This window comes from Microtus oregoni, unplaced genomic scaffold, assembly GCF_018167655.1.
Source record: "Microtus oregoni isolate MIOR12 unplaced genomic scaffold, Mior012 000054F_ref0000373, whole genome shotgun sequence".
Lineage (NCBI taxonomy): Eukaryota > Metazoa > Chordata > Mammalia > Rodentia > Cricetidae > Microtus > Microtus oregoni.
Genome location: NW_024543830.1, coordinates 14,987,160 through 15,058,340, shown reverse-complemented (window position 1 = coordinate 15,058,340; position 71,181 = coordinate 14,987,160). Strand labels below are relative to the sequence as shown.

Below are 71,181 nucleotides of genomic sequence, written 5' to 3'. Positions count from 1 at the left end.
GAGGGAGACAGATTGTCTCCAAAGAGGCAAGATTAAGTTATCCTCTGGACAGACACAGTATTTTTTTTTAGTTTATTTATTTATTAAGGATTTCTGCCTCCTCCCCGCAACCGCTTCCCATTTCCCTCCCCCTCCCCCGATCAAGTGCCCCTCCCTCATCTGCTGGAAAAGCAATCAGGGTTCCCTGACCTGTGGGAAGCCCAAGGACCGCCCACCTCTAAAAGAGGTCTTCTTGTTAGCAGTCAATAGCCATAAATGGCCAAGTCATGGCCTTTGTGTATAGACATATCTTCTATTAAACAGCAAAAGTCATTGGAGATCTGTACCCATGAAGACGCCACAGAATTCTGGAACTTGGAATAACGATACCCGGTAAAGAGTGCAACCAGCCAAGCAAATAATGTCACCCCCTCCCTTTCCGTCAGAGAATTAGCATCCTGTTCTCACCCCACCCCAGAGGAGCAAAAGTCCCAGTTGTGGAGACAACCCTGCCTTTCCTTGACACTGTTTCCTGCTAATCCCCTGGGGCTGACTGTCCCTGGCGGGTGCTGATACAGCTCTCAGGTCATCTGTTCTAGAGTTGGTTACTGGCCATCACCAAATCAAACTCACGCTCGCATGAAAGATTTAGGGTTTAGTTCTTCAAAATTTCCCAAGCCTGCCAAGCTGAAGTGTGTGGTGCTCGGCCATTGAGGTTGTTATTTCCTAAACTTTCCCAGATAATCACTAAAACTGCACATGCCAGGGCACCTCCCTGGAAGAGTCCGTGGATCTGAAGTGTGAGCGGAAATCTGTATTTTTGTCACACTCCCCAAGAGATTTCTATTACCAAGCAAGTTCTGGAAATTCTTCCCTGAGACAATTTAAAGATACCCAACCAACAGACAGTAGTTTACCAAGCAAGTTCTGGAAATTCTTCCCTGAGACAATTTAAAGATACCCAAACCAACAGACAGTAGTTTGGTTTTTGAGGTAGTGCAGCCATGGGCCCGAGGATCTTCACTGTCAACTCATAAGAGGTCTTCTAGATATGGTCAAAGGAAATTTTCTCTCTAAGAGGCACCTGGAGGGCCATTCCGGCTCACATTGGAATGCTCACAGACTATGGCCTTGACCTCACCATCCCTATCCAGCTGGGTTTGTCTAAAGGTTGGACCAGGAGCCACTGGAAGTAGTTTCCTTCCCACAAACTGTAAAGGCCGGCATGTGTGACAGCTGCCCTATTTCTCACCAGCATTGTATTCCAGGTGTGCTAGAGCCAGCTGTTAGTTGTTAGAAAGAAGCTACACAAAGACTTGACCCAGAGGCTCAGGCATAGTCAGGAATCCTGGACTTGAACTTGTTACCAAATTCCCCTCTATGCTCGAGCTTCAAGCACCACTTCCATACCCACCGCAACTCACTCTTTTCTTCCATTGCCTAATTTCATTCACTCAGTCAGCACTCTTCCCCAACACAGACATAACCAGGAGGTGTTTGGATGACACTGAGGCTCAAAGAGATGAAGAAAACGGCCAAGAGACAGACACAACGCTGCACACCTGTAATCTCAGTATGCAAGAAGCTAAGACCGGCAGGACAATATCAAGTTCAAGGTCAGTCAGAGGGAGAGGTACTTAGTGAATTAAAGATCAGCCTGGCCTAAACAGTGAGACTCTGCCAAACACACACACACACACACACACACACACACACACACACACACAAACTGCATCTATTTAGTCAGACATCAAATAGCCAAAATTTGCGCACTGGGGTGTTGGAGCTGCAACCATCACTCCAGGCTGCTTCGCTGATGAAAGAGAAAAGAATCACACTGCCACATTTCTCTTCAAAAGAAACAAACATCTCCGTGGAAAAGAAACAGGAAGACGTGAAGCTTGCCAACAAAAGCAGCAAGAGAGCTCCCTCCAGATGCAAGGAAAGTTGTAGAGCAACTTGAAAATGGTTACAAAACAACCCAGGGCAAAGCAAAGGAACTGGGCCAATAGGAGAACAGCAAGAGAAACATAAAGAAGCCCTGGAAGTGAGAGCTGCAGGGTCTGGACAGAGGGGAAAGCTAAGAACAGGACACTGTTGAACAAACAATTAGAGCTTTGGAAAATGCAACTGAGGGATTTTCCCAGAACTTAACACAAGAGGTTAAAAATAATTATGAAAGTCCAATTACATGAGCCACATACAGACTCCATTCTCCGAAATCCTGTCCCCAGAGCCTTTATATTAATCTGGCAAAAAAAAAAAAAAAGCCACCCTTGACTGACCCACAGTGAACAATCTCCACAGCCCACTCTCAGGCAACAGCTGATTGACTGAGGTCAATCACAGCCCTTCCCTGAGATTTCTGACCTGGAGTTCATAAATAGGTCTTGGTAGCTGTGCTGGCTAGTTTTATATCAATTTGACACAAGCTAGAGCCATTTTAGAAGGAGAATCTCAATTAGGAAAATGCCCCCACCAGACTGGCCTGTGGGAAAGCCTGTGGTACATTTTCTTAATCAATGATTAGTGTGAGAGGGCCTAGCTCTTGGTGGGTGATGACACTCCTGGGCTAGTGGTCCTGATGCTGTAAGAAAGCAAGTTGAGCAAGCCCTGGGGAGCAAGCCAGTAAGCAGCGCTCTTCTGTGGCTTGTGCTCCAGTTCCTGCCTCTGGGTTCCTTCCTGACTTCCTTCAATGATGGATTGTGATGTGGAACCAGAAGCTGAAATAAACCCTTTTCTCCCCAAGTTTCTCTGGGTCAAGATGTCTTATCACAGCAGTAGAAACCCTGACTAAGACACTAGCCCTCTGGTGAGTGAGTCATGAGCTATCCAACCCCCATTTCCTACCATATGACAATGTCACTGAATGGCATGACTTCTAGAGAAAAGGAGATGAGAGTGTAGCCAGCCCGTGAGGCTCTCTTTCTCCACCTCTCTTCTTCCAGGCTGTATGTGACTCACTCCCAACTTCCCCCTTTAAAATTATAACAATTCTGAATTCTATTATTTTTCTTCCAATAGAATGAATGAAATGCCAAAACTGACATTTTCTTTAACTATTTGCGGGTTTTCTTTGGAGAAATGTTTTTTGGATATTTATCCATTGGGTTTATGTGCTTTGAATGTGCGATATTTCCAGACCCAGTTTCTAGCCTCCTAATCCTAATTCTCTTCCCCCACTTTAACAACTAAAAGCTTCCCCATCTTAACATACAGTTAAGCAAAGGACCTCAATATCACTAGCTATGCCTTCTCAAGACAGTCTCCTACTCTATAGTGGCCACCTAACTCCATCACTGCCTGCTAGCTAGATCTCAAAAACATTCACTGGGTTTAACAGAGAAGAAATTCTCCACAGCCCTGAGAGGGTGGCAGGCCACACACTCTTTTTAGCTGTAGAGTATACATTGGAACAAATTCTCTGGAGGAGAATTTTGAAATACATTTCAATAATATCAAAAAATATTCTGCTTTGGGGGCAACAATTATACTACACGGATAAAGGAGAGGAAAAATCAAGGATAAGTACAACTGCTTCTTTAAACACCGATGTGAAATGGGGCTTGGTGATGCACTCTTGGAATCTCAGCACATGGGAGGCTGGAGAAAGAGGATGAGAGCTTTAGGCCAGCTTAGCTATACAGTGAAACCCTGACTCAAATAAGCAGATAGGTAGAGATAGATAGATGGATAGATAGATAGATAGATAGATAGATAGACAGACAGACAGACAGATGGGCCTAGAGATGGAGCACCAAGAGGTCAAGCACTTTCAGATCACAGCAAAGGTCTGATTCTTTCTGTACACTGAAGATCTGCACCCGTGAAGACAGTATAAAACCCAGAACCTGGACCAGTGATATCTGGGAAGGACGCAGTCAGCCAAGCATCCCATAATGTTGTTCCTTCCTTTTCTGTCAAGGAATTCTCTCCCTCCCCACCAGAATTCCCACCACCACCACCCAACCAACCAAAAACACAGAAATGTCTGCAATAATGACATACTTTAAAATAATATTTAGAACTGAAGAAACTCAAAGGATAAAGAAAGTCCTTGCCATATAGATATGAGGACCTCACTTTAAATCCTCAAACCCATGTAAAAGCGAGGCATGGTGGTAAATGCCCTATAACCCTAGAACAAGTGGGGAGAGACAGGAGAAACTTGGGGTTCCCTGGCCAGTCAGACTAGCCAAAATAATGAGCCTCAGTTTCCTTGAGAGACTCTGTCTCAAAATAACAACAACAACAACAATAATAATATGGAAAAGCAATTATGGAAGATACCCTCTGCCTCCTAACCGATCTGTCTGCATAGATGAGCCCACATGCATGGCCCACACGCAAACACAAAGAAAAAAGGAAATGATTAATAAGATGGAGAATTAAGGTAATACTAAAGAAGAAAAGACATAAGACATATACACAATATCTAAGTTCATCAAAAGCATGTGTAAAGTATGCTGAGTGTGTAAAGGTAGATATACTCATCCCCTGCCTTCATCCTCAAAGCAGTCAGGGCTCTCCCCTTCTGAGAACCAGGAGGGTGAGGTTGGGAAGCGGCAGCTTGTCAGTCATTAGGGAACTTCTCTCCACTTAGTACGGAGTTCTAAGGGTGTGCATCAGACTCTCTATAACTACATCGACCCCTCCAACATCAACAACTTAAGAGGAGAGACTTTCGTAGCTCATGGTTTCATAGTCTTCAGTCCAGGGTCTTTGGTCCTGTTGGTTCTGAGCTTGTGGTGAGACCCACCGGTGTAGTGGAGCAGTAGGCTACAACCACGGCAAACAGAGCAGAGCCGCAAGAACAGAGTAGGGACCAGGTTAGCATGTCTCCTTATTTTTTTCCAGAAGCCACTTTTCCCAATTAGATCCCTCCTCCTAAAGTGCGTGGGACCTCCCAAATACAACAGACCCAGCCATCACCAGATGAGCCTCTGGAAGCCTCTCGCTTTCACCCACAACCCTCTAGTGATATCTCAGGTTCTTTGTATTATTCTTTTTCTGATACTACAGCCTCATACCTATATTCTAATGGCTGTTTTCTCTTCCACAATGATATCACCTCCACACTTATTACAGTTTAATATTTATCATCATATAGATCACATAGTGGAGGACCTCACTATATTTCAAATCTACACAAAAAATAAGTAGACACTAAATATGAATAGCCTTTAGTATGAATTTGTTAATTGGAACATTGCCCACCTTTTTGTAGTTTTGAAAATGGAATTGCCAGCAGTTACTTAGCATCACGAGGATGCACTTCAACTTATTTAATATGTAACTGAATCTTGTTCTTCACCATTTAGATAATTTGCCAATGTTTTGGGCAATGCTGCAGTGAACATGTTGGTATTCAGGTCTCTTGCCAACTGGACCTTGCACGATTCTATAGACATGGACCAAAAAGGGTCCTGCTTCCCCTTCTGATAGAAGGGAGACATTTCCAGAAACAGTTACAGTATGAGTCATAATGTAAGTGTCCAGAGGTGCTGAGAGATGCATCTCAACCCAGGAAGGGAGCAGGCTTCCTGGAGAAGGAGGCATGTCAGTATCTGCCAGTATCAAGCAGAGCTTGAGAGAGGGAGTTTATCTGCTTGGCAACCACAGAAAGCTACACAGGAGTGAGCTACTCCCATGGCTCCTGAGAGCTATGAAAACAGGGCTTTGCATAGAGTCAGAGAGTCTGGGTTCCCAGTCTTTGACTGACTGGCTTGGAACAAGGCAGCTCCCCCATCGGGAGGGCAAGAACTTCAAATCCCTGCCCTCTCCCTCATCCTCCCCCCCCCACCCGCCAGGAGAAGGGCAGAGGGGCTATTTCCCCAACTGTCCTGGCCAGGACAGCAAGGCACACACCCACAGGCTCCCAGCCCTTCAGGCTTTCAATGGCTGCTGCCAAACTCTGCTGCTGCTCCTGGAGTCAAAGGAATGTTGAGCAATCTTTGGAATTTTTTCTGCAGAGAAACAAGTACTTTTGAATTCCAAATTCCATTCAGGCCTCCTGAGCCGGCACATTGTCTGCAGGAGTCTGCAAAGTCCCAGTCTTCCTTAGCGAGAGCGTGGAGAGTACTGGGGGACTTTTCCCTGTTTATATTCTTCTCCCGCTGGCAGGGCTGTAAGACACCATTGCGATGAGGTCATGGGGCCCTGCCCCTCTGCATCTACGGGTGGCTGAGCTGCCAGAACCTTGCTGTCCTGTCCCAATGGCTCAGTGTATTCAAGGATATGCTGGGGGATGGACAGGGTCAGGAGGGCTGAAGAGCGGTCCTCAAATTGCTGCAGCCCCAACCTAGGCTGCACTCTCAGGACATCCCTTCCTCATACCTGACCCTTACTTGTGGCCCTGAGTGGCCTAAGGGCTCCAGGTCACACTGTCCAGTTTCCTGGGTACGAATGTGGGGACCCGACTTGGCATCTGGGAAGTTTTAGAATTAATCAATGCCTTGCAAGTAGTTTTCAGTTCAAATGCACCTCCTCAGAGAAGCCCTTTCTGATGTCCCTCCACTAAGACAAGTTCTCCTGGTGCGTGCCCTTGTCCTCCTAAGCATTTCTTTGTTACTAACAACTGTCTGTGAATTTGCCTAATGTGTTTTCCTCTTCGAGTCTTACTTCCAGACAGTGTTAGCTTCCGTAGTTCCTATCCACTTACAGCCAGGTAAGTAGACGATCAGTCTCCGGAGAGGTGGCTCAGTAGTTATGAGCCTTTGCTGCTCTTCCAAAGGATCCCAAATCATTCTAAGTATCTACATCAGGTGGTTCACAAATGCCTGTAACCCCAGTTCCAGAGGATCTGACACTTTCCTCTAGAGTGCTCATGCACATGCGTGTATACACACACAGCAAACACACAGATATATACGCATAAGTAAACGCGAATCTTAAAAACTATCATAGTGCTGTCTGGTATATAAAGTGTAGGCTTCCCATCCACTCTGGTCATATTGCAAGCCCTAGCCAAAGTGAGCTAACTCAAGGAAAGTGAGCTTTGCACTCACTGGTCCTGTTAACTGCCACTGTTATGCTGGTTCTGGATGAGTCCTGATCCCAACTGTACAGCCTTCCATTTGTCCTAGGTTTGAGCAACTCCTGAACGTTTCAAAGCCCACTACACCCATTCTTCTGTCCATACCTCAAGGCTAAAAGAAGTGTTTCCACAGAAGAAACTCCTGTCCCAAAGGCATGGGCCTTGGGTGCATGGTTTTGAGTACCAGGGCAGGAGGAGAAGATGGGAGATGGATACCAGGTGGAAGGTGAAGTCTTGGGGAAAGGGGGACAGTAGGGCAGCATAGAGAGCCTGGCCAGGCCTCTGATACAAGGACACAACCTCTTTAGAAGGCACTGGAAACAAGGCAGAGTGTGTATGCTCTGAGGACTGGATCAGAAACTTGCACTTCATAAACCAGATGTCTTTATGTTTGTATTGTCTAGGCTACTTTTCCTTTTTTTTTCCTTCAGGGAAGTGGCGGAGGGGGAGGGGAGTTGGAATAGTGCAATTGGCCTCAACCGTGCAAAGGGGACCTAGGAAATGGGTTTGTAACTAAGTGTGTATCTGGCCTCCAGGTGGGAAGACCTTAAAGAGGAAGACACTGAGGGACAGAAGAGCCATTGTTCATTGCCTCCGAACCCTGCCAAGTACCTGTTGAGATCACAACTTTCAGTAGAAAACCTGGGGCTTTTGCCATTGGGAGAAGTAGGTTGCCTAGCCATTGGGAGAAGTAGGTTGCCTAAGCCACTTCCCAGACTACTTGTGAGACTGCTACATTCACACAGGGATCTAGGAGATGCATCAGACAATACAGAGATTAAATCAGGAAGTCCCAAATGTGCTAAGTACTGTGAGAAAATCAGGGAATGAGGGTTTCTCCGTTGAGGCAGACAGTAGTAGTGACTGCAGTGGCAAAGGCCCAATTTCAGGGAACAGGAAACTGAATCAAATTGGCACTGGGGAACATGTACCCCATACCAAGGAGACCTGTCATAAGTGTTGAGGAAGAGAAAATAGCAGCAAAGTGTTTGGTTGAAAGGGTCACCCAGCCCCTGGCATCCATATACCTAAAGAGTCTGAAGGTTCTGGTAGAAGTTCCATCCTAAGTCACCTCCCCTGGAAGGAGCCTCAGTCCAGACCCCACACCGAGAAAGCCCACCAAATGATGACCCCTCCCCAGAGATGCTCCAGACCAGTCCCATAGGGTATTTAAATTATACCCCAGAGAACAAACATATGGTTTTTGTGTCTTCCATCCCTATCTCCTCTTTGGGGGGTTGGAAGGCCACTCATGAACGTTGGTATCCATTAAACCTGGGCTTTTTCTAATTCGGTTTGATTTGGTCTGATTTGGATTTTTGCGTCGGCAGAGAGGCTTATTGGGGTGCAGAAACTTTTCACAAATGTGGGATGGCAGGGTTGGGAGATGTCCTGGAGATGAGCAGTGGGCATGTGGGCAGTCTTCCCAAATGCTGAAAAGACTTTCCAGAAGGAAGTCGGGAGCCCCAGAGGGTTGCATCCCCCTGGGTTCTATATTCAGAAAGGACAGACAGGCAATGGGGAATGCGGAAAGCTTCTATGACAGCTTCAGTGAGGGATCACAGGTTAGGTCTGCCTGGGAGGAGGAACAGCAAGCACTGAGGTGGGGGGGGGGGGTCCTAGATAGAAGAAAATAAGCAGGATTTGTTGTTTTTTAAGACACAGTTTTTCTATGTAACCCTGGCTGTCCTGGAATGAGCTCTGTAGAGGAGGATGGCTTTGAACTAGGAGATCTACCTGCCTCTGCCAGTGTTGGAATTAAAGGCATGTGCCACCACACTTGGAAGGCAAGATTTGCTGATGGCTTTGATGTGGGATGTGAGACAAAGAGGACTCCATGGCTTTGGGTTTTACTGCTAGAAGGATGGAGATGACTTAGATCATGAGTGTCGTTAGTTACTGACCACCAACCTTAGGACGATTCCCCGGCCAACACCTCTGCCCGCTTATCTCATTCACTCCTCATAACCCCAAGAGACTGGAGCTGGACCCCTCGATCCACGAAAGACACTGATCTGAACTATGGCCGCTAACATATGAGTGTGGTGCTCAGATGCTCTGGGTGGGTTTGACCCACGAAGCAGAGGTACACATCTGACTTCAAGGGTCCAGACGCTGGTTCCTTTGTCTCCCATGACTGTGCCTGGCTCGTGCCCCAACACTGCACACTGGGCCCTCCCCAACAATCAATCTCTCTCAAGTTACAAAGTTTCCCCAAGGCCCCTCGTCTCCCTGTGTGTGTACTGGGACTTCTCTCAGCTTATTCTCGGGCTATTTGAAAAGGAATAGCGGAGTAATCAGGACCAAAATATTTGGAGATTGCCTCAAAGGCCTTGGGCAGATGGATGAGCCATGACTCAAGGATGACAGGTGGGAGGTAATGCAGGGAGGCGCAGCAGCTGTCCGGTTTTTACTGGCCTTTGTATAAGCACAGCCGGCTCTGAGACAGGTTTCTTCAAAGGCAGCAAGCTGAAGCTGCTGCTGCCCAGTCCTCAGGACTGCTTTCCCTTTGACGTCACCAAGTCCTACCTGCAGGCAAAGCACACAACTTGGAAACTGATCTAATTAGATAGGGGTACAATGCTTGTTTTGTGTGTGTGTGTGTGTGTGTGTGTGTGTGTGTGTGTGTGTGTGTAAAAGGCATACAGGAAAATGGAAAACGTAGACATCCATTCTGTGACTTCAGAAACTGAGTACTGTCACTCCAACCCAAAGATGTCCTGCACATCCTTTGAAGAGTGAAAAAGAAGACTGACCTGTGGAAGCAGATCTCTGCCCAGCCAGAGCCTGTCCCTGGGCTCCATGTTTAGCAGCAGGCTGCTAAGAATTGGTGTAGCAATGAGCCCAGATTAGTGACCTGTGCCTAGCCGAATGTGCAACAGAGTTGGGGATATAGTCCTGTTCCCTACCTAAGTCCAGGGCTTTGAGCATTTATGAGCACCACCCTGTGCTAGGTGCTCTCAACCACTACTTGCTTCGATTTACATAACTGTCAGGTCCAGGCAAAGCTGAGGTTCAGAGAGGTGGGGCCTGTCTGGACTTTCCAGTGCTAACAGGCCTCAGATTTGCGATGCAGGCGGAGCTGTGGAGCCTGCCAGAGCAGGTGTCTGGGGGTTTGACAGGCACATACTCTCCCTGCCTGACATACTGCTAAGTATCCCCAAGACTGCAGTGCACCCCCTCTATATTCCCTCTTAAGTCATGTTGCCTTCTCTACCTGTCTGCGTGCTGCGTTTGCTCAGATGGCAAGGATGGGGAGCCAGTGTGGAGATCAGGGGACGTGGGCATGTATCGAGTCCCGTGGAGGCCAGAGATGGAGCTGTGACAGGGAGGGTCTGTGGTACAGACAGCCTCTGTTGCTCTGGAAGACACAGGAACAGTGTCCTACGAAAACACTGCTGTTTGCAAATCAACACCACAAGCTGGGGAAACAGCACATCTTTGTCTGTCCTGGCCACTGCTCATGTGGCTTCTTTGCCTCCATCCCATCCCCCTATCCTAGCTAGGGTCCTTTTCTTCTTTGTCATTGTAGCCTTGGAACGGAATAAAAGGGTGGCTGGGAGAGCTGAAGCCCCAGCTTATGGCACTGGTATAGGTCATGGGAAGAAGATATGCTTCAGACGGCAGGGACCCTCCTCAGCCTACTGGCCTAGGCCTCTGCTGCTAGGCCAGCAAATGCTCAGAGCTCTCCAGCAACAAAGTCACACCTCCGTGTCATGTCTGCCCAGAATCCTGGTTCTCAGAAAACCTCTCTAATAGAGAACCTAAATCCAGAAAGATTAGATGACTTGACCAAAGTCACACAGCTGGTGACTAGCTAAACTAGTTTCCCGTGTTCTTGGAAAAGACGTTTTTCTAGTCAGTCTCTCAGTTTCTGTCTCTGTTTCTCTGTCTCTGTCTGTCTGTCTTTCTCTCCGTGTGTGTGTGTGTGTGTGTGTGTGTGTGTGTGAAGGAGAGAGAGATGGAGGCTGAGGCTGAAGCTAGAACTTGTGCATACTAGGTAAGCACTTTACCACCAAAGCCGCATGTGCAGCCCTTTCTTCTGTATGTGGGTCCCTCCCAGACCCCAGCCCACCCAGGCAAAGCCAGACAGGGCTGGGCTGAGCTTTCTCCACACATGTGGTCCTTATCACGCAAGCATTGCCTTGGAGGGTTTCGCAATAAGCCTTGTGTTTTGGTCACCGCAGTGGGCTTAGAGCTAAAAGAGAGCAGGGGACCTTTTCATGCTTTTCTCAAATTGCTGCCCAGGTCACCTCGCCCATGCTCAAAGTTGAGGTTCACCAAGTGCCCTGCTCAGTGCAGGAGGAAATGCATGAAGGACTTGAGGATGGCCCAGATGTTTTGTCTCTGAAGATGGAAAGGCAAGGAGATGTTTGTAGGACCCAGCTCCAGGAAAAGGACTTATAAAACAGGGAGGTGGCCAAATCATTCACATTGGTCTTGGAACAGGCCCTGAAACACACAGAACTGAAGGCTAACCATGCTCCCCAGAGGCTCCGGAGCATGGTCCAGCCTAGAGCTGGCAGTGGAAGGGCCAGGCCAAAGAGGTAATGGGTGCCCCTGATTGGCTGCTGGCTTTGAGAAAGGCGACTGGGGATTTCCTGGGATGCCCTTCTAGAATTAACTTACCCCTCCTCCTCTCCATTCAGCCACTTAGTCAGCCCAGTCTCCCCATTATATCCAGCCTCCCATACGCCCAGTGAGGTTTGAGGAGCCTGGTGTGGAGCAAGGGAGGCAGACCCTGAAAACAAAAGTCAGGGTCTGTCTTCAAAATGCCCATAAAAAGGAGAGGGAATAGAAGCACATACAGATCAGACTGTAGCTGAGGGGAGGGGAACAGTCATTCACTGGGTTAAGCATCAGATTTTGAGTTTTTATTTCCTGTCTTTCCTGCACCATCCCCCACCCCACATGAAGTCCAGTGGAGACAGGGATCACAGCCAGCAGCAGCGACCAGGGAATAACCGCCTAGTAAATCAGGAGTCTGAAGCTTCTGCAGCATCGCAAGGACAGTCCTGGATTTATAGCTCTTACAGGACACATCACTTTCAGGGAATTCACTCTGCTCTGGGGGCACTCACACTGCTGACATCGGCTCCAGGACACCAACGACATTAGGCTGTAAGAGACTTGACAGGCTAATAATTCTCAGTGGCTACTAGCACTCACGGTTTCAGGCAAGATGGCACACGAGCAGGAAAAGACAGTGTGAGCTGGCTACGTGAGACAGTGTCGTGCTGGAGCTGCAGAAAGGACTGGGGCTGCTGTCCACTGACATTTTCCAAAGCAGATTCCTTGGTTCTCACTTCTGAACCTTCACATTTTCCTAACAGCTGGAACTTCCCCACCTCCTCTCACCAGAAGCTCCACCCTTATTTTGAAACCAGATTCTAAAGAACCAGTTGCAGGTTTGACTAAGTCTAGTGGGCCCTGCCTGAAGATGTGCAGTGTGGGCGGTCCAACGGTCGGTCTGCACTAACAGCATAACTGTCTGGTCAATTCTTATGTTCAAAAATGCTCTTACACCCAGCAAACCCTTCTGAGTACCTGTATTGGACTCATTTCTGGGATACATCATCAGGAGATGGGGTGCCAGAGTGGTTAGTTCTATCGCCACCTTGCTCTCCCCACCACAGTGGACTGCCTCCCTACAGAGCCAAAATAAAACCTTCCTCCCTGAAGTTGCTCCCTTCAGGAATTTTATCACTGCCACAAGAAGAGTAACTACTCTCAGCCTGGAATCCCCCGGGAAGAATCTCAGTGAGAGCTTGCTGCCCCGTGGGCAGTTTGTGGGAGATTGTCCTGACTGCTTTAGTTGATGTGGAAGACACAGTGTATTAGGGTTTCTATTGCTGTGAGAAAAACACTATGCCCAAAAGTGAATGGGGGGAAGAAAGGGTTTATTTCCTCTTATAACTCTCAGATCACACTCCATCAGGCAGGAACCTGGAGACAGGAACTGAAGCAGAAGCCATAAGTGTGTGCTGATTACTGGCTTGCTCCCCATGACTTGTTCAGGCTGATTTCTAAAAAAAAACCCGGCCCACTTACCCAGGGGTGGCAACACTCATGGTGATCTGGGCCCTTCTATATTGACCCATAAGTCAGGAAAATGCCCCCTAGACTTGCCTATAGACAATCTGATTGAGGCGTTTTCTCAGCTGGAAAATATCAAACTAGAGGTTCTTCTAGTTTATGTCAAATAACAAACAAACAAAACCAAAAACAAACAACCAGGGCACACAGGGTCCCTGAAAGTAGGGACCTCATTGCCTGATTTGGGGTCCTAGACTATGTGAGAGCAGAGAAAGCCAGTTGAGCACAAAGCATGCGTGCACCCACCTCTCTTTGCTCTTAGACGTGGATGTAGTGTGACGAGCTGCTTGGAGCTCATGCCTTGACTTGCCCTGGACAATATACTGCAATCTGGAATCGTGCACTCTAAACTCCTCCCTTACACTGATTTTTGTCAGGGTATTTTATCACAGCCACAGAATGGAAGTCTCAGCCTCTGGCCTTACAGCTCCACACCCGCCGGGGTGAACTGAACCTCACCAGACAGCCTCCAGTGGGTGTTCCAGGAGCACAGGAGGAGTCTTTGCTTTCCACACTGAGCTGGGGTTAATTTTGTTGTTGCTGCTGTTGTTGATAGAAGCTGTAGTCATAATTTCTGAAAATGGAAACAAGGAATGTAGCTAATACATGGACCATCTCATATAGTTACTGCCCCACCCTCTGCCCTGTAACAAGAATTGTTTTAGTAATGCTCCTTAACAAATTCCTGACTACAGTATAAAGTTAAGAATGGGGAGCTTTTATGTATGGGGAAAAGTACTCCAATTTCTCCAAGAATCCAGACTTCCTAAGGATTGGGACAAGCGAAGAAAATAAAATAAAAGAGGGAATTTCAGAAAGGGGAAATGGCTTCAGTCAGATGTGGAAGGCTGAGAAAGTGAAAGTCAATGTAAGGACACATGGCAGGATTCTTGTCACATGCTGTCCTTATGTCTTCCCCACAGCGGACCTCGCACCTTTCCCACTCACTCAGAGGCAGGCTCCTCAGTGCAGCCATTCCAAATCAATTAAAGCTATGTGGGAGGGGGTGGTCTGCCCCTCTGTCTAGGCTTGAGAAGGATAAGAATGGGTCAGGCTGGAGCAAATTTGTGCTTTGGAGAATGGGTCACAGGACCTATTTCCATCATTTTCACTTAGAGAGTATTAAGTCTAATGGAAAAAAGTCCTTGCCCAAGGTCCATGAGGCTAATGACAGTGGTGTTGGACTCAGGCCTCCTGTCCCTGGGGCAATAGGTTTACAGTTTACAAATGTATGATGTGTGATGTGGGGCTGGCCACACAGGGCTACATCTTCACAGGACATCTTTTGAGTGCTCTGAGTTCACTCTATACCCTAAGACTCTCTCATTCTTGCCTATATTCCCTTGCTTCATGGATTGGAAGCCTGTGGGGGTGGTGAGTGGGGATACTAGAGAGGGAGGCACACCTAAGTTCATAGGGACTTTGGAGCAGATATAACTGACTTCTTTCTACTTTCTTCAGGATCTAAACCAATGGAATAAATCCAATGACAGATCCTTTCTCCTCTAGCATCCAGGTACAGGAAGCCATCATAAGTTTTTGAGGATGACCGTGTTATAATATAAAAAGTGATATTTATAAAACATAATTATGAAAGATTGGTATATCCCAAGTCCTGTCGTTAGAAAATATCTCCTAGTAGAACATCTTTGAAAAAGTACAGAGCTGTGTGGAATGGGCACCCTCTTAGCCTGATAGTCAAGGGATAGACTGCCTACAAATGACAAGCAGGGCACTTGGAGGGGATCTTCCCCACGGCTGAATTGAGATGAAGAAAAGAAGGAGGTTTTACCAAAGATCCAAAAGGTCAAAGGCCGGGAGGGCCCTGGGGAGAGGGGCAGGAACACAGACAGGGAACTAGATGCAGCGGCAAGCACCCCTTGTCAGGCTTCTCAGGTCCCTGCTGGGGAGGACTTATTGCTTCTTTTGGTCTCTGTTTTCCTAAAAGAGAGGTTAATAAAGCAAGGTAGAGAAGGAGGGAAGCTGGGACCTTTTGAAGACAAGCTCTGGGGCTCACAGGAGGGAGAAGTGGGGGGCAAACTCTGTACAGATGAGCAGATGGCAGTAAGAGGGTTCAGAGGGACAGTGAGATGGCTCAGTGGGTAAAGACACATGCTGCCAACCAAGCCCGACGAACGAGAGTTTAATCTCCAGAATCCATATGGTGGAAGGATACAGTGAACGCCTACGAGCGGGCCTCTGACCCTCTGCACACTGAATTAATATAATATTTTGAAAAGAGAGTACAAAGAATAATTCAGTTTCCAAGAGCCATTTCAGGGTATGGGATCATCCCTTAGCTGACAAGGGACAGAATTGAGTGTAGACATGCTGGACACTCCCACTGAATCTCTACACCACCAAAATGGGAGCCTCACCCATCCCTTCCTCAGCTCACAGTTCTACGTTCTGCAGACTAGACAGAGAAGCTGTGGCCTAGCCCACATGGAATGGAATTTCCCCAGAGGGGCTATGGACCATCCCCCCCCAAGTCAGAAACCAGTCTTGTAGAACATGGTGGGGGTGGGGCAGAAAAAGAGGACCTGATCACAGAGGGTCCACAGAGTGAGAAAAGAGAGGGTGAACCCAAGAAATGAGCTACTGTTCCTCTTTGGGCTACTGCTGACATCCTTTTTTCCAACCCCAGTAGTCACTTCTCAGAGCTCCCCCTTTCTGCGGCAGCTGATGGTTGCTCAACCTTTGCCCCCTGGTTTCCGGCCTAGATACCTACATGGTTCTCCTTCTACCTCCAAGACACCAGTTCCTCTTCAGGTCTTGTTTATTCACTTCTCTTTGTACAGCAGACCGTGTGCCATGCCTAACATGTGTTCTCTCTCTCTCTCTCTCTCTCTCTCTCTCTCCTTTTTTCTCCCAGTTTTTTGAGACAGAGTTTCTTTGTGTAGCCTTGGCTGTCCTGGAACCAGCTCTGTAGACCAGGCTTTCCATAAACTCACAGAGACCTGCCTGGCTGTCTAACATGCTCTCATGGGCTCCTTCTCTGTGAGCATCCCCATGCTCTCCAAAAGCACTCTCACTCCTCACAGACGTGGATCACTTGCTTATGATAGTTTCCAACCTTAACTCCTTTGGCCTTAATCAATCCTTAATTCTAGGACACCCCCACCCCTTAAAATAGCCTGCCAAGTGGGTCTCCTAGACACCTTACTTAATCCCCAAATCTAACAAACTCTTCATGGAGGGAAAGAGAACCATGTTGGGAGGCCATACTACAGTAGCTGGCCCTGCAGACCAAGCTGTTCTAGGTGCTGGTTTCTTGCTGGTTTCTCACGTCCACTCTTCAGCATCAGGCTGCCAGAGGCTATCAGGCCCTCTGTCTGACTGCTCTACCTCTCTCCTGTGGTTATGCATGATTCAGAGAGCATCAGAAAGGGACTGAGTTATTGACATTGGACCTGGAAGACTGAGATACATAGGTATGAAATCAATCGGTCATTTTCTTTCTTTTTTTTTCTATTTTCTTTTCTAGGCAAGAATGTAAATGAACTGGACATGGCTACTGGCAGAATCAAAAAACTGGGGGAATGTACACAAAACTATCGCTCTATGTCAAGGAAAATTTTCTCGTGTTGACAACAGTATGCATTCCCAGGCAGAATTTCCAGTGGCTGACAGAGTACAGTCACTATATGAGTACCCACTGGGGATTTGGTGGAACATGTTTATATCAGTACAGGGCCTCTTCCCTGAGAATCCTCAGAAAGAAAGATGATATAGGAAAAGCAAAGGGATAAGGCTGGGGACTCTGTTCAGGAAGCACTCCCTGAGTCCCTGCCCAAGGTTCAAACTTCAGTGAAACAACAGTCCAGTACTTAGGCTGCTTTCTATCATGGTATTTGTCAATATTCAGCTGCGTGGCAGCTTCCACAGCAAGGATCTTGGGGATACGGTCCTTGTGGACACTTCATCTCGGCCTGGTGACTTACAGGGCCTCCCTGTTAGGGATTCCACTGACAAGTGGAGGCACTAGTACAAGTACTGGTCTGTGTCCACGCAGTCTTTCATGTACTCTGTGTCCAGCTAATATGGCCCCCACCACTCTTGTCTGTGCCTCTTCATCTTTGCAAAGTACTGACAAAGCCCGCTGGTAATTCCATATCGCTCAGGTCCCATTTTCCCTCATTTAGCTTGAACTCCATCTATTCCTCTTCAGACTATTTGATCTTCACTTATGAATGCCTAGGTCCTACTGCTGTCATGAAAAGGCTGCCCAGATCTTTTGAGATATGAAGACTGTGGTGAGAATTCTTTCAAGACATATAATGACCCAAGAATTCCCATTCTTGTAATCAGAGCACTGGGGAAGAACTTCCTGAAAGAAGTACCATGGGAAAACAAAATGGACTCTCATGGCCTTTCTGTAGATGTTCTGGCAGTTTCACATCCAAGCTTTTGCAGTATCATAATGTTGCCTGGAACATGCAATCACTGAATGAAAATACCAAAACGTGCTAGCTCTCCATCTTGACATTCCTGCTACAATCTCTGACAGAGAAAGTCCAAGTGGGCAAGCAGTGGTCTGTTTTTTAAACCATCCATTTCTTGGGGTTACTTTGTGCTGGAACTCACAAGAAGACAAGAAGAGCCTCTGAGGATGGATGGGGAGAAGGATCAGGCTCTCATTCATTCCTGCAATATGAATTTCAGTACTTGTCTCTGTCAGGAACTATTTTAGGGGTTCAGGATGCAAAGGAGAAGGCAGACAAGGTCCTGTTTCAAGAGCACTAGGCACTGACCAGGTCATTAGAAGTAGACAAGTTCTCTAAGAAGGAAATACAATATTGAAGAGTAACAAAGGACTAAGGCCTAAAGGCCTAATCTGAGCTAAGAACAGAAGAGAGGAAAAGGTTGCTCCAGGCAAAGAAATTGTGTATGGAGAGACCCAAGGCCAGAACAAACTGGCAACTCTCATTGACCTGCAAGAAACTTGGAATGGCTGTAGAGAGAGGAATGGCAGTTCATAAACAGGAGAGAAGGGGAGAAAAGGTTGGGCTATGCAGGGCAATCAAGGACCCCATAAGAGTTTGGGATTTGGGAATCCAAACCAATGAGAGTCATGAGAAAATACAAATTAAAAAAACAAACATTTAGCCATTATGTGATAATCAGACAAGAAGCATCAGAAGGAACACTGGCAGGTAGAAGCTCTGGGTGACCTTGGTGGGATGGTTCCAAGGCTGGATCTTCTGAGGCCTTCTGTGGACATCAAATGACCTGGAGGATTTGCACTACAGCTCTTTGCATTGCATGTTAGTCCTACGTAGGAGGGTGCAGGAGCAAAGGAGACCAGCGGAGTCAAGAACTATTCACTTGTATAACCCAGTGGGTGGTGGAAAATGGTTTGTAGGAAGTTCACCTATGGCTCTAATTGTGTGGAGATACCTGTAAGGCCTCAGACAAAGATTTCAAATCCCAGAAGGTTGCCAGGTCAAACAAGGATGCTCAAATAAATATGAATTTTAGACAAACAACAAGCGGTGTTTAGTATAAATCATTCTTTAAAAGTACATGGGGGTATGCCTGTGTTCTTAAAACCACTCACTGCTAATTGGAAACTCAGATTTAGCCAGACATCCTAAGTGTTTGTCTTCCAAGACTGACAGCCCAACAGGTAACTGACTATGCAGCTCTGAAGCTCAGGAAAGAGGAGCACAGGAGACAAGGTCAGCACGGAGGGCATGTGACATTTCAGACATATGGGGGCAGCTGTCAGTTAATGTTAGGAAGATACACAATATCTGCCACAGTAAGCATCACATTGACTCCAGTGTTCAGTGTTTGAGAGAGGAGGAAAACATCACAAAAGCTAAGGTAGAAGAAAGGAATGACTCACCATTGAAAAAAAATCATACATCCAAGAACCAGAATATTCCCCAGATGGAGAAGGTCATTAGTGGTACTGGGGACTACAGTTCACTTGTATTGTGCTGGAGAGGAAAACATCACAGCTAGTTGTAGGGCCAGTGGTGGGTGTTCGTGATGTCTTCCTAAGAAAGAGCAGGTGGTAACAAGGGGAAGAGGTTGGATAGAAGAATGGCTTGATTTGATATTAGAGCTGTAAACTAGTAAATGTCACTGGGAGAGAGGAAGTTGTTAGAAAGTAAGGGAAATGGGGGGGGGGGGAAGAAGAGTTAGATATAGAAGGAAAATGATAAGGTCAGACAGGGCACGCAGCTTCCTTTAAGCCAGGAGGTCAAATGCAGAGGAAGGGTCCAGCAGGTTGGTTTATGGGACAATTGGAGGAGTTTCTATTTATTCTTCTATTTATTATTTGTTTTGTGATAGTGGGGATTGAATACAGGGCTTTACACATTCTAAGCTAGTGCTCTGCCACTAAGCTGCACCCACCTTTTATTTTTTTTAGGAACTGGTCTCTATGCAAAGGCCAAGCTGTCCTGCTAGTGGCATGAACCACCACGGCTGGCCCACTTTATTGTTGGAAGGAGAGACTTTATCATCTGCTGAGAATCCAGATGCTGAAGGCTTAAGAACAAGAAATGGGATTTGCAAAGGCAATTGCTCAAGGAGTGGAACAGATGTCCCGAGGAAGGCAGAGCGGCTCTCCTGAGGCCCGGATCAAAGAGACCATGATGGCAACAACTGTCTCCAGGAGAAAGCCACGTGGTCATGTGGCCACCATTCCAAGGAAGAAGACCTTGCATATCCATGATTGGAATTGAGCCAGAGGGTGTAACAAAGAACTTGTGCTGTAGAGGAGGCTCTGAGCTACGAGAGAGGAAAGTGAACAAGGGTGGGATTCAGACGGCGAGGAAGAAGGCAATGACATTGAGCCAGGAAGTTGAGGGTGAGAAGGATGTCAGGGTGAGTGACTTCAGAGCTGAGCTAGTTCTGGGTAGTGAGGAGGTCTAGAAAGTGTCATGGGAAAGAGTAGACAAGATGCAGTGGGCAGAGATGGAGGCACCAAGTACCTAAAAGGCTAGACTGTGGGCTGGGCCACTGAGGTCATGCATGATGACAGCAGAGCCTCCCTGTGTCCTCTGTGCAATCCCACCTCTCCTGACATCACCTCTCTGTTGTTCGCTGTTAGAGTTGCCATGGTGGTGGGTGGGGGAAAAAAGAGGAGGTGGTGGCTAAAGCTGGGTGTGGTCTGTGAAACATTTTCACGGGAAAAAGATGTCATTTGTGTAAGTTTCTAATTCTTTTGAACACTCAGAGGCAAGGAGGTATCCATAACTTATTATCAAGAAGCACTAAAACTAAGAATTGCTTCTAAAACTCATTTCTCTCCTTGCTGTGGTGTCAAAGTCTAAGAACTACTACTCTAGTAGCAACTCAGAATGCCGTGTCTCTCTTCCCATGCCTTGGCATCTGCCCTTTCATCCCTTCAGCCACTCAGATTGGACAGCGCAGTCTCACTTCCCACATCTAGTTACTACGAATTCTGCTTCTGTCTTTCTATTTCCTAACTTCTCTGCTAATCCCCCACTGGCCTCTTTGTCACCCTCAGAGGCATAGGCAAAGGAGGTACCCCCACTAATGATTCACCCCCAGATGACCTCCCACACCACTGCCAGTTTAGCTTTCCTCAAATCCTTGTCTGCTCCAACAAGTCCATTCTTACAATTCCTCAGAGGAGCTAACAAAGAGCAGACCCCTTGATGTGGTATAAAGACTTCCGCTGACCTGAGGAAGGGTATTCCCTGCCTCCACCTTCCATTCCCTCTTCTAGGCACTATGCACCAGGTACTGTAGTAGGTCATATTCCCACTGCCTCTGGGCCTTTGCCCCTGCTGTCCCCTCACTCTGGGGTGCCCTCTTCCTGTTGTTCTTTGGGATCTGGGTAGCTGTGAGGTCCTTATTCTGTTGATCTTCCCCACTCAGTAACTTGTCTTGAGGCCTGGCAGAGACAACATTTGCTGATCTAAATTAAGAGACTGCTCCTGATAAGTGGCAGGTGCTCTGAGACCCATGAGTCAACACAGCTAGTCTGGGACATGTCTCAGACCAGACACATACTCAAGAGTCATGTCCAGACCCCCCAGATACCAGCCAGCTGATGTTAACTCCACTAGGGTCCCCAAGCCACTGCTTAACCAAGTCTTCTTAGCCTAGCCTTGGCGTCGCTCCCTCTGTGCAGGGCCAGCAGGAGGAAAAGAACACTTAAAGCAAGCAGGGGCAGGGTGAAGAACTGCCGGTCTGCTGGAGTGACTCACGTGACAGACAGCAGGAGGTCCCCTGAGATGCACTGCAGAGTCTGAGCAAAGGCAGGCTCCCTATCTGGAAACAGAGACCCTTGGGACTTAGGGGTTTTAGGTTCAACAGTATGGGTTTGTCAGCAGTTGAGTGATCATCTTAAGAATTGCCACTGGGCAATTCTCTAAGTGTGATCTCCAAGACAGCAGATTCTGAGGCAATGTAAGGAGAAAATCTGCGCGCATACACACACACACACACACACACACACACACACACACACACACACACAACCCTTCTCCACCCCATTTGTGTGTGTGTTTGGAGATGGGGGGGGTGAGTATGTGAAAGGTAAAGGCATTAAAATAAAAAGCTAGAATGTATCCTAAATTCTGAGACTGAGGAAAATCCCACTAAGACTTCATTCTTCCTATCAGGAAATGGGGAATTCCCAGAAGCTCAAGGAGCAAACTAATTGAGAAGATTCCAAGGGGAGGGTTTCATTAACAAGGGCCCTCCCCTCCTGAGGCAAGTCCCTGCTATTCCCCTGGAAGTTGAACTGACTGACTGCTGGGACACAGAATGCCCTTTGAAGGCCGGTAGGTCATTCAGTGCTTCTCAGTTCTTAGTGGGGAGTCCCCGCAGCCTTGCTCAGCTCCCTACACACCAGCTTCCTCTTCCTGGCTCACTCGGGGCCTTCCATCTCCGTTTTCAGCCCATCTTCCCTGGCTATTTTCCTTTCATTTCCCTCACCTAAACTAGGAAAAAGTTTGAAGGGAGGGCCAGGGCCCTATTTTGCTTTCTCTGGACTGGTTGTGTCCCCAGAGTGACAGGGAGAGTCAGGAACACCTGGCCCACGCTCTCTGCGACCGCCATGGGCTCTGCCTTGGGACTAGTCCCTGAACTGTTCAAGCCCATGCATGCTCCTCTGTACTCCGGGGCTGACCCTGCACAGCTCTGCTGGCTTGGCAGATATTACTTATACACTCAAATATCTATAAAGCACTTTGCCAGGGCTGAAGACGTACTCGTGGGAAACACGCATGCCCGGAGAGATGCCCACCTTGGTGGGGAACACAAGAAGCAAACAAGCAATTAAAGGAATATGTAATAGATAAAGAACATAGCTTTTCTGCCATACAAAGAGAGTATAACAAGGTGAGAAGCCAGGAATGAAACAGCCCTATCTTAGCAGGTTCAGGAAAAATTTATAGGAGGTGACTTGAACAGAGACCTAAAAATGGCCATGGAGTGAAGGTGACAACTTGGGGAAAGCTTTCCCAACAGAGGATGCTCTCAGACAAGGGAGGCTGTGAGGGTGAAAGGAGGGGCTACAGGAGGCTGGGGAGATGAGGTCAGAGAACCCCTGAGGCCTTTTTATCTATCCAGGGAGCTTGTGTTTTAGTCTAAGGATCAGTCTTGAGCAGGGAAGTAACCATCTGTTTTACACTTTTGAGAGATTTCTCCGTGTGGAGATTGCCTGCAGAAGTGGAGTCAGAACAGCTAGGAAGCTGTGGTCATTACCCATCACCACCAATGGCCATCACTCCAAACTCTGACATCCAAGAGCCTGGCACAAACCCTGGGCCTACATCCTCACCTCTCTTCTTCCAATCCCATCACAGACTACGGCTCTTATCCTCGAGGAAGCTGTCCTGGGGCCTACCCTAAGGAGGGATTTCACACTGGAGCTCTCAGTCATGGTCCATGTTCCACTTGTCAAGAACTGTGACACTATTCTGTATTAGCCAGGGCTCCTGTGAAGGCACAGCATGCAAACTCCTGTGAAGGGAGGGGCCCAAGGACCGTGCTCTGAATGGCCCTCCTCTCCCATTCTATCCCCTCTCTGAACTCTGCACAGGTACCCTCTCCTCTCTCACATGGCAATGCTTCCTCCCACCTCCAGTGCAAGCACAAATCCCCCTATCAGTTAAGTCGCTTTGTTCAACAGTTGAGTGGGGATCCACTCAGGGCACTCCTCTGACATCTGCTCAGTGAAGGTGAAGAGACCACAGACTTCCAGGGGGAAGACAGAAAAACGTCTCAGAAAACTTTATGATCTGGTGTTTTGAAGTTGTAGATGAATACAGGACAAGGGAGAAAGGGCCAACTCTGGCCAGGACCCTGAATTATTATAACCCCAGATGCTCCTCAGCCTGGACCCCAGGGTCCACTGACCCCCTGCTCTTCCCAGCTACCAGTCCCTCAGATGTCACTAGGAATTTAGTGGGTCTCCAACTTAACTCTTCTTGCTCTCTTTCTTTATCTTTTCTAGTACTGTTTGTTTTCGGGGGTGGGGTGGGAGGAGTACTAGAGAGTCAACATAGGACCTTATCCATGCTAAGTAAATTCTCTACCACTGAGCTGTATTCTCACCTCATTAACTAATCTCTTAATTCCCAAGCCTGCTCCTCTAATCCTTAGTCTACACTATTGCCCATGATGGTAAACTCTATGTGGCCCTGGCTGTTCTCACGTTCCTGGGCACCCCTGGTAATCAGTGTTGCTCATAAACATCCCCTTAAAGTGGTATTAAACCTCTACCTTTCTCGGCCAGGCCCTTAGCCCTATCATAATGACCACAGACAGCCAGCATCTCTTCACCAATGTGTCTCTGATAGCTCTCCAGTCACAAACACGATCATTCAGAGAAAGTTGAGTTACAAAAAGCAGGATGCTTGGAAGAGCTGGGCATAGTGAAATGGGGAGGTTCTCACCTCAGAGACCTGGACCCTTGTCCTGGACTGGCCCTTGGATACTTCCAAGTTTGTGCTCACCATGTCCTGCCCCAGGACATGCTTTCTCCATAAACGGCCTGTTTGATCGAAAACCAAGAAGCCATGACAGTGCCTCCTCACCACCCACCCCAGCAAGCACCAGTCCTCTTCACTGGAAAGTGCCCGGGTCTTTCCTCTCTGCCTCGGCTCCCCCACATCGCTGGATTAAAGCACATTGCCTCCACATCCACCATGTCCCTTCCGAGGCACTTCCAGTCCTCTACCTGTCTGTGCTCTATGCTCCAGTTACTCCAGAATTTTCAAGGTGCAAACCTACTCATTTCAAGTCGCTGCTACCAGTTCTTCACTGGCTTCTTGTGACTCTTAGGAGAGATTACTAACCACAAAGGCCCACTAGGTAACCCAATTTCTCACCACCCAGTTTACACCTTCTCCTCCAGACTGTAACAGTCCTTCAGTTCCTAGAATGCATTGTGCTTCCTACTTTCTGTTTCCTCCAGTCAACACCCTTGCCGCCTCCTCCCCACCCCAGCTCCCTTGCCTCCCCAAGCTCTACCCATGCCCCAAGAGCTCAGCTGAGGTATTCCTCCTCCAGTCATCCTTCTTGATCTCTCTGGGCTAGGGAAGGTATTCCTCCCATGACAGCATCCCAAGTCACCCTGAGATACTTGCTCCCTTGCAGTGTGTGCGTGTCAGCCCCTCAGGCTGACAGCTCTAAGAGTGTTTGCCTAGCGTGAATTAAGCAGGAACTTCAGAGTAAGGCGTAGGGCTGGCACACACAAGCTCAATGGCTTCCCCCTTCCCCAGAAATAAAGCCTCAAATTTATGATCCTCCTGTCTCAACCTCCTCAGTACAGAGATGGCAGGCATATTTCATCACGTCTGACCAATAAATATTTTTCCAGTAGATGGATGGGTGAACCCTGTGAGCATCTGGAAAGGAAGAGGCATTCCAGAGTAGGAAGCAATGCAGAAAGGGGGTCCGATAAAGGCTAGAGCGTGGGGATGGCCATGTGTCACATTCAGAGTGCAAGAGGCCAGTCTATTGGGGCAAACGTCACAAGGAGAGTAGAGAGTAATGAGGACAGATGTTAGGGCCAGGCTAACATGAGAGCTTTATCACAGAGGCATTACAGAGCATCAAAGCCAGGATGTGGCACAAGCATAGTCATGTGTAAGGACATCAGGCTACAGCAGCTTACAGTCTGACTTGTGTGAGGAGAGAGGAGAAACTTGGAGGGTATCCCCACTCTAAGGGTCAGCAGAGGGCCTGTTCCGAACTCCTTCAACCAGACCTTTCGCCAGCTGGAAACTCCTGGCCCTTGTAGGGGTGGAAGGAAGGCAAGCTCCTCTTGCCAGCACTTGCTCCTCAACTGGACAGAGACAGATTGCCCTTCCTGATGACTCACCCTGGAAGGCTCAGCTCCCAGCAGAATGGCATTGTTGACAGGAAGAGGGGCCAGACTTTCCCTCCTCCAGCCTACTTGCTGGACCCCAAAACAGCAACACAAGACGACATAGTGTGTAGAGTAGGGAACACACCTACACCATGCCAGCTGTCTACATGCTTGGACCCACCGTGCCACGCGTCAGCTGGCTTAACAGTTGTCAGTGACTCAGGCAGCCGTAGAAACTCTCAAGAAGTATGATGCAAGGACATGAAGGCGAGAGGTAGTGCCACTTCTCCTCTATTCTCAGGCGAGGGAACAAGGCAGACACACCGGGCAACAGGGGTTGTGAGAGCCATGTTTGGAAGGGTGTGAGAGCCAGTATGTGGCTCTTAACTGGGGACAGCATCTGGAGAGGCTTCTTTAGAACTGAGACATGAAAAAAAAGGAAAAGGGAGATAGACTGCCAGAAGAGTTTGGGCCAGGCCCAGGTCAAAAAAGCTGCCACTCTGATGTGGGAACTGCAAGAATTACCTCGACAGGCTGGCTACAGCTCCAACAGTCGTTAAAATCCAGAATGTGTTCTCTATAGAAGAGCTATGTCACATGGGTGGCCTTCCTGGGCTAGGCCAGCCTGGAAGTCTGCTGGAGCAGGAAATGTAAAATGAAAAGAGAAGGCTATAGACCTGAGAGACAAGGAAGAAGGGGGCTTGGAGCATTTGCAGGGCTCAGCATCCGCATGCATCTTCTCAATCTAGGAGAGATTAGCAAATGCTGAGACAAAGGACAACAACAATAAATGGCAGGAAGGTGGCAGTTAGCTGGCTTTGGCAAGCCTAGGACTTAAAGACAGAGGTGAGACGTGGAAATGAATCCTTATCTAGGTTGATGGCTGAGACACTGGGAAAAAGAAAGATCCTAGGAGAAGGGCTTAGCGTCAAGAGGAAGGAAAAAGCACTTCCTCCCACAGTCACCTCCGTGTACCCTCATGCACAAGATCCCAAGGAGCTGGGCTTCCTTCCTGTCCACGGTCTTCCTCCTTGCTCCCTTCTCCCAAGTGTTCCTCCGGGCTCTGTTGCACCACGGCCGCTGGTGCAGAGCTGAGCTGAGGGCACAAATGAGAAGCAGACTAGTTTGTCCTCTGCCTGGAATCCTCTTTTGGCAATAGCCTCAGAGCTGGCTTCATCTGGTCTTAGCTTACATGTTACACCCTCCAAGAGGCCGTCTCTGACTTCTTTGATTTAGCTGGTCCTGGCGTCACTATTGTTTTATTTCCACATAGCACTTACTGCTACCTGGTATTTTTCTCTCTCTGTTTTGTCAAACTTGAGAATTGTGAGGAGAAAGACCAAAGATTGTTCAACGGAAGCAAGCTCAGTTTAGGGGTGTACCCGGGACTGATCAGTACAGAAAAAAAAAGTCCCTGCTTGTCCTGTACAGGTTAGGATTTCAGTTTGTAGTTGAAGAATAAGTTCCTGTTTGCTCTGTGTTAAGTTCTTGCAAGTTATGATTTCTATTTGTAATTAAGAATAAATTCCTGTCTCTTAGATTTGATATAAACTGCAAAACATGTTTTTAAACCTACACTAAATTAGTGATCCATTCACACGGTGCAAACCTTACCCTCGTTCCTTCCCTTTCATTGTATTTTTCTAACAATGTTGGCCAGCCAGCTCTTTCATCCCTGCGAACACTTAATCTCTCTTATAAAAGGGACCTCGAGAAGCTGTCAGGGGCTGCTCTATCCCGGCTTAGAGAGAGGCAGTCAGACTGGCCAGTCCTGGGTACACCCCAAAATGTAGCTTGCTTCACTTGGACAACCGTGCTTTGGTCTTTCTCCTCATGATTCTCAGGTTTAACAGTTTTCACATTTGGTTTTGTGTGTGTCTTCATGCATCATGGACACTGCTCGAGAACAGGGGCCTTGCCCGTGTCATACACAGTTGTAGCGGCTGTATTCCCAGCACACAGAACAACGCCTGGTTCCAAGCAGGCGCTCAGATGTTGAGCTTATTTGTGAGTAATAACTGCTAGCATTTTTGAGTACTCCTCGCATGTCAAGCACTTTGTTCATGTGTGACCTCAAGAGTCAGCAAACTGGGGGTTTCAAGGCAAATATGTTTCTCTGAAAGTTTTTACAAATAAACCTTAATGGAGCAAACCCCTTTGTGCCTGTGCTGTCTGCAGTTGCTTCTGCGATATGATGATAAAACTGAGTAGTTGTTACAAGGGCAGCATGGCCAAAAAGCTAAAAACGTTTACAGCAGCCTGGCACTTTGCAGAAAAGGCCTGCTGGCCCTGTGTAAACTCACTCAATCCCCTTCAGCACCCCTGAGGGCTGGCTGTTATTGATGCCATTTTACAAATAAGGTGACCGAGGCACAGAGAGCATGGAACAGAACACAGAGCTAGTAAGTGTGCAGGTGGGAACTGAACCAGGCAGTTTTGACTATGCTCCTTGCTAGCTACAGTGCTTCATAAGTTTTCTAGGAATGGAGAGGGGAGAAGGGAATTAAGCTTATCCTAGAATTCTGGAAGTAGATATAAAAAGAAGGAAATGGAGGGGAAAAAACTATGGCAACAGAGTTCTTAGGACTACACGCAATCAGAATATTATTTATTGTTCTGGGCTTTTGTTGTTATTTGGGTTTTGTTGGTTTGTTTGTTCACAGGACTTTGTTATCTAACCAAGGCTGGCCTCAAACTCCCATCTCCCCTGCCTCAGACTCTCTAGAGACAGGATGGCTGGTGGCTCCCTCCACACCTGAGTTTGGGCCACTGCTTTGCTTCATTAGGATTTTAGCTAGTGTGTCTGTTTTAACAAGTACTAGGGATCGAACCCAGGGATTTACGCAGGCTATTCAAAAGTGCTCTACCACTGAGCTGCATCCCCCAGCTACTGGAGCATTTTTGTGAGGCTTGACCCTACTCTGAGACCTAAACCTCTCAGAGTCTGTCGACTGGAGCAGAAGTCCCTAAACATAAATAGAAGTACCCTCTTCCTCTCACTGGGAAGATGAAGTGCCAAGTATCCTCCACTTAGGACTTGGGATGCCAACGTTTTTCTTAAACCCTCAACGCCTGGTCTGGCCTGCCTACATAACAAACAAGGCTCTAGTGGTCTCTGGTGTGCAGTTGATGTACTATTTTTAAAAACTGTTTTGGTAGCTACACACACACACACACACAGAGGCTTCTAGAAGCCTCACTGTTTGAACATGTTTGAGAACTTTTCATTCCTCTGATGTTGAAATGTGGATGCAGTTCAACTCTGTGGTTAAAGAAACCCAGAATTAGAGAATCGGTGGATAAATTGCAGTCTTAGAAACACAGCCCCACACAGAAAGTCTCTCAGAACTGCTGAAGGTTTCTCATGATCTTAAAAAATGCAAGGAAAGAGGCCAGGAGAGGATGAGGAGGGAGCCGAGCCTGGGATGGCCATTGAGGTGGAGAGTTCTGGAAGGTTTAGGAGAACAGGAAGCAGGGGGAAGCACCTTCCCCGGTTTCTGGCTTTAAAGGCTGCTTTAAGATTTACCAAGCACTTACACAGTCCATGAAACATTTCCTCATGACAAGGTCCTGAAGGAGAATTATTCCTATCCTCTTCAACAATGTTACACAATTGGGTGAAAGTCACAGTTAGGGGCAGCAGATAGACTCCTTGGTCCTTTGGAGCAATCTCTGAGGACTCTCTCAGGGGCCTGACCCAGGGACATCAGGTGGGAGCTTAGCTCCCTTTCATTCTCTGCTGTGTCTTAGTGCCCCAAACCTGGCCCAGAGTAGGTCCTCAGTAGGCACATATGCAGGAAAACGAAATGCTATCTTCTGCTCGAGAAATGTCCCTAGCCTGGTGGAGGAGTGGAACAAACACAGACACAAGACTAAAATCAGCTAAGCCAGAAGAAGCTACAAATGCCTCAGGACCCCGACAAAAGCGCTGCCATGGCAGCTGAGAGCCTTCCATTGGGTTGTCTCCACATATGGGGAAGGAGGCACGGGAGCACATGCGTGGCCAGCCTCGGCCACCTCCATGTTTCTTCTAGCCATCTGTCTTATGCTCAGTCACACAGAACCCTGTTCCTGATGCCCCTTGTCTCTGTTGCTCACTCTCCCAGCCTTTTTCTTTTTCCTTGGTTTACTCAGTACTAGAAACTTCCATTGTAGGGCAGTGATGGTGCACACCTTAGATCCCAGCACTCGGGAGGCAGAGGCAGGTGGCTCTCTCCTGGTCTACATAGTGAGTTCCAGGACAGCAGGGCTGTTTCACAGGGAAACCATAGCTCAGAAAAAAAAAAAAAAAAAGATGAGACACTTCCATTGCAAGCTGTCCCTTATCCACACCCCCTTAACGATGGAGTGCAGTAATTAACTGCTTGCTTGCCTAAATGCCTGTAGTCACACCGGACTGTAACTTTCTTGACAGTAGACTGGCTATCTTTATATTTGCGAGATTCCAACAATTAACCTTAAGTAAATTTCAGCCAAGACATAGTAAACATTTAGTGAGGTTATGGCCAATGGGCAAATATCCAACTTAATGAGGTCCAAGGGTATTGCAATAGAAGAAAGGGCTGCAGCTGAGGGTTGGGAGCACCCTAAAAGTGCCAGCCCTGGAGGGTTGGGAGCACCCTAAAAGTGCCAGCCCTGGCGAGAGTGTGAAGCCACCAGCAGCACTAGCAAGGTGTGCTTGGAAGTGCTGACTAATAGGGTGACTGTCACCTGAGGGCTCTCAGGGAGCAGGGGCACATAAGAGAGAGAGGGGAGGATGGCTCCCCAGGTCTCTAGCACCTTTGGAGGAGGTTGGCCATGCTACCCAGGTTCAGCTTAAAAACTGGGTCACAGACAGTGTGAGCTTCTGGCACATAGGTTTGGTATTCTGCCATAATTTACGACTTCACCCAAGTGGTAGCGGGCCTGTGACAAGCACGTGGCCCTACAGGCCGCAGTGAGATGGCCAGAGCTCTACGCTGAAGCCAGGGAAGAGGAAAGGTCATCTCCAGCATTTGGAAATGACTTGAGTTCTTGGGCTCCATCCACTCGTCTACTTGACAAAACCTCACTAAGCATCAGATACCTAAATTTTATGGGAGCTAAGAGCTGCCTGGGGGGATAGAGAGATTGCTCAGTCAGTGAAGCACCAAGTGTCATTCCTCAGTCACACCTCCCCATAGTTTCTGAGCCAGAATCTAAAGACAGTGTCCTATTCTCAAAAATATTTACTAAATGAATGGCTGGATCTGATCCTGCCCATGACTTCCCGGCAGTCTGCATGTACAGTCAGATTTCACATGGATGGTCTGTGGGTGCAATGAATAGTGCTGATATGGCCTCTTACCCACTTTCTCTAGCTCACCCACTAGCACCAATTATTCCAGGGTGCTGGCATTACTTAGAGCCCACCACACGGCCACTGCCATCTCTGACTTCTGTGCGCACACTACTGTCTCTCTAGGAAATCTTACTTCCTACTTCCATGCCTGGATCACATTTGCCTTCCAGGGACCTCCTCCTCAAAAAGCATTTCTCTCCCTCTCTCCACTCAAGCACCTCTCACTGTGTGAGAACAATGTAGTACAAGGTGGCCTCCTCGACTGGGAGCTCTCTGGAAGTTAGGATGGCTCTGGATTTTTCTCCTAGTGTGTAGGGCCTTGCAATGCTTACTCAAGAAATACTTGCTAAGTGAATGCTGTGGATGACACAGGGAGACCGACCACCAAGGGGTTCCAAAAGTTCACTCTGGCAGTCACAGTTCTCTCTTGCAAAAAGGAGTGCTGCCCTTTGGACCACAAAGTACCCAAGCTGACATGAGTCTATAATAGAGAAGCTCCCCAAACTCAGCTCTGGGAGGGTCTCCTCTTTGAAACTGGAGTTTTATGTTTAATCTATAATTTTATTTTTAAAACTCTAGGAAGAACAGGAATATGATTTCTATTGTTGTGTTCTAAAAATACATTCTCTAATCTCTCGTTTGCTTCATAATAAGCTAGTTTTGGCATGATACTCTCCTTACAAAAGTGAACTCACAATTTAATGAAATAGCACTTTATGAGCTTTAAGGGAAGCAGATATCTAACCTCAGCTGGGGCGAAGGGAAGCGAACAGGTCCTCAAGAGGCCGTCCCAGCTCTAGAGAAGGCCCAGAGCCAGGCAGGGCTTGGGGCCTCAGAACTCCTAGAGTTTTGGCATTTCAAGAAAGTTGGCACCAGAGGCCAGGTGTCAAGCATCCTCAGCCAATCAAGAAATACTGAGTGACTCCATCGTGGAGAGTAATACATGTGCACCCCTCGTTTGCTTCCGCGGTGCCCACTTTTAGACTACAACATCGCCATGATTTCAAGGAAAACCTGTAGCTAGCAATCACTGGGACCCAAGTCTTCAACAGGAGCTCTGTTGTACATTGTTTTGACTTTCTATCACACTCTGAGACAAGCTATGCAGGTTCTACCTAATGAATGAGGAACCTGAAGGTTGAAAGGGTTTCCCACATTATCCCTGGCCTCACATCTAGGAAACAGCAGATCCGGGATCTTCGAGTAGATAGCTCTGGTTTCAGAGAACACTAGGACATGGCTTCTAAGGTTACAGAACATTTTTGGGTAAATTTCCAATTTTACCTAATCATTAATCATATGAGATTCATATTATGATGATCCTCATTTCACACATTAAAAAACCAAACCAACACAAAACAAAACCTCTGAGGCTTGGAAGGTTTAACTCATCAACTGTCCCTAAGAGTAAGTAGATAAAGTTAAGATTTAAGCTGAAGCCAAATCCTCAGTTCCTGCTGCTACAGTTTAGAAGGGACTAGATTATCTACCCTGGGACCCCCAGCTACTTCTAAATCAGAGTGCTATGATGAATTCCAGAAGAAATTTAATTCCAAGAGTATAGTTCTCACCTAGCAGTCCCAAAGGCCTGCAGACTATGCAGAGGGTTCTGCCTGGACTTTGCCTCAGGCCTCTGTCCTGGGAGAAGAAGAGACTGCTCTAGGGTGAACGGCCTGTTGCTCTAGTGGCCAGTGGCCCAGAGCTGAATGCCAGCATGGAAGGGAGGAGTGAGAACTGTTTGGGACTCCAGCAATCAGGAAGGAGGCTTTCTGATGAATGGACAAAATGGTGGTTTCGGGACTTGTGGGTCCAGTGTGGTTAGGAGAAATGAGAAGGTTCTCAAGAAACGCAGCGTTCTGCTCCTGTCAGCAACTCTCCACCAAGGAGTGGGACAGAAACCTTTCCACTGATCTTGATTGCAGGAGTAAGGCCCTGGGTCCCCACATGAGAGCCGGAGGTGGCACTGTTGACTATGCCCTGCCCATATGTCAGTCCCCAGTACTCCCTGGTGCTGCCACTCTAGAGTCCTCCTTTAAGGGGAGCCCGGGGTGACCCTGTTTGGACAGCAGCTGTTGTACCCTTTTAGCCTTTTCAACCTGTGAGTAATGACAGCTCTGCCTTACTGGACTTACTACAGCCCCAGGGATACTGGGCATTGTGCAGATAGCTCAGCTGCTCCTCACAGCAGCTCCCTAAGGAAGGTGCTATTGGTTGTCCTCACTGTATAAATGGGGGTACTGGGCCAGAGAAAGGACATGCACAGTCAGGATCGTGCACAGAGCTAACACAGGGTGAGATTTTAACCCAGGCACACTGACGGCATAGCTAATGGTCTCCCCTGTCATATCCACATCTGAGCAATGCCATGGCATTTCCTTTCCTCCCCAGGGAGAAATGCCCAGCACCAGTAAACAGAAAGGAGTTTTTTGATTTTTGTTTGTTTGTTTGTTTTGTTTTCAGCTGGCTGAAGGCCCAAGGGCTGGCTGGCCAGGGAAACCACAGAGATGAGCAGGTTAGAATGGGGATCTCCTAGCCCTCATATGGGCCAATCCTAGGAAGGTGTCTTCTGTCTCTCATTTCCCCAGCTAATCTCAGCCCAGCTTCACATTGGGGAATCCTCTTCTTGATTCTCCTACTTAACAAACCATCCTAGGAGAGCCAAGGCAAGGAAATCATATAAACAGATAAAACAGATGTGTGTCTCTGGCTATATCTAGACTTCAACTCTTCCAATTCTCAATCTCTGCTCTGTTACGGGTTTCTGGTTATACTGGGTAACTCTGGACACTGGGACATTTTTCCACCGCCTTTTGTGAAACTGCCCCCTTGACAGTCTGTCCTGAGTAGCCTGTAAGCAGGAAGGGCATACAATTCACCTGGCCATGAACAAGCACAGACCAGCTCTCAGCCGGCACTCAGAAATGTTTACTGCATTAGCAGACAACAAGTTCCTTATGTCCTCATTCCAGGTAGTTCTCCGCTTCATTTGCTCCGAAGCCACACAAGGCCAAAGGTATGAAGCAAGCTCGGTGAATGACACCAGAAAACAGGCCTTCCTCTTGATGATCCTCTTTTTCCAAAGAAGGTTAGAAACTTTCGAGAAGGTTCCTCTGTTGGAGTTTTTGACTTTAAGTTATGAGGAGGGCACTGGATAAGCCAAAATTGAATGGTGGTTAAACGGTGTCTTAATTTTTGGGTTAGAGTCACCAGCTCTAAGGAGTTCTGGAGACAAAGCCAGGGGTAGGAACCTGGAGCCTGGAGAACAGCTGGGCTGCTGAGAAGACAGGCCTTATAGCAGAGGCTGGCAAGTCTCCTGAAGCATGAGCCTGGACGCCAGCATGACTCTCACCGTTCCAGTAATGATAGGGACAAAGGACAGTTGGTTTCTTTCCAGTGGGGAGAGGTGGGCTAGGCAAATATTGGTAGCCTCCCCAGATATTAACTACTGGCTCTTGGCAATTTTCAAATCCAAAGTCTACACTGTAGCTCTAAACACCAGAAAGTTGGAAGCTACCATTCCCATTTAAGTGACGAGAAACTTGGTCCCAAGGGTCCCTCCATTATGACTGCTCTGCCACCCTTCCTGCTAACCTCTCCTATGAAAATAGGAGATGCCATTTAAAGGGCAGCTGGTAGCACAATAGTCCATGTGGGAACCACCACTTTCCTAACCTGGTTAACCTGGTGTGTGTGTGTGTGTGTGTGTGTGTGTGTGTGTGTGTGTGTAGGGGGGTGCCTAGCACACTCCGACCTTCATGTAGTACTTTGCCAAGAACACTGAGACACAGAACAGCATTGCATAACCCTAGGCTCTAATACCTACTCTGGTCCACTTCCATGGGCACATTTTTGTAGAAAAGAGGAGAGAGAAGAGAGATGCAGAGATTGGGGGTGGGTGGGGGTGAGTGGGAAATACCCTCTATGACAGAGTCAATTCGCTAGGAAGATTTCCAGAGGAAACTGCCTGACAAATAGTTTAGAACCATCTACAAACGAGGTTTCCTCCCATTTCCTCCCATCCATCTCCATCTCTCTTTTCATTCACCCTCCCTTCCCTTGACTCATTTCTCTAGCAAGGAGGGTCTCTCCCAAATTCCCTCTGCCCTACCCCAGAGTCATCTGAGTGCTGCCTCCCTGGTGATGCTGCATTTTGGAAATCATAGAACCCCAAATTTCAGATAGTGCCAAATTCCTCTGTCCCTCCCCGAGGACCTGGCTCCGGACATGACTGCCCCAGGAGTCAGCAAGGAAGAGTGCAGATGATCAGATCATCCCAGACTCTACCCCCAGCGGCCCCATCCCAGACTACAGTAATTCTTGTGTGACTCTGGAAGAGGCAGCTTCGCTTGTCTGGGTCTCCACTTCCTCATCTAAAAAGGATTTCAATTCTGCGATTCCATCACTTCCCTTGCATGCGTGGGCTTCCGCTGGCCCATCTGGACCCACAGGACAGACTCCTAAGGGTTCGATCCTGAAACTTGGGCAAGACTCCCAGCAGTCAGGCAGAGGAAAAGGTACTAGAACCAGTCCCTTTGGGTGGTCAGAGAAGACCACTTGGAGCAGCCACTTCAAACACATTGTTAGCTCTTTCTTGACTACACTTGACTTGCTTGTGCACGGAGGCAAAGCTTGTCTGGCCACCAGAAGCACAACATCTTATTTTAAAGCAAGACAAATAAGGTAGCCGCAAATCCTCCTGTGGAAGTACAGTCCATCCCTCGACAAGTCCACAGGAACAGAGATCTTAGCATTGTCTTTGAGCAAACGAGCGAAGAAGAACAGAAAGGAGATGAGATTTGCCTAAAGTTACAGAGAAGGTGAGTGTAGAGGTGGGAGACAATTCTGCACTGAGATTTCCAAGTCCACAACACCACTGCTGTGTCATTGTTAGAGAATAAAAAATAATACAATGGAAGCTGGTGAGATGGTCGGTGGTTAAAGATATCTGCTGCCAGGCTTAATGACCACAGTTCAATCCCTGGGACCTGCATGGTGGAAAGAGAGACCCAACTTCCACTAGCTGTCCTCCGGCTCTCACACAAATGTACACATGCATGCACACGCGCGCACACCACATAATCTCTTTCAGTTCACACCTCGATGAATGGGAAATCAATGGCTCCATTTTACAGATATTGAGGCCAAAAAAAAAATGTGTATCTATAGCCACATGGCCAAGAACTGGGCAGAGATGTCAAGGGCAAATAGCTTTTAAGTGTTGGGGTCAGGTTCAAACCCTACTATGTGAAGGGTTTCGGTAGAGTAGGGAGGGGGATTCCACACCTTGTACTAACATGGTGGATAACTGAGCTTGACCTTATGCTGATGAAGAAGAGGCACACACTCTTCCAGAGTCAGCTTAGCTCTAACTCCAAGCTTCATGAGCCTGAGCAGAACCTAGTTCATAAGGGAGGATGTGACCAGTAAAAACCGACCCGACCCTCAACAACTCTGCAGGCTTATCATGCTTATACGACTTCCTCTAGCTTCTTGTCAATCTTAAGAACTGAGGTTAAATCTTTATTATTCCTTAATTATTATTATTATTAAGACCTCTTAAAAGAACGTTCCCTCAATCCTTGACCATATCTCCTATGGCTGAATGCTGCCGCTGCATTCCTCCATGAGGTCCTGAGTACCAGTTCCTACCTCAGCCCTTCAGCTTCCAATGGCTCACAAACCCATGAGAAGGAGTAGGGACCACATCATCATGTTCATTGTTACACCTCCAGGGTCCAGCATGTGGCCTGGTTTGCAGTAGCAGTGAACATTTGTCAAATGACTTGCTCCTTCATTCCATCTGCCCAGTTAACTGAATTCCTATTATGTGCTAGGACTGTCAGTTCAGAGGTAAGTGAAATGGAGTGCCACCTAGAGGAAGTCTCCATCTCAGGGTGCAGGATAAATGTAACCATGAGTATCACCTGAAATACCGTAGTGCTTCTCAACCTTCTTTAAAACAGTTGTGGTGACCCCAATCTATAAAACTATTCCATTGCTACTTCATAATATAATTTTGCTATTGTTATGAATCATAATTTAGATATCTGATATGCAAGATATCCTATGTGACCTGACCCCCCCCCCCCCAGGGACTAGCGACCCACAGGTTGAGAACCACTGGTTTAAAGTAATATAGAGAATGAATGGATGAATGCCAACTTATGGGGAATGAATGGGTTGAGTCCAGTGAACACAGGAAAAATAATTATCCATCAGCCAGGGGCATCCCAGAAAGCTTTGCTGGAGAGGATGAGATGTTATTATAACCTTAAAAGATGAGGCATTCACCTTAAGATTGATGGGGCAAAGAAGCCTTCATGTCAGTGGAACCAGCCTGAGCAAAGGCATATGAGAATAAAATCATTGCTCGAAGCTAGAGGAATATGTAGGCCAAGTGACAAAAGATGCCTCTTTGAGACCAGGCCACTCATCAGAGATAGGGGTAGATAGGGAGGGATTGAAACACACTGAGTCATAATGAATAGAAGGAAAAAGATCCTGATGTTGGCAGTATAATTTATAGACTCTTCTTGATTCATTTAGATTTATTATCATGTACAGACAAAATGTGAATGTCTCCATAATGCATGTCCAAAAGCTTTGAGGGAAATCTGGAGCCCAGGTACACTAGCCTTTCCACCTCAGCTGGGTTTGGCAGCCCAGGAGCAGGGTACCAGCCAGTCTTTGCATCATTCATGGGTCAAGCATCTGAAGAGCCTCCTGGCACAGAGTATAGCACCACCCAGGTGTCACAGGACTAGGGCCCTCCTCCCTGGCCAGGTAGCTGGATTGCCAGGCTGTTCCCTGCTTCCCACTTCTCCCCACAACCAGGGAGCAGGAGGTTTAGCAGATTTCTTGAAGGGTGCATAGGGAGGAGCAAGCCAACCTGCCAACCTGCTGCCTTGAAGGTGTTGAATCAAACTGCAGCAGAGAGGCCCCGGCTTTGGTTGGTCCATGCCCGTTCAGGTCCTTCTCAATGCACCCTGTCCATTTCCTGCTCAGATTTGAGGATTTTCGGGTCTGGAGGGAAAGTCCCTAGGGGCCAACATTAGAAAGAAGGCAATCACATGAGATTGACAAGAGTGGTGAGCACAGAAGGAAAGGCTGTGTCTTATCCAGAGAAGGGAGGGGGAGGGCGAGGGCGGTGGAGCCCTGGTTACTTTGCTGAAGGCTGCGGAGCTAGCACAGCCACAGAGACTGGGAAGAGAGCTAGCTAGCGGGGACGACCAGGCGGCACGCTTGGGGGAAGGGAGGCGGCAGCCCAGTGGGCCTCCGGGGTGTATGTGTCAGTGCCTGTGAGTGTGAGCGTGTGTGATTGTGTGTGTTTGTGTGTGTGTGTGTCTGGCAGAGGGCCAGGGTGATTTCCCATAAACCACATGCCCCGTCAGTCCTCCCGCTTAAAAGGCTGTGCCGAGGGCTGGCCAGCGAAGCTCGGCCAGAGGAAAGTGAAAGTTTGCCTCGGTGCTCTCCGTGTCGCTGCCGATTTCTGCATCCCGGGACAGCGGCGTGGCCCTCGGCCGGGGCGCAGGCTCTCTAGCCGGCAGCAAGCGACGGAGTGAGCGAACTAGGGCGGCCAAGACGCCGGGCCGGAACCCATCTGCCCGTATGACCGCGTGGGGCGCCGCGGGGCGCTGCCCTTCATCGGTAAGCTGCAACCACGGCGCGGGGCCCGGGCAGGGCTAGGGAGGGAGCTCTGCAGCAGCAGGCGGCGCGGTGCGGCCCCACGAGCGTACAGCCCCCTCAGCTCAGGCATCTCGGCCCTGGGCTCCGGCTTCCTAACCGCTTCTGCGCTAGGGCTGAGGCCCGCTGTAGTTCAGCAGCTGCTCCTGGGGCTACAGCGTTTTGAGGGGTAAAGGAAAGGCTGTTCACCCCATTGAACGGAGGAGAAAATTGAGCCACCCACAGGCAGGAGAGAGAGGTTCGCAGCAATCGGCACAGGCCCAGGATCTGCCAGGATGATCAACCGGTCTCCAGGTACCGAGTGACAGACCCGTGTGTGGCATCATCCCCAGTCGGCATCTTCCTTTGACTGTTGCACATGTTTCTAGGCCCTAGTTGGGAGTGGGCCTTCTGGGTAGGGAAAATTTAGGGCCACTCAGCTTTAGAATGTCAGGACCTATGTTGAGCAACCTGTTGTCCGAAGAAAAGAGATGGGCATGCTGCTACTTGCTCCAGCCTATGGGCAGGAGCTGTTAGGAACTTAGGTGGCTTTTTGAGGAAAATGGGACTCCAGGGATGGCCTGAAGCTAACCCTAAACCTTCTTTACTTGGAGAATTTGGTTCAATGGGATGGGGCTATTCTGGGCTCAGCTGCTGACTGAGGAGAGTGGGATGAGAGTTCCCAGCTGCAGAGCTGCTGGTGGGCTGCTAGAAATTCCGCCCCAAAGTGGCAACAGATGATGCTCTGGCTCCTAGGGAGTGCAGGGTGGCACTTTCAGTGGACAGCAAGTGGGCTCGCTTCTGAAGAGAATGAGAGGAAAAGCCTCGAGGGCAGGAGAGAGTTGCAGGTGTTTGAGAGAGAAGAGGAGATCCACTAGGAGAGAGGACCCAGCTGAGAGGTAGGAGATGGGGTGAGGAGGAGGAGGAGAGAAGGAACAGAAACAACAAGCAAAAAGAAGGGCCACCAAGTGGAAACAAGGGGAAAGAAGGCCACTTAGACCAGATCAGTCAGAGGGGCCTTTTTTGCCAGGTTTCTCCGGGACCTTACTGATTGGGAAATGAACGAGTGTGATGTCTTGAAGCATTCTGAGACTGCAGCAGTTTCTTTCCAGGGCTGCTCCCATAGTCAGAGGCTGAAGCAGTGGGTGGGAGGAAGAAGCAAGCCAGGAAGAGCCTGTCCAGCCAGATGTAAGCTAGAGTATTAACCCCTGGGTGCCCATCTGTAACCTTGCCTATGGTAGCACAGCAGTTGCAGATCTAGGATGGGGCCCCCTTTGGTCATCTTTGAAGTTAGCTTCTCAAATGGTAGCTGTGCGTCACTCCTGTGCATTCTTGAAACGTCACCAAAACCCAGGCATCCCCGGGGTAATATCTTCACCTTGCTATCTTCAAACACCAATGACCTGAAGTGCCAGGAATGAGGTTTTCTTAAACATCTCCATGCCCAGGTCCTGTCCTTCACACCACATACACCATGAGCTGGTAGGCTGAGTGGCAACTAGCTTGGGTCAGTTACCTTCTGTACAGTCATTTCCTTTACCCGGTCCTAAGTGTGAAGTTCTGAAGATCTGGGATGCCACTCAGAGCTAACTTTCGATTGCCCAACAGTGCCCAGCACAGCATCACCCCATGGCTGTCTGAACCTTCTTCTACACTCTGCCTCTGAGGACAGGCCAGGACCCTAACAGACCCTGTGCTTAATGGCATTGGGCAACCCTGTGCCTCTTCTCTTGAGCCCCACCTCTGTCTGCCACCCTTTAAAACCTCACTGAAGTCCCTCTTCCCTCATCAGTACTCAGCCAATGCTCCCCCCCCCCACCCCGTACACACTGGTAAGGCTGCAGACTTTTAGATGTAAATATTGTTGTTATGGACCGTTTCACAGCCTCCCAGGGTTTTTTTTTCAATGTGCTCCTATTTGCAGCATTTGTCTCATCATCTGGACTATTGGGGCAGAGCCCAGATCTAGGAGGGTGCCAGCCATCACTCCACCCTGCCAGCATTTCCCTGAATTCAGGGACATCAGCTGCCAGGATGCTCAGGAGCTCCTAGGAGGCAGTCTCAGACCAGGGAAAGGAAGCCCAAAAGCCCCTCTGCCTCAGGCTGGAATCTCCTGGGATGCCCTATTGAGCCGTAGTCATGAAAGGATCTTGGGGAGGAGGAAGAAAGGAGAAAGTAAGGACCAAGTCAGGTATCAGGAGCCAGACCCATTTCTCTAGGAATGAGCAGCTGCTGGGCCAGGTGGGTATTGATAAAAAGGGGAGAATTTCCTTGCTGTGTCAAGAGTCTGCTGACTAGATGAACTGTCTGATGGGTCTCAGATAGGCAGATGTCAGCTGTGAAACACACCATTGTCTTTGATTAGTCAGTTGGACTCTTCTCGAAATGCAAGTCCAAAGCTCCAGGAGGTCTCCCACTTGGGTTGAGTTCCCAGTGAAATGGAATTTGGTCCCGGAGTCCCCGCCCCCCCCCCCCCCCCCCCCGTGTAGGGCCAGACCTGTGGAACCAGGTAGGAAGAAAGGCAGGATGCTTGTAGTCTGAAAGCTGCTGTCTGACCACAAACTTGAACCCAGCTTACAAAGGATTTGCCTCAGCGTTAAAGTTGAAAGGACAGGAAACTCTACCCTTGAGGAGTTTCCCGTCCACGAGAGCTTACACAGATTGGCACAACCCTAATATTATCATTAGAAGTTCTCTGTGGGCTAGAGAGATGGCTCAGCATCTAAGAATACTTGTTGATCTTTCAGTGGACCCAAGTTAACTCCCAGCACATACATGGTTCTGGCTCACAATCTTCTATACCTTCAGGTCCAGGGAATTCCAAGAAGCATGCATAAGGTAGGCATACATGCATGCGGGTAAAATATTCATAAACACAGAACAGGACTAAATAAGTCTTTTTAACTTTTTTTAAGTTCTGTGAGCTGGATGGTGGCATATGCCTTCATCCCAGCACTTGGGATGCAGAGGCAGGGGGATCTCTGTGAGTTCGAGGCCAGCCTGGTCTACCGACTTGTACGTCTCCATGCCCAGGTCCTGTCCTCCACACCATATACACCATGAGCTGGTAGTCTGAGAGACAACTAGCTTGAGTCAGTTACCTGGACAGCCAAGGTTACACAGACAAACCCTGTCTCTACACCCCACAAAGCTCTGTGTTGTTGGGTTGGCCTGGGTTAACCTGGAAAGACTTCTCGGAGAAGATGGCATTTGGTTTATTATCAAGGGAAGAGCAAGGTGGCACCCTGACTGATGAGAAATCTAATTTGGAGAGTGCTACATCCTGGGGTGTGAGGCTTTATGGGAATAGGGCTTTGTTTTCTGTCCTTAGTGGGCCATGGGGATAGCTGGGGAGAGGAAGCACTGGAGAGACATGATTCTCTTCTGTCATAGACATGGCTGGGCCCCAGGCTGCTGCTGGTCTGTCTCCTGGTCGGCAGGAGCATTGCCAAGGAGGTGTCGGAACACTGTAGCCACATGATTGGGAATGGGCACCTGCAGGTCCTGCAGCAACTGGTGAGTATGAGGCCACCCCTCCTCCTCACTGAGGAAACTGAGGTAGCAGCCCAAAGGCACAGTCAGAAAGAGGGCTTGCAGGAAACAGAGCTGCCTGGATCATGGCTGTCCTGATACTTTTCTCACTGATCTTCTCAAGCGTGGTGGGGGGACCTTAGGTTTCCCCCTTGACTCTGAAGCCTTGTCTGGGTTCCCTATAGGTAATGGGTAGGGCGGGCTTCTAATTGGTTGCCTGAGTTAATGGTAGCCCAGGAGTGTCCACTATGGATTCTAAAAGACTTCGTGACCCTGCTCTGACTCAGAGAATGCCTCCTTTGGGAAGCCAGCCCGGTCTGCCTGCTGGGTCCAGATGGTTTATCCAGCTCCTGGATAGCCAGATCCTCTGACAGCCTGGCACTAGGGCCCCACCCAAATTTAGATGGGAGGCCCCAGCCAAACTCCCAGCCTTCTACCTTCACTTCCCTGACCCTTACCCTGAGGTTGGGGTGCTCTGTTCATCTGGGCCATGAAGGGACTCAGATCTATCTCTAATAGGGTCAACAGAATCATCAACAATTCTAAATGCCATCCCCAGTCAGGGTCCAGTTGCTGCCATGGCTTATGTCCCTCTCAGTAAAGAATTCATCAACAGGATGGGGCACCAATGGGTAAGGCCAACTCAGAGCTCTGAATTTGGGTCCTGGAGCTGAGCCTTCCAAACTCCCTCCTCAACACCACTTTTTTTTTTAATGCAGCTTCCATAGCAAGCCAAGGTACATGAGTGGCATGGTGTTCTCCCAGGTTAAGAACTTGCTCCACAGAAAGGCTGGGGCTAGAGACCCAGACTCCCCAGAGCTTGGCTACCCTCTGCTTGAATTCTTTTCATGATAGGGTGCTAACTGCCTCCCAGAAAGATTACATCTTATGTTTTCCTAAAGATAATTCCTCCTTATAACAGACTGGATGTTATTTTATAGATAAAAGCATAAGGGCTTTTGTTCATTTTGTTTTTTTTTTTTTTTGTTTTAATCCCCCTGGACATTTGGAAGCTACAGCTTTCCTCCTAGCTGTGGCTCTGTCATTCCAGCATTGTTTTAGGGAAGTAGATGAAATTAAAACCTCATTCACCCAAAAATCAGGGTCCCATTCTGAAGCTAAGTTGACTTATAGGTTCCATGTAATCACTGATCTATTCTGTCTCACAGATCGACAGCCAAATGGAAACCTCATGCCAGATTACCTTTGACTTTGTAGACCAGGAACAGTTCGAGGTGAGTAGCAAGTGTTGCAGGGCCCAGCTGTTTAGTGAGTGCTCACCCTTTGCCCCCAGGGTGGTCGCATGAAACAGCATGAATGCAGCAGAAAGCCTAGAGCAGGACGGGATGAGAATGTGAGGCGTCCTGGGCACTCAGGTGTCAACTACCAGTGGGCAGGGTCCAGAGTTAAGTCCTTTGCTGTTTCCTCCCTTTGACCTGGCATCTATTAGGCGCTCGCTAAATGTTAGGCACATTCTCTAGCTAACCCTAACAGGTCCACAAATATTTATCACCCACACAGAGATTTAGGAGCATAGCTAGTTAAGTGATAGAGGCCTAATTTGAACCCAGGAATGTTATAGCATGTTTGCTTGTTTGTTTTTTTTTTTTTAAAGGAAGATCCTTCATCCACTATCCAGAGTGAGGAAGGCAGTCTAACCTGGCTTTCTACCCCACACCTAACCAATCAGTCATCTAGTGCCTCTCTGCACCTTAGGATACAGTCTCTCCATCCTTGCCATCCATCCTTTGGAGGCTTCCTAACCAACTTCCCTGATTCTAGGGCACTCTTCATCTTACCACTAGGGGGAGCTCTCTGAAACCCCAAAGCCTTCATTTTCTCCTTGTCTGTCAGGAACCCCACCCCATGGCTCCAAGAGAAAACATAGACAGTCTAGTTCCAAGTCTCCAGTACCTACCCCACCATATTCTCATTTCCCTTCTCTGCTTCCTTCTACTTCCCAGCGTTTGCACCAGTTCTTTGTGGTGTCTGTCTTACCTTTCCATGTCTCCCACTGTCCCCTGAGCCACACCTTTCTGGAGATCTGTGTGCCTCAAGAAGAACAACCAGTCTGTCCAGAATTGCTTCCATCTCTGAGCTCTCACGCGCTAGACCCATGCACCTCTGTGACAATGCCATGGCCTGCATAGCCCCAGGATTTCACTCGTCCATTCTCTTACTCCTTCACTTGAACCATGACACATATTTACTGGTGGGCACTAGAGAACCAAATACTGTATCCTTGGAGGAAAAAGGTAGTCCCCAGTATCTCTCTATTCTGGAGGGTCTGAAGGGGCTCTATGGCGGAGGACTTCCGTGAAAGTAAGATGAAAGGAGAAGACAGGAAAAGTTGAGGGACAGAAGCTGAAACTCAGCCTTCCTGTGTGTGTCCATCCTGAAAAAAGTCTCATTTTGGAAATCCAAAGCTCTCTAATCAGATTCCACCTACCCTTCACTCTAGCTCAATTCTTAGTTATGGTTGATTCAAAGAAAAAGAATAAAAGACAAGCCACGGGGAGCATGCTCAGCACCAGGGTGGTGTGCGCCCCCCTGATAGGCACAAGATGGCGGGCTGCAGCCCTCCATGTGCCTAGGGTGGCGGTCCTCCCATAGGAAGCCTGGATTCCCAGGCCACCTGAGCCAGGTCCTAAGTCCTGTCTCCTGTACTCCAGAATGATACCGTTTGCTACCTTAAGAAGGCATTTTTTCTGGTGGAAGACATAATTGAGGAGAACATGCGCTTTAAAGACAACACTCCCAATGCCAATGCCACCGAGAGGCTCCAGGAACTCTCTCTGAGACTGAGGAACTGCTTCACCACGGATTATGGAGAGGATAACAAGGTAGGGTGGTTCAGGGGCTAGAGCACCTGGGAAGGAGCTGAGGGAGGCTGTGGCGGTCTCTCCCTGCCCCATATGCTTGCCTTGCCTGAGCCTCACTCACCCATCCATTTCTTTGCTCCATCCACCTTCACCAAGTAGTCACTGGATAGGAGGCACAGTGCTGGACCTTGATGATATCCGTGGAGCAGGAAATCCCCAGTCCCCACCCTTACAGAGCTTAGGGTCAAGTGAGGCAGGCAGCTCTTCAACGATGGCATCTGTGAATATAACCAGAAGGACTGTTCATCCATGTAGCAAAATGGTCACTTACTGAGTGACCATTGTGTCTAAAGTGCTGTTCTGGACTACAGGAAATAGCCATGATCAAAGAAGGCTAAGATCCCCCACAATCATGAAGACAGAGGGGAGGGAATGGGTGCGGAGACAGCTAAGATACACGTATGTGAATGGATGAGAGTAACAGCAGCCCTGGAGAGGAGTAGAGCAGGGGAGCGGAGGCCTCTGATGGCTGAGAGGATGCGGAGTGCAACAGGGAATGCTAACTTACTGAGGATGCAGAGAGAAAGAGAGAGTAGACAGCTTTAACTGGAGCTCCAGCACAAGTAAGAGTAGTAAGGGCACAGATGGAGAAACAGTCCCGAGCAAGGAGTGCTATACTGAAGCCCAAGAGTGACCAGAAAGGTTTGCGTTCAGGGACCCAAAGGACTCAGTAGGGCTCAGGCAGGGGATACAGAGGGGAGGGAGGGAAGTCGGGTGTCAAAGACAGTGGACTTTTTTGTCTTAAATCTGAAAGAAGCCACCATAAACTAGTGAATGACACAATGTCACTTATGATGTGAGACTGTTCTGGTGATGGTCTGGAGAGTAGGCTACAGAGAACAAAAATGGAGATCTGGAGACCAGCGGGAAGCTCAACCAGGCTAGTGTTGGTGGTGGCTTGAACCAGGGTGGTGCAGGAAAATTGAAGGTGAGTAGATGTGCTTCCTCCCAGGCAGATAGGGCTTGGTGCTTCCTGGGGATAGAAGGGAAAGAGTTAGTCAGGATGCATTCATCTTGAGCCCCTGGAGATTTCACTGATGTCAAAATAAGGATGACCACAGGCTGCGTGGCTCGGTTTAGTATGGGGCGCATCAGACAGCTGCAGGAGGCGGTCAGGATTGTGATTGCTGAATACACAGAAGCTGTTTGTGGGGCCACAGAACAGGACCCCAAATGAAGTGTAGCCTCAAGTAGGAGGAAAACAGGAGGGCAGCACCTCAGGGCTTCCAGATGGAAGGAGCCAGCACTTTATCAAACGAGCTGAGCGTCCACTGGTCCACCAGTTGTGACAACATGGAAACTGCTGTTGGAAGAAGATCAGGGAGAAAAGAGAGAGGAAACAGAGACCACCTGGTGGAAGAATTTGCCCCCAAAGGGAACTAAAAACCAGATTATCTGGACTGGCTGTTGGGTTGAGGAAGGGATGGCTCTTTCCTACAGCATTAAACCTATGCTTCCCCAACATTAGAGTGCCAGCAGATCACCTGGAGAGCGTGTTTACAAGGCAGAGTCCCAGCATACACCCTTAGAGACTCCACTTCCTTGGGCCCATGGGCCTGGGAAACTACATCTTTGAAGCTGCCTCACCATTGGTTGAGCTAGAAGGTCTTCAGACTCCCTTGGCTCAGTGACTATTCGCGCAGTGCATGCTGAGGGAGGAGGCAAAATGTAAGCTCAAGGAGCTAAGGTCCAGTCTCGCCACTCAAAAAAGGATTCTGAGCTCCCGACCCAGCAGGCACCTCCATTGTGAGAAACCTTGGGTGTCAGGGTTCTAGGTGAAGATGCCTGGTTTCTTTTACAACACATAAGGTCAGGTTTGAGGCAAAGAGCTTTATAAAGACACATGCCAGAAAGAGCCAGCTGGCCTGCCTTAACAGCTCCTCGGAGAGGCTTGGGTATTGTCATCCTGACATCACAGACAAGAAGATGAATCCAAGCAAAGAAGTTCCTAGCCGCTGAGTGATGAAGCTGAGCCCAGGTCTTTTCATTCATTTGTCTAGTAACTGTTTGTTATAAGCCTGCTATGGGCATGCTGGGGAGATACAGTGATGGAATCAAGGGCTTTATAGTAGCCTTGGAAAACGTAGTGTTCTTCGCTGAATAGCTCAGAAAGTTTAAGGGAAAAGTTGTCATTCTGGAAATAAGCTGTAGACAACACTGTAACTGCACATAGCACAACTTGCTGTGGAAGAGGAGGTAAGCCCAGTGCAGAACCCTGAGGCACGGCAGTATTTAGAAGGCACAGTCTGGCACAGAGCCTGAAGGAGCAGCTGGTAAGGTGGGATGATCCCAGGAGGGTGTGGCTTCTCAGAACTGCAGTGGGTGTGAGCAGCTGGGCCCACTCAGCAGGCAGAGCAGGGCATCCTTGGCACTTTCTCCAGAACATGGCCCCAGCCAAGGAGCCTCATTTCCTCTGGCCTCCTCAGATCTGTTCTCTATACCATACCAAGATGATTTTTCTAAAATTCAGGTCTTACACCACGCTCCACCTCCTGAGCAGTTTTTCAGTTTCCTATTGGCTCTGTGGATAAAAATTACAAGTTCCTGGCAGGGTCAACAAGTCCCTGGCCTTGGCAGAACTCTCTGCAGCTGCATCTCTTGCCAATTTCCTCCTAGATGACAGCACCAAAACCACTCCAGCCTCCTCTCAATCATTTGACATTCCATGCTTTCCTGCATCAGGACCCCTGCATCTTCTATCATCCCTAACCCCATCTCCTTCTCTTCCCTTGCTCATCTTTTAACTTTTGGCAATCTTCCCCCTGGGGCCTCGTTTAGCTCTCTTTAGTTATACACATTCAGATGGCTCAGGACACTCTCTTGTAACAATGTGTTTAGTGCTAGCATCTGCTGGACTCAGTGCCCAGCTTGGCCAGGAAAACCACTTCTCTTTTGTCCCTTGCATGATGCCCAGGTAAATTACCATACACTTGGCATTTAAATATGTGTTAGATGGATCTATGAGTGAATGACATATTTCTCAACCTCAGGACAGATATTCCAAAGCAGAGGAGATGAGAGGTAGGAAGCAAAAGTGGAAAAGAAAATCCATGTGAGAAAGCCCAAGAGAATTTAACAGAAGTAATAGTGAGAGGAGGCCCATGTTCAAGCTCACTGAAGGGGTCTCTGCTCTTCTTTCAGAGCTGTGTCCGAACTTTCCATGAAACTCCGCTTCAGTTACTGGAGAAAATCAAGGATGTCTTTAATAAAACAAAGAATCTCCTTGAAACAGACTGGAATATATTTAGCAAGAACTGCAAAAAAAGCTTTGATAAGTGCTCCAGTCCAGGTAAGCACAGGAGGGCCAGCTACAGGGAGGGTGTGTGTGGGGTGAAATAAGGGGAGAGGGGGATCCCAGAGGCAGCCCGGCTGCAGAGTCTGTTTCTGTGTGTTTTATGTACTCATGTGGCTTCATGTACCGCAGGGACCTGGGCACATGTCTTTGCTGACATGTGTGTGCATGTACACTGACTTATGCCTGCATGTACTGTCTCACTGCCTTACTTGATGTGGCAGCGTCAAGAAGGCTCATGCTGGTGGCTGTTATGGTAGTGAGAGGGAAAGGAGACCTTTCTCAGAAAGCCATGTAGGCATGGTGGCTTCTCCCCTTGGCTCTGCAGACTGGCTGAATAAATGGGGATTCCATGGAAAGAGCAGGTGCTTCATCTGGCAGTCAGGGTCCTTGTTCCAGGAGCCCTGCTGCAAAACACCATGATACCCTGGCTCCAGAAGTCCCCAGGATGCCTTGGATGTCCCCTCAAGGGACAAGGCTGAATTTGAAGTCTGAACATCATTCAAACTCTCCCTACCTGTGCACCCTGCGTGTCCTCATCTCTGCGTCCTGTGCCACGCGTGTCCAAAGCAGGGGATGAGGCCTGCAACAGGACAATACTCAAGTCCAGCGTTAGTGCTTCAATCCCAAAGTCCCAAACTTTGGCTGCTTCCCAGAGCCAGCCTTCTCCTGCTGTGGCTGTGGCTGTGGTGGTCTGGCTCCTGGCTGTGCATGAAACCAGTGTCTTGGGGGCTTCCGAGTGTCTTGTGTTAATCCAGGAGCTATTGCTCAGTCCCCTAGCCTGACTGCTTGCTTACCCCTGGCTTGGTATCCAGTCAGCTAGAGCCCCAGTTCACTGTCCTGTGGTCTTCTTCAAGTCTTCCTGTTTGTCTGTACCTTGCTCTTGGTTCCTTGTCCATGATACTCTGCTACCTCCTTGTCCAATATTGCTACCTGCTGCCTGAGTTCTGTGTCATGATCATGTATTGCTGCCCTGCCCTCTCCCCAGCCCCAGGGCTGGGTTAGAAGAAGAGGGTCCCCTTCCCATGCCCCAGGTCCTTACCCCCTCTTACCTCTCTGGGGGAGCTGTGCTAGAGGCTGGTGACTCTATCTCCTCCCCATCTTTCTCTCTCCCCTTCTCTGTGGTTCTTTCAGATGTGGTGACCAAGCCTGATTGCAACTGCCTGTACCCTAAAGCCACCCCTAGCAGTGACCTGGCCTCTACCTCCCCTCACCAGTCCCCTGCCCCCTCCATGGCCCCTCTGGCTGGCTTGGCTTGGGATGATTCTCAGAGGACAGAGGGCAACTCCCTCTTGCCCAGTGAGCAGCCCCTTCGCACAGAGGACCCAGGTAGTTCCAAGCAGCGACTACCCAGAAGTACCTGCCAGAGCCTTGAGTCACCAGAGACCCCAAACCATGAGGACAGACTCACTGAGGGTTCAGAGCCTCATCCTTCTGTGGAGGCCCCTATCCCTGCTGTGGAAGCCATCCTTAAATCTTCACTGGGCACTAACTGGGTCCTAGAAGAAGCTTCTGGAGAGGCTAGTGAGGGTTTTTTGACCCAGGAAGCAAAGCTTTCCCCCTCCAATCCTGTAGAGGACAGCATCCAGGCAGAGATGGACAGATCCAGAGACCTCTCAGCATCTTCTCCACTCCATAAATCAACAGAGGACCAGCAGCCAGCAGAAACAGACACCCCATTGCCAGAGGTGAACGCTACGAGACCCACTGGCCAGACACAGAATCACACTCCTGGGAAGACAGATGGTTCATCTGCGCTGCCTGGAGACCACCAGGAGCCAGGCTCTCCCCACATTTCGACACTGGGTCCACAGGGCCTCAGAAACCCAGCCACCCCCTTTGCTCAGTCACTGCTTCACAGAAGCCACTCTTGGGGCATTGTGCTGCCCCTCAGGGAGCTTGAGGGCAAGAGAAGTACCAGGGATCGAAGGAGCCCCACAGAGCTGGAAGGAGGACCAGCAAGTGAGGGGGCATCCAGGCCTGAGGCCCATTTTAACTCCATCCCTTTGACTGACACAGGCATTGAGATGAAGCAAAAGAACGACCTTAACCCCAACAAGTTTGTCTTCCACCTGTTGGTGCCAGGCATCATCCTGGTCTTGCTGACTGTTGGGGGCCTCCTGTTCTACAGGTGGAAGCGGAGGGTAAGGAGAACCCCAGGAGAGGGGGACATCCTATACGGCAGGTCAGAGGACAGTCAGGTTCCAACAGGCTCTGCAGTTGCTGGGAGGTGGGGATGACAACCCAAAGGGTAGAAGGTGGTGATGGAGTGTTGCTTCAAGAATCAGGGGGTACCAGGTGTGGTGATGACATGTGCCTTTAACCCCAATAATCCAGAGGCAGAGGCAGGCACATCTCTATGAGTTTAAGGCCAGCCTGATCTACATAGCAAGTTCTAGATCAGCCAGAGATCCTGTCTCAAAAATAAACAAGCAAACAAATAAATAACAAAATCAAGAGGTCTCCAGCCTCAATATCCTTGAGAGGGAATGAGAAAAGAAATATACAGAAAAGAGAATTCTTGAGTAACCAGGTGGAAGAGGGAAGGGGGAGGAGGGGAAGGCTGTTCTGGGAGCCTGAGGACCCATAGGTGGTATTCTGCCTTAGAGGGGACAGGAGAAGGAGCACCCATCCTCAAGAGGCCCTGGAGTCTTCCTTAACTGTGTATGCTTTGGGGTAGCTAAAGGAATTCTCTCTCAGTAATGCTTGGGGGAATGCCAGCACCTCTGTGAGACAACTCTTTCTTGTTACCAGATCCATCGAGAGCCTCTGACATTGAATTCCTATGTGGGGCGACCAGAGGGCAGGTGAGAAGTTGGAGAGGGAATGTGGGAGGGGCTGTTTTCCCTCTAGATTGGAGGAGGGGCTTCTCTCCCTTGCCCTAATAAACCAGAGCTGCAGAGCAGGGTGGGTACCAAGAAAGAAGGGTCTCTCTCCTTCCCACGGCTGCTGGGTTTTCTCCTGATCATCAGAGATATGGGCAGTTGATGGAACCCAGGTGCAGGGTTTGGGATAAGATAGAGGTTCTCTCAGTCCTATGCTCCTCACAAAGTCTTATGTCAGCCCTGTTTTCTGCCTGCAGCCCCTTGACCCAGGATGAGGACAGAGGGGTGGAATTGCCAGTATAGAAAGGATACCAAGGTAAGGCTCTGATTTTGATACCCTCTATCCCTTAAAAAGAACTATATCCAGTAACCCTCCCCTACTGCAGAAGCCACCAACTCCCACACATTTAACTTCCTCTCCTCTACCCCACTCCCATTTCATTCATTCTAGCAAGGCCCCTCCTTTCCAGGCCTCAGGTCTCCCCTGTACTCCTGTGCCCCTCCCCCACAGATACTTAGTTACCGCTACTTCTGCTTTATGCGTCTATTCTTGCTGTTGACACATTCAATCCCAAAGCAACCACATTCCTCCTCCTCTAATGAGGCTTTTACAAGGTCTTTACCACCCTGGGGAATTTTCATTAGCCTCCGCATGGCCGCCAGCCCCTTCAAACAAGAGCACTCCCAGCTTGGTGCTGAGCCCTGAACTTCTCAGCATCCACTTCTTGCCAGACTGTGCCTCATCTGGTCCTGCTCCCCAGCCAAGGTCATGGCTGCCTCCCTGTTTTAGAATCATGGTGCCATAGAGATTTAGCCTTGACAGAGCTGTTAAGAGGTCATTTGGCCCAGTGTTCCATCCTAAAAGGACCCACTCTGCATCCCCAACAGGGAGTCAGCCAGCTTCCAGTCACACACTCCCAGTTCCAGGCAAGTTCCCTGCATGCCAGTCTGTTCCACCTGCACCCAACATAGGAGTTCCTCCCTTATGCCGGCAAAGCTGCCTTCCCTTCTCCCCGTCCCCAACTAATCATCTCATCTTCTAACAAGGCCTGATATTTAAAGCCAGCCATTCATGTCCCCTTTAAGAATCCCCTGTGTTAAGTGTGGCCAAGCCCCTCAAACATTCCTTATATGATATGGTTTTCAGACCCCTCACCATCCTGGACACAGTCGTTTGTATGCCCCTCTGAAAATGTGGCGCCCAGCCCTGGACACAGTACTCCAGATGTTGTCTGACCGCTCAGAGTACAGTGGGACTCTTGCCTTCCTTGATCTGGACAGTACTCTTCTACTCGTGCAGATTAAGATCACGTTAGTTTTAACAGCTGCATCATATATTGTCATATGTAGAGCTTGTGGACTATTAAAAACCCCAGTTTGCTTTCCCATGAGCCTCTGTCCAGCAGACCTTCGCCATTCCATACTTGGACAGCTTAACCTTTTTGGCCAAAATGTAGTTTATGTTCACCTTTGTTAAAACTACTTGTTGCTTTCTGCTCATGCCCTGAGCCTACTGAAAGTGTTTTAACTCCTAATCTGGTCACTTCGTAACTCTTGGTTGTGTCTCCTGCATACTGATGAGTGTCATTTATTGTCCTTGCCCACAATGTTAATGAAGATGTGACCTATATTCTTCCTCTCTGAACCCAGCCCACAGCAGCCTATCGGGAAGCTTTCCCTCCTGAAGTCTCCACATCCCTCCAGTTGCTCTTTTAACTCTTACCCCTTCTGCTCTTTTGTATATGGCTAATACTATATCAATTTGCACACATTTGGATGTTGTTTTATGCATTTTAAAATCATATTTAATGTATGTATGTACATTTTTGCACTACTAAGAAGATTGTAAGCCTCTAGAGGGCAGGAACTACCTTCTACGTTTTCTGCACTTCACTTTCTATCCTTGATTCTAGGACAGACAGGGCCCCTCCATCCTTGTCAAAAATTCAGTAAATGCTGCCTGACTGGTTCCAGGTCTAAATCATCAACTAACCCTGGCCAGATTTTTCTAACTGACCAGCCATCTGGCTGACCAATTAACTAGTCAACTCATCTTGCCAGCTGTTTGGCTGATTGACTATTCGGTCAACTAGCTGGTAACTGTTAACTGACTAGTTCTTGATTGGTGAACTGACTGGCTAACTAGGTGGCAAAATGCTCAGCTGATTTGCTGATTGACTAGATGTCAAACTAGTTGTATGACCCATTCAAATTTCCAGTTATACCCCTTGCCACATGTAAGCAAACAGTCCTGTGTGTAGGATGAGGAATCTGGACCCCCTTCTCCAGACAGAGGAAATCTGACAGATGCTCAGAACCAAGGAAATTTATTTGGATAAAAGCAAACAGTAATCCATATCTAGAATCCTGGGCCCCCCCTTGGCAGTATGGAGCATGGAGATGGGTGCAATGAATTAGCTGGCTCACTGGAACACCTGAGAGAAGGATCCAGAGGACCTCAGAACCGAATCAGACAGTCAAAGTTTCTGGGGACTTTGGGGTTCAGTGCTGTGTCACCCTTACCAAGGGCCATCAGTTTTCCTCCTCCTTGCCACCTGTACGGACTTGCCCTCTGCCCTGAGCTCTCTATACTCCAATCATTCTTTTCCTGACTCCTAACTCTCAACCCTGCCCAAGATTTCAAGTTTCTCACTGTGGGATTTCAAGATTCTGCTCAGTGGGTCCAGATCTAAACTGGTCCCCATGCAGGCTCCAGGAGCCTATGGGAACCGAGTGTCTATGTCCAGATTGACCAGTACTCCGAGGAGATGAGTGGAACACACAGAAGTGGAGATTGAGGGAGCTGCAGAAAACTTGGGCCCTCAACCCCAGGGAGCTGGGAGCTGGGTCACAGGCTAGGGCATGCCCTCTGAGGCCTTCTTCCCTAATGGCCCTGGCAGAGCTTGTGGCCTGGCTGTACCAGCATGGCTCATGTCCAGTTTATAGTTCCCCCTTGTTTCCTCTCCAGCATGGGAATGGGCTGGGAGCCAGAGGCTGTAGGTCTCATCTTCCCTCCTTACCCATCATAGACTTGACCAGTGGGGGTATGGACATTAGGGGGGAGGCGCCACACAGGGTCCAAAGTCAAGCTGTTGGATGGAATCCAGGGGATTTCTGCTGTGGAACAAAGCGTTCTGAGGATGCTGGGCAAGGGGACAAGATGGGGGTGGGGTGGGGAGAGGGCAGGGCCTTGGCTTCCATGAATGATAAGAGGCAAGTCCCTCACCCCATCTGGGAGGATGCAGGACTGCTAAGGGTTGACAGGCTGAGCCCTCCCTCTTCATAGCATTGCCCCTAGTCTCTGTCCCTCAAGCCCAAACTCTTTCTATTCATTTGCCTTTGCCCAAGTATCTTCTGTGCAGACCCCTCTGAGGAATGGTATGGAGGTGAATATGAAAAATTCTTTGCTAGAACTGACAGAAATCACCCTTAGTTCATTGGTCTAAGATGAGTGGGAGCACCTTGCTTGAAGAGGGGTCCAGCAAAGAATTCAAGAACATGTTCCCAGTTCCCATCTGCATGAGCAATAGCCCCTCTACCTTGTGACCTAGACTTCCTCCGGCCCCACTCCCTCATTTTGTGGTCACTGGTCCCCCAGGAGGAGAGGTAGGAGGTGAGGCCAGTCAGGCCAGAGGCTTGGACTGCTGCCAGGCAAAGCTGCCTGGTTTCTCTGTGGTGTCTGGGGTGGCCTGGAAGGCCAGGGAAAGGACCAGAGGAAGTCTTGCCTGAAGCCGGCCAACAGCCCACAGGAATGCCACACCTCCCCCAACCATGTCCTCAGCGACCCTCCCCACACTCCCAAATTGCTGACCAGCCTTCTTTTCTTCTGTTCCCTACAGCTGGGCACATAGGACTATCTCTTTATGGAAGGAGACATTTTGGGACTGTCCATCACCACCCTCTCCTGCCATCTTCCTGGGAATGTGGCCTGCCACTACCAGAGCTCCTGCAGACCAAGACTGGATGAAAGCAGCCTTGATGGGGGTCTTTTCATCTTAACCCTTAGACTCTCAACTAACTGAGAGAGGGCTGGAGGATGCCCCCCACACTGTCAATATTTATTGTGGGCCCTGGAGGCTCCCTGCACTCAAGGAAGGCCAGCGAGCTAGCTCAGGATCCTTTCCCTCAGGAGCTGTACCCTCCTCTCAAAGCCAGAACCTGGCAAGGGACCCGCCTGCCTGTATGGCCCATGGGAGACCAGGGCACACAAGAAGGAGCAGAAGAGCCTGTGCGCAGAAGACCCAACTGCTGCCAAGGAATCCAGCATGGACAGGCAGGGACCTGTTTCCCAAGAGGAAAGCCTGAGATTCGCAGGGCGGGACAGCATCTGCCCGATTTCCCGTAAAGGCATAAAGGCATGCAGCCCAGAAGACGGGAAGAGGAGGCCTTTGGCTGCTTGTGTTGACAGCTTAAAGGGGTCTACACCCTCAACTTGCCTACGTGCCCTCAGCTGATAGCCAGGAAGGAGGGGAGACTAGCCCTGCCTCAGGACCTGTCTGACCTGGCTCATGATGCCAAGAGGAGGATCAAGCTCTCCGCTCCTCCTACCCACAGCCCCTGCCAGAGTTCTTTTGCCCAGCAGAGGCACCCCTCATGAAGGAAGCCATTGCACTGTGAATACTGAACCTGCCTGCTGAACAGCCTGTCCCATCCATCCCCATGAGCGACCATCCGTCCGAATGTTCTCCCACCCCCTCGGCCTCTCCTCAGCTTCCTGCACTGAGCTGGCCTCATCTGCTGGCTGAGGGAGCCCCTAAGCCCTGACCTTCCCCTGCCTTGGCCTTTGACTGCCCAGGGTGGCGCTGTGAGAGAACTGCCTGGGCTACCAGCCAGAGCTGGTCTCTAGGCTGTGTTCTTGCCCAGGTTTCTGCATCTTGCACTTTGACATTCCCAGGAGGGAAGTGACTAGTGGAAGGGAGAAAGGAAGGGGTGGCAGAGGCAGAAAGGACACAGGCAGAGCTCTGAATGAAAATGGGTCTTGAGAATATGTGAGAACCCCTATGGTTAAAGTTGATTTCTAGACTCTAACCGGCAGCCAGCCTCCTTCCCCTGTTGCCTCCAGCCTGGAGCTGAGAATGTTGTCCTGCCATGAGCTCCTGGGACTGAGCTACATGCTCCAGCCCCACCCTCTTCTGGCCTTTTTTCTCCAGACCTGACCCAGGTAGGCAGTGACACCCTCCTGGTCTCACCCACCCTACCCTGCCATCTCTAGCCAAGCAAGAGAGCAATCAAGAAATGGGTTGTCTACTTACAACTCTATTCTGTTGCCCTCTGTTTCCTGGGCCAGGCCTTGCCTGTGGTTCTGAGACCTGGGCATAGGTGACAGGGCTCTCACTTGCCCCTGGTCTCTTTATGCTGCTGTGTCCCCCTTTCCTGCCCTCCCTGGCTACTGGGTCCGTAATCTTTCAGGCAAGGGGGAGAAGGTGGTCTGTAGGCCCCACCACCCCATCCTGAGACAGCAGAGGGGAAGGACACTGGAGACTTTCTTGTGGGGCTTACTTAGCCTTCTACTTATAGACTATTTCCACGCAAGAAAATACATATTTTAAAATAGAAGGAAAAAACACAGAAAAAAAAAGGCATTTTCCTACCCCTCTACCTTAAACATATATTATTAAAAACAGAAGAGCAAATCCAACCCATTGCAAGAAGCTCTTTGTGGGCGCCTGGCTACATCAGAGCAGAGGAGCCCCAAACTCTTTGGAACCTCCACTGCATACGAACCCCTTCCCTCCTCTGAGAAAGCCCGGAGGGAACATTGGCTCACAAACTGTGAGACTGCAGTTTTTTTATACTTGGAAGTGAATTATTTTATATAAGGTCATTTAAATATCTATTTAAAAAATAGGAAGCTGCTTTTATATTTAATAATAAAAGAAGTGCACATGCTGCCACGTGTGAGTCATGGGGAAAGTTGCTTTTGGGGTGTGGGTGGCAAAAGAAAGGGGGAGAGGAGCAACTGCTGGGTGAACTTCCACTCTGAGATTTTTCCAAGGTGCAGGGAGAAGGTTTTTCTCAGGATTTAAGTCTTGTTACTAAAACCTTCTGTATTATTGGTGTCTAAAGGCATTCATCTGCATATCTGTTTAATAGGCAAAAAGCAGCCAAACCTCAGGCCTGGCCACTACCCCCAACCCGCCACCTCAAGTCCAGCCCAGCCTGGGAAAATGACTGGTTGGGCTCTTTCCAAGGGCCCCAGGGGTCTGCAAGGAGGAATCTCCTGGATCCTGATCCCTGCTGTCCAAGGGAGAAAGAATTGGCAGGTCCAGTGAGGGTACTGAGGTATGTAGATGCTGTCCTAGGCTGGAAAGTGGACAAACCTAGCAGCGGGGGAGCCTGCAGTTTATGTGCAAAGCCTTAAACCTGTTCTTATTAGAAGTGGAGGGAAAGCCAAAGACGGAGACTTCCATGAAGAGGTCTGTCAGGATAGACCACAGCAAGTGAAGGTCCTGGTGGGCACAAATATCCACCCGCTTAGCAAACCTGAGACAACAGGGGCCTCCCTGTCACTGGCAGTACAGTGGATGAAGGTTTAGAAGAGAGCTGCTCAATCCTGCCGTAATGCAGAATCATCTGGGCTGTTCCCAAAATCCTGATCCCCAAGCCATGCCCTATATCAACACAACCAGAATCTCAGGGTGAGGCTCAGGCACCTCTGATTTAAGTGTGAACCTCTGGGCACACACTGGTGCACTGGGGCCTGGCTGCTCACCCAGCTAGGTGACAGATCTGGGTCCTACTGATGGGGATGACTAGGTTTATGTTGTGTAACTGAAGATGTAGGGCTGGAGAACAGGACCAAGTAGAACACTAGAGAGTAAGATGTCCTTCGTTGTGGCTATTGCTGTTTCACAGGCAGGGTCAGGAACTCTGGCTTAGAGAACTGAGTAGAAGGGCCCAGCCAAACCTCGAAACCTCTATCCGGCCAGAGACAGGAAAGTGAATCAGATGCAACCAGGAAGAAACCTGAGGTTAACCTCTTGCAGACTATGGGCCTCAGCAAGGGGGTAGAGGGGACACTGGTGGGTGTCCCATGACCCCTTCTACAGATTCTGAAGTCAGTGGTGGTGGGCAGTAACCACGCAGCTCTAGAGGAAAGTCCCAATTTCCAAAGGGTCGGCCCCTGTGCCAGTGTAGGACATTTGTTCCTTGGCTTTCCTTTTCAGTTTCTTGGGGGTAGGGGGTGAGCAGACTCTGCTGTCCTGGATGCTGGAATTGCTGAGGGGAGCAGAGTAGCTCATGCCATCTACTGAACATAGAGTGACTGGCTCTTCCCCCCACCCCCAGATGCCACAGACCACAGAAAATCCCACAGCCCGACCCCCATGGTTCTGTCTAGAGCACAGACTCCCAGCTCCATGACTGGTAGCTGGAAGTCAGAAGAGGTTATAGATGACAGTCACTGCAGTACACTAGTCAAGAGGATCACAAGTTCAAGGCCAGCCTAGGCTACATTAGTGAGTTCAAAACATTGAAGCGAGAATTGGAGAAGAGAAATAGGAAAGGAGGGAAAGAAGGAAGGAAGAAAGGAAGAAAGGAAAGAAGGAAGGAAGAGGGGGAGAAAAGGGAGTGAAGGAGAGAGGGATGGAGGAAGGAAGGGAGGGAGGGAGAGAGATGGGTAATCTATGTCCCTCCTAAATGGGAAGGCTAAAGTTGTAGGTCAGTGGTAAAGCGCCTGCCTAGTGTGCACAAGGCCCTGGGTTTGGTCTCCAGCATTACAAAAAGAAAAAGTTTAAGGATCCCAATATATTCAAGGAACCTCCTCCTTTAGCAGCCTTTTTCTATTCTGCTTCCAACTCTGAAATCAACGAACACCCCAGGCCATCTGTTGGTGTTGCTGCTGCAAAGAGATAGATGTGGAAAAACTCTGCCTCAGGTGACAAGCAGCCTCCTGAACAGCAGGCTGCTGAGCCGAAGGCAAAAGCACAGAGCATAATGCTGCAGACTAAGCTAAAGGAAAACCTAACACTGCAGAAAAGAGCATCCTCAAGCATCCTTGCTGGAAACAGCAAGAAGAGGGAAAGGTGGAGGGGAGATGAAGCAGATAGTGACGAACAAGTTGCTTTTACCAGTTTTTCTTACCTGCAAAGCATTTAATCCGCCTATACACAATTTGCTCCTTTTAAGGGAAAAAGAAAGCTAAGATGTGGGGTGGGTTAGTGAGATGGTTTGGCAGGTAAAGGCACTTTCTGCCAAAGCTGACAGTTTGCATTGTATCCCTGGAAACTAACTCCTGCCTATTGTCCTCGGACCTCCACATGTGTTCTCTTTCTCTCCTGCTCTCACTCTCTTACACACACACACACATACACACACACACACACACTCACTCACACACACTCACACACTCACTCACACACACTCACACACTAAAATGTAATTTAAAAATTTAAGTATATAAAAGGAGAGTTTTGAAAAGGCATGTTTTTTTGAAAGTCACTCCAAGAGACAGATTAATCAAGCAATCATAAGGCTAAGTCTCTAGTCATAAAATATAAATGGAGGTAGGAAGATATAGGCGCTACAAAAACCTATAAAAAGGAGCCAAGCCAGGCTCTCAGGAAGATGAAGATGGAGAAAGCTGTAGAGAAAGGTTACATGCAATGAGGAAGTGGTTTATTCTTCCTCCTTTTCCAAGGCGATGAACCAGAAAAGTACTCACTAATTACTAGGTATGTATGATACACCCCATAAAAATGCAACCCCATTCCCTACTACAGTCCTGCAAGCCAAATGCTAATACTCTCCTCGACAAATATAGAAACCAAGGCTCAGAGAATCTTAATAACTCAGCCAACTCACCATAGTGGTTAAGAGGCAAAATCAACACTCTTCTCGCAACACTGTACCTAAGTGGCCATTTCATGGGTGCTTCTTGCACAAATGGATAGCTTGAAGCAGCTTAGTGAGGTTGGAGGGTCCCCAGGGCCTTAGCATTGTTTTCTGCTCCCCTCAAAGGAATTGTACAGTCTGGAAATGACAGGAGAAACCTATGACAGACCCCTGCTCTCTTCCCCTTACTGCCAACCCTAAATTCATCAGGAAAGGAAGAGAAGCCTTCTAGGTTGTGTGCCACTTCCTGAGAGAGATCTCACTTGACCATCAGTCCCTCCTCCTGGCTTCATTTGGAGCTTTTTGTGGACCATATAGTCTCTCCTCACCTACCCCAGCATCTCTCACACCCCTGGTCCCAAGTAACATCTAGTCACTCCAGCTTACTAGTTTTCAATAACAACAACAACAACAACAACAAAAAAGAGGCAAGCCATGTAAAACTGTAATAAAGTATGTCTACACAAAGAAGCAAAAGCAAACAGTTGGAACTGGCCCCAAGGAAGTCTGGGCATGGTCTTACTAAACAAAACTTTAAATCAGCACTTCCAATGTGTTCAAAGACTAAAGGAAAACATGTCTAAAGGACTAAAGGAAAACATGAGTATTGTGTCTTGCCGAATAAAGACTATCAATAAGGACAAGATATATATTAAAAAAAAAAACTCAAGCCAACTAGAAATTATAGGATTGAAAATGAGCACACAACAATTAAAATAAAAATTTTATAGTAGGGTCTCAACAGCAGATGGACAGCCAGAAGAAAGAATCAGTGAACCTGAAGGTAAGTCAGCTGAACTCAGTCAAACATGAGCAAAGATACAGAGACCAATGGGCCCAGCATCCCAATTCCTTCATGATGGGACTTGAAGGACATGAGAGAAAAGACCAAAAACAACATTTTTAAAAAAATATTTGAAAACTTTTCCAATGTGTATAAAGATTTTAGTCTACGCATATAAGCTCAGAATACCCCAAGGAGGATAAACTCAAAGAGATCCAGACCTAGAAACACTGTAACTTTAGAAAGACAGATTCTCAACAAAAGAAAAAGACTCATGCAGTACCAAGACCCTCGGTAAGATTAACAGCTGTTTTTCTTAAACCACAGAGGCTGGAAGATAGCAAGATGGCACATCTGGAATTCTGAAAGGAAAAAACTGTCAACCAAGAATTCTATGCCCAGAAAAATTAGCCTCCAAACTGAACAAATTAAGACATTCTCAAAAATTGAAAGTTTATAGCTAAGTCAATCTGATCTATAAGAAATACCAAGGGAAGCTTCCAGGATCAAAACACATTAAATAGTAAATTAAAACCATATGAAAAGATGAAGAAGTCAGTAAGGGTTACAACAGGGCTAAATATAAAATACATTATACAATTTTTTAATTTAACTTAAAAAGAAAATTCCCAGGCTCTGTGTCACCACCAAAACAGTGAGGGGTAGCCCCATGGAAACAAAATTTTCATATACCAGCAAAATGCAATGGGTATGAATTTGAACTGAACTAGATTGGTGTAAAGTGCTAATAGTAATTGCCAGAAATTCAGCTTGAGCTAATTTCTGGGTATATGGACTCCCTAAGACCTAACAGAAACCACTAGGGAAAACAATCCCTAAATATAAAATGACAGAAATGCATGTGGCAGAGTAGGTTTTCTGTGAAAACCCCACTCTCTAGCAATCCATAAAAGCTGAGAGGCCAGCTAGGTGTGGTGGTGCACACTTTTAATCCCAGCCCTCATGAGGCAGAGGCAGGTGGAGCTCAGAGTTTGAAGTCACCCTGGTCTACAAAGCGAGTTCGGGACAGCTAGGGGAGGTGAAGTACATAATCTTTGACTCACCTCACACCATCCTCCATGCATACCTCAAGACATCAAGTTCCCTCAGTTTCCCTAGTCGTCCTATTTCCTCCTCACAGCAACGGTGTGGGGCTTTATAACCACGTGAGGACATTGGGGCAGCAGGGAGATGGCTTAGTGGGTACGAATGCTTACTGTACAAACATGGGGACCTGGGTTTGGATCCCCAGCACTCATGTAAAAAGCCTGGCATGTCTGTCCTTTTGTCTGAAACCCCAGCACTGTGGGAAGCAAAGACAGAAGAACAGATAGCTGGGACTTGCTGACCAGACAGTGTAGCTAATACAGCAAAGTCCAGTTTCTGTGAGAACTCCTGGATTAAGAGAGTAAGACAAGAATGACAGAGAAGGACATTCAATACCCTCCTCTGGTTACTCTACACACATGCATGCATACGCGCATGCACGCATGTGCGTGCATGTGCGTACACACACACACACACACACACACACACACACACACACACCAGAAAATAAAAAGAGAAGTGAATGAAGACCCTGAGGCTTAGAGGTTGAGCAGCCCAGGGATATTAGTAACAGTGAGAGCTGAGGCTGTGTTCTGTCTCATTCAGGGATCTTTTCCCACAGAACAGATCAACACCTGGTCCTAGAGATGCTGACTTCCTTTTTGTTTCATCCTTTTTCTAACTTTCAATTATAGAAAACATCAAACCTATAGCGAAAAAAAAAAGAGAGAGAAATAACCCTCATGTACCCATTACTTGTCTTCAGTTTGTGGCCAGTCATGACGGAGCCCTTTCCCATGAAAAGGCTCTTGTGTCTCACCAATTGTATTTTGAATCTGATCCTGAATACATCCACTCAAATGAAACTTTTTGGTATTTGTCTTTAAAAGATATTCATCCAGAAAAGCATACCCATGATGCTGTTACCACTTTTAAAGAGATTAGCGATGCATTAATATAATAACCAAAATTCTAAGTATTTCAATTTCTTGAAAACATTTTTTAAAGCGTTTAAGTGTGAACCCAAATATTGTTGATATGTCACAAATGTCTGGAGCCTCTCAAACTTCTTTTACCTCAAAAGTTTTATCCATTTCTTTGTCCCTTATAGTGTATTTGCTAAACTAAGTAATACAAAAATATATTCTACTTGTTTTGTAGGGTCTTCAAGAGTCTGCAGCTCTCTAGTGCCATTAATGTGTTTTTCTGCTACCTGCCTTTCCTATTATCTAACTGGAAGGTAGATTAAAAGACACAAGCATATTCATCCTCATTTCTGCTACCTGCCTTTCCTATTATCTAACTGGAAGGTAGACTAAAAGACTCAAGCATATTCATCCTCATTTTCTTACCAGAGCATTTCACAGAAGTTCTTTGTCCTTTGTTCTGGGGTACACACAGACTGAGTTTCTCCCCACACAGTCTATGATGTTGAAGCCTTTGTATTTTTTTGTATTTGAACAATTATTTTAGTCTTTCTTTTAAATCACTGTCTATACTACTTTTAAACAATCTTTTCTCATTTTACATACCAGTCTCAGTCCCCACTCCATCCCCTCCTCCCGCTCCCTGTACCTGTCCCCCACTCCACCCCCATCCACATCTCAGAGAGGGTAAGCCTTCCCATAGAGAGTCAACAAAGTCCAGCACATCATTTTGAGGCAGGACCAAGACCCTCCCGCCTATATCTAGGCTGAGCAAGGTATCTCGCCAAAGAGAGCAGGCTCCAAAAAGCCAGTTCAAGCACTAAGTCCTGGTCCCACTGCTAGTGGCCCCACAGACTGCCTTAGTCACACAACGGCCACCACATTCAGAGGGCCTAGTTTGGTCCTATGTAGGTTCCCCCCTGTTAGTTCAGAGTCGGTGAGCTCCTACTAGCTCAGGTCAGCTGTTTCTGTGGGTATCCCCATCATGGTCTTGACCCCTTTGCCCATATTACCACTTGCTTAAATCTTTCTAACTAGGAAATAGCTTAAATGTTTGATACTAGAAGAACTGTTATAGAAGATTGGTTCATCATTATACAGGAATTTTATGCAATCATTACTGATCAGAGTTTTCAAAGAACACTGAAAGACATGAGGGACAGAATGCTTACAATATTAAGAGTGGGAATCAACAGTGCATAAGGGGCTGGTGAGAAGGCTCAGCTGTTAAAGGCACTTTGCTGCAGCTGGTAACATGAGTTCGATCCCAGGAAACCATGTAAAAATGGAAGGAGAGAGCAAATGCCACAAAGTTGCCTGGGACTTCCACATGTATACCACACACACACACACACCACATACACACACATACACCACATACACTAATAAAATACATAAGTATACTCTGTATTTACACATAAAAGTTGGGCATGATGGTTCACACCTATAATCCCAGCACTTGGGGATGTAAGGCAGGAGGATTGACATTTGTTCAAAATCCATCCTGATAAGTTCTAGCTCAAGCAGGATGACAGAGTGAGACCCTGTCTTAGTTTTTAAAAGATGCACATAGAAAAAAGATTAGAAGGAACTACAAAATTTCAAGGAAAGAAAAAGTTGTGTTAGTAGAGACAATTACCAAGATTTAGAATTACGGGTGATTTTTTTCTTTATTCTTTCCATGTTTTCCAACTTGTAATCATATATTCATATTACTTTCATCATCAACAAAGGTATTTTGTAAATCTTCTATCTGAAGTCATCTAGAGAACCACAAAAAGAAACCTTGAGGTAAGATTCAAGCATACTAAGTAGTGTGACAATAGAACAAATTGCTAGTCAGTTTCTGGTTAGACACTGGTTGTTTTGTTCTTCTGAATGGTCATTTGGGTCACAGAAAAGTGCTGGTCAGAAGGGGCTAGCAGGAGTAGAGACAATTTGTCAGAAAAACTGAAAGAGGGTTGGGGAGATGGCTCAGTGACTAAAGTGTTTACCTCCCAAGTATGAGGGCTGGAGTTCGAATCACTAGAACCCACATAAAAGGTAGATCAGTGTGGAGACCCACCTAAGATCTCAGTTTGGAAGGCAGAGATGGGAGATGCCCAGAGGAAGTGGCATAGTTACACAAGCCATATTGTCAGTCTCTGGGCTCAGCCGAGAAATCCTTTGTCAATAAGTAAGATAAAAGGCAATCAAGAAAGATTCTCAACGTCAGCCTGGGGCCTCCATATACATGCATGCACACCTCATGCTCACATGCCTGCACATATGCGAACATGCGCATGTGCATACACCACACACACACACACACACACACACACACACACGAGAAAAACATAAAATAAGAAAGGACAGGAGAGCAGACCCAATGGCACAAGAGCATGGCCTAAGGACTTGACTCCAAGAAAGCTCAGTCTTGCTGCCCCAGATCCTCTTTCAAATAACTTATCAAGAGGCATCACACACAGTCATAAAAACATCAGCATTCCAGCAGCAAGGACTCTGGGGCAATTAGGTGCTGCTCCTTCAGAAGAGCCAGCCCAGTGCAGCAGCCTACCACAGGGGCATTCTGGAGGTCCCTTAACCACAGCGGTTCTCAACTTGTGGGTTGTGACCCCTTCAAAAGTCAAACGATCCTTTCGCAGGGGTCACCTAAGACCATCGGAAAACACAGATGTTTACACTGCAATTCATAACTGTTGTAGAATATTGTTTTAAGGTGTGTTGCTTTTGTTTCTGTTGCATTTGTTTAACTCTGTGAAGCTGTCTGTGATTCTTTGTCCATCTAAAACATCTGATGGTCTAATAAAGAGCTGAATGGCCAATAGTGCGGCAGGAGCAAGGATAGGCGGGGCTGGCAGGCAGAGTATAAATAGGAGAAATGCAGAAGGAGGGAGGGGCAAGGGAGAAAAGGAAAGGAGGACATCAGGGGTCAGCCACCCAACCACCCAGTCAGCCGCGGAGAAAGAGTGAAAATAAGATATATAGAAGTAAGAAAAGGAAAAGACCCAGAGGTAAAAGGTAGTCAGGATAATTTAAGTTAAGAAAAGCTTGCAAGAAATTAGCCAAGCTAAGGCCAGGCATTCATAACTAAGAATAAATGTCTGTGTGTAATTTATTTGGGAGCTGGGTGGCGGCCCCCCCAAAAAGTCTAAAGATTTAAGAGTAAAACATCATAAAACACATAACAGCAGCAAACTTAGAGTTATGAAGTAAAAATGAAAATAATTTTATAGTTGGGGTTACCACAACATGAGGAACTGTATTAAAGGGTCACAGCGTTAGAAAGGTTGAGAACCACTGCTCTATCAGGACAGCAGGCTCAGCCTTCTGGTTTGACTTGGGCAGAGAAAGTGTTGAGATTTCCAGTTCTGATTTTAACCTTTATCTCCTTCCTGGTCTAGGTTAACCTAAATCGATGCCCTACATACAGGGTGTACAAATTATTAACCAAGGAAAGATTTAGTTTTAATGTTGTAAATAATCTTTCCTGGGACCACTTTCCTCCAAAGTCCAAGAATCCCTGGAACTAAACTCAGGAAAGAAACTTTTGTTTCCCTACTCAAAAGCATCTTGAAATATATGCCACCACTTACACGCCATTCAAGAGCAGCAACAAAGTCTCATTCACAATTCTACTCAAGCAACTCAGCCCCTAATGGAACCTTAGATGCCTTAGGACTACCCTTTCATTAGCCAGTTTTCACCCTGGAAGAGTCTCTAAAGGGATGCTCTATTTTAAAATATTATGGTTTTGTCTCTAAGATTAACACAAACTGATTATAGGTGTATAGAATAGAAACATTTTAAAAAGTCTACTTAAAAATCTCTATCTCATCTGTTATGAGGTTAAAAACTGGGGCCTTGTATATGTTAGACAAGTCTTCTTCTACGAAGTTATATTCCTAGCCTAGTAAAAGAAAATATTAACTCCACCATTCAGAAGGAATTAATGTCAACTGTTGTATGTCCTTACTGTATCCGTATGTTAGTGTTTTTTACATAAGCAATACCATAATGTATGTAGTATTTTACTTAATGTTATTTATAATAACTATGAGAAGTTTTCCAAATCTTTCCAGTTTCTCATAGTTGTTTTTCTGTTCTTATCTGTTCACGCTTCTCTAAGCTAATAAGCTAATCGATGGTTACATACTAGGCTTCTGCACAGGAGACAGGCCAAAGGAGCATCCAATGGACATGTGACCATTAGTGTGAAACAGACATGGCAAAGTTTTCAGAAAAAAAATCATGTATATTTGAGGAATTAAAGAGAGATGAAGGATAATTTTGAGGACCATATCTTTTGAATCAAACCTAGGCTACAAAATCTGAGCAAAGCTACTTTGAGTCATTTAACCTCATGTTGTACCTGCCTCCTCACCCATGTTTAAATGGAAGGGTGTGTATGAATGATGTCATGTGAGTAGTTGCTGTTTATATTACCCAGAGAATACAAAAATATTTCAAGCTGTTGCTTGTTTATAAATTATTTGCATTTCTTGCACAATTTAATATGAAAATGGAAGGCAAAATATTTGAAATTTGAACTGTAATAGAAAATATAAAATAAAAGATTACCCTACCACAGATAAGGGCACAGAAGGGGAAAGAAGGAATAATAACGGAAAAAGAAGGAAGCAGAGGAGGAGAAGGACTAAACAGGAGGAGGCAGTGGAGAGGAGGAAAGGGAGAAGAGGAAAGGGGAAAAGGGGAAGAGAAGTGGGGTTTAGAGTTTTCCCTAAAAATCATAACCTTTAATTTCCATGTTCAAATACTAAGGTGAAGGAACTTCTCCCGAACCCCAGCACTCCCAAGACTGCACTGTGTACAGGGGCTGCCCGTGACCCCGCACATGTGGTGCAGAGAAGACACTCGGTGACTGCCTAGGACCGTGGAAGAGGAGAATACAACCTTCAGATCAATTATTTCCCTCTTTATAGGTCTGAACCAGAAACCCAACTCTGAACAGAGCCTTTTGTTCCAGTAAAAACATTCTCCAGCAACTTCTCAACATAATGTAACATGATATGGCAGTATCAGCGGAGGTCAAATAGAACATAGTTTAAGTAGCATTTGACTTTTAGGCTCAAAATGATAGCCCTGTCTTCCTAACAACTATTCCCTTCATCTTTCACGTGGCCTGACTATGAACAATTTTCTCACGAAAACGACAAAAACTATTTTCTTAAGGAAAGCAGGATGTCTTAAAGGGAAGAGCAAGGAAGGGATAGAAGTAAAAAGTTCAGCTATTAATTCCAGCCTGGTGTTGAAATACGGCTGACTGGCGTCACACAGCTGGGGCTCTCCACAGGCATTGTGGTAAGCAGCCAGGGGACACTTTTGGGGGGACAAAACTAGGGAGCCAGGGAAAATTTGAGGGCTAAGAATGAAGACCCGCCCTTTATGCCACTTCACACCAGGAGATGTGACGCCTCATCTCAAGGCTCAAGGTCACCTATGAAAGTGGCGGGCAGTTTTCCAAGGGTCCTGCCTCCCATTGAATCACACTTCCATTTCTGCCCTTTCTCAGGCTTTCTCCGAGGCCTGCTAAATCATGATTTCAGGAAGCATTCTTGATGCCCTTAGCTGAAACTGGTCTCATCTATCACTTCTGTTACTCCCCAGGAATCTTATGTCATTAATCACTTTCTCATGTGCCTATTTTTTCTCATGCCAAATTTCTATAATACCTTCTTTCTTTCTTTCTTTCTTTTTTTTTTTTTTTTGGTTTTTCGAGACAGTATTTTCACTGTAGTTTTAGCCTGTCCTGGAACTAGCTCTTGTAGACCAGGCTGGCCTCGGACTCACAGAGATCTGCCTGCCTCTTCCTCCTGAGTGCTGGGATTAAAGGCGTACGCCACCACCGCCCAGCTCCTTTTAGTTTTATAATGATTTATAGTTATAAAAAATTTCCATGGGCTGGAGAGATGGCTCAGAGGTTAAGAGCATTGCCTGCTCTTCCAAAGGTCCTGAGTTCAATTCCCAGCAACCACATGGTGGCTCACAACCATCTGTAATGGGGTCTGGTGCCCTCTTCTGGCCTGCAGACATACACACAGACAGAATATTGTATACATAATAAATAAATATTTAAAAAAAAATTTCCATGTCTCTTGCTGCAGCAAGGCGAGTGGGAGCACCTGCAGCACGAACTCGGAACGAAACTCCATGGGTTGTAAGAAAATGGCAGACAAGCCGTGGACACAGGGGAAATCTCCAGCTTTGATGAGGCCAAGCTGAAGAAGACCGAGACGCAGAAGAACACTCTGCTGACCAGAGACCACTGAACAGGAAAAGAGGAATGAAATTTCCTAAAAGCCCAGACTGGAGGATTACCCCACCCCACCCCGTCATCTCCCAGACCCCCTCGTGATGTGGAGGAAGAGCCACCTCCAGGATGGATGCGAGCCACAAGCTGCATTGTGAACCCGGGCACTCTGAGCCGATGCCACCGGTCTGCGGGTCTCTGAAGGGGGACCCCCCCACACACTAATCAGACTGCCAAATATCACTGGTTTGCCCTGGGATATTATAGAAAATTATTTGTATGATTAATGAAAATAAAACACACCTTGTGGCAAAAAAAAAAAAATCCCCATGTATTTTATCAGTTAGTCTTCATAACATCCAGTAAACCACCTCTTTTTATGATTGACATAGAGGAACTTGAACTCAGAGAGTTAACTGAATTAGTATGCTAATAAGTTAGGGGTTTTAATGACAAGTCTCCGAACTCGACAGTCATCTCCTTGAAGACATGAACTCTGCTTTCGCTGTCTTCAAATCCTAGTAAACCTAATTCAGGACCTAATTTAGAACAGATGTTGAAAAATGTTGGCTCAGTGAATATGTGTGCGTGAGCACGCACAATGCCTCAGTTCCCTTTCGGCACACAGCCTCTTTTACTGGAAGAGTTAAAGGCATCACTTCTCTGAATTCCCTCTGACACCTGCCTACAGTGTATGATATTTCCCTACGTTATGATTGCTGGAACACCCATTCCATTCTATGCCCTTAATCATTATGGCTGCCGTATCAAAGTATCACAAAATCTGTGGCTTAACACTACTATATATAGTTTTGGGAGCCAGAAGTCTCACCAGGAAAAATCAAGATGTCTAGGGACAGTTATTTGAGGGAGGCTGTGGGGAGAATCTGTTTCCTTATCTGTTATCATTTCTAGAAGTCTACAGAATCCTTTATTGGGAGGCCTCTTCTACCATCTTCAATGTGCACCATTCCAATTGCTTTGTCTTTAATCACATCATTTTTTCCTCTATGGTCAAATCTCCCTCTTATAAAGTCCCTTGAGATCATATTTAGTGTCCTCAGGAATGATATCATTCCTAGGTTCCAGGGACTAGGACCTAGACTTTTTATGGCATTCAGTCTGCCACAGCGACCACTGTACATGGAATTTCCCTTTTTGTATGTATTTGCCTGTGTCTCCAGGACAGTGTGAACAACATGAGAACAGGGCTGTACCTCAGCTATCTCCATATCACAATCCTTATCATAGCTCCTCAGTAGGGGGGAGGGGCGGGGCATTTACCAAATTATTATTACATAAGAAGTAAGTGTGATGCTCAGCAGGTAAAATGCTTGTCATATAGGCCTAATGACCATCCCAGGAGCTTACATAAAGATGGAAGGAGAGAATCAACTCCACAAAGTTGTCCTCTGAAATTTACACATGAGCCATGGCCCTCATGCACCCCCCCACTCACACATCGTAGATACACACACACACAAATAATAAAGTCCAGGGGATCTGGTGCCCTCTTCTGACTTCTTCAGGCACTAGGCACGCACAGAGTGTGCACATACACATGCAGTCAAAACACTCACACACACAAGATAAAAACATTAAGTTATTATTAAATAAACAACCCTACACCCATGGACTACCATTGTGTCTGTGTCAAGGCCCTAACATTCCACGTAGCACAGCATTCCAAACAAATCGGAATCTGACTTCCAAAAGAGATCTTAAAATAAATGGCAGTCCTTAATGAAGCTCTCTTGGGAACATGGAGGAGGAAATTACATAGAACATTATACAGAAGAGATTCCTAAAACTGCCCAGGAGACGCTTCTCCCCTTCAGGCCCCTCACTCAGTCTGTATGTTTGCTAGTCCATCCACCATCCAGACAGCCAAGTTTCCAGCTGTTCCCAGGAGAAATGCAAGCACATCAGGGTTTAGTTGGACACCACCCACCTCAGTTAATGGGCAAGCCTGGGAAGGGGATAAAAGCACTAGCCACTTCCTAAATTCTACCTCCCACACAGTGGGGTACATGAGGCCCCAGTGTCCAGTACCCGGTGGCCTTATGACTCTATTTAAGAACAGCCCTGCTTCACTAGAGCCAATTCAAGAGGAAGTGTTCCTCAGGGCCTATTGTCAGACTTCTGGCAAAGGGAGACACTGGCCAGCAGCCCATGTGATACTTGTAGGATCAGGATGCACCCAGCATCTCCAGTAGGAATGCTTTAAAGGCCCTCCTTTTCCTCCTCCCAAGTTTAGAGTCTGAATAAAACCTCAACTGTTTCAGTATGCTCAGTTATAAATTCCTGGCAGATCTGATCTAACCCTTTCTGAATCTCCAAGATGGGTTCCTGGGAGCTCTGCTGGGTGTGTAATAATGACAAGAGTTCACA

At 47.7% G+C, this 71,181-nt stretch overlaps 1 protein-coding gene and 1 pseudogene across 3 annotated transcripts; both read left to right on the top strand.

Moving 5' to 3' along the window:
- Positions 1 to 37,938: 37,938 nt before the first annotated feature.
- Positions 37,939 to 56,819, top strand: LOC121438069 (macrophage colony-stimulating factor 1-like). Of its 3 annotated transcripts, none has more exons than XM_041638289.1 (9): positions 37,939 to 38,385; positions 41,794 to 41,916; positions 43,101 to 43,166; positions 44,604 to 44,774; positions 47,955 to 48,102; positions 50,125 to 50,249; positions 50,860 to 50,912; positions 51,188 to 51,246; positions 54,770 to 56,819. In XM_041638289.1, the coding sequence occupies exons 1-8, from the start codon at positions 38,347 to 38,349 to the stop codon at positions 51,231 to 51,233; spliced, it is 771 nt and encodes a 256-aa protein (XP_041494223.1). In that variant the 5' UTR covers positions 37,939 to 38,346; the 3' UTR covers positions 51,234 to 51,246; positions 54,770 to 56,819. The 3 variants fall into 3 exon arrangements, with proteins under 3 accessions (XP_041494223.1, XP_041494221.1, XP_041494222.1); XM_041638287.1 differs by having other exon boundaries at positions 49,240 to 50,249; XM_041638288.1 differs by lacking the exon at positions 54,770 to 56,819 and adding an exon at positions 52,078 to 52,647 and having other exon boundaries at positions 49,240 to 50,249.
- Positions 56,820 to 68,705: 11,886 nt separating this feature from the next.
- Positions 68,706 to 68,837, top strand: LOC121437828 (annotated as a pseudogene).
- The last annotated feature ends 2,344 nt before the right edge of the window (positions 68,838 to 71,181 follow it).

Coding starts and splice junctions, on each gene's coding strand:
- LOC121438069 (XM_041638287.1), top strand. CDS start 38,347: ATGACCGCGTGGGGCGCCGCGGGGCGCTGCCCTTCATCG. Junction 43,167..44,603: donor TAGACCAGGAACAGTTCGAG/GTGAGTAGCAAG, acceptor CCTGTACTCCAG/AATGATACCGTTTGCTACCT. Junction 50,250..50,859: donor TCTACAGGTGGAAGCGGAGG/GTAAGGAGAACC, acceptor TCTTGTTACCAG/ATCCATCGAGAGCCTCTGAC.